Consider the following 71,570-nt stretch of genomic DNA (forward strand, 5'->3'; position numbering starts at 1 on the left):
TGTTAGACGTAAAGGGGGAAATAGTGAAATAACCTTACATCCATTGCAAATTGAAAAAGAAGACGTTGTTTTCATGGGCGCTGCTGGACGAGCTCGTAGCGCAGCAGCTGATGTGACGTGAACCACACCGTCTAGCCAAGCAGACTTCCCCCCCCCCCCCCCCCGACTTTTCTAAAGTGTGAATTTAACGCACAGCTGGATGAATGACCTCATTCATAACAGGAGGGTGCTTTCTTTTTTTTTTGTCTTTTTTTTTGTCTTCCTCTCCTTCCCTTTTTCCATCAGTGCAAGGGCAGCCATTCCTCTGATTGTTGTATTTACTCAGTGCGGACAGAGGAAGAGTGATGATGGCGGGCGCTCGCTGTGATTAAGCGACGCCTCCCCTCCTCTCCGCCACAGGTGCTGCGATCATCAGCTCGCAGAACAAACACCACCCACACTCTTCATCCCCTCGCCTTTTTTCTTTTTTTTTGGCCCGCGACAGCCGGGGGGCGTTCACACGAGCCCAATCCATGTCTCGACCTCTTGACTTGATAAACTCCTCCCGCACTTCATCCTCGGGACAAACAGAGAGAAAGGGCGTGAAGGGAGGGGAGCGTCTCATTGTGGGCCTGTCACTTGGCGGTGTGGGGTATCAGTGCGAGGGAAGGGAGGGGCAACGCTGGGCTTGTGGTGGTTAACATGCTAATGAGCCATTTGATGGCCGTGGAGAGGTCGTGCAGGTCAAGCACTGCGATAACTGAGGGGGACATTGGAAAATGTGCGTAGGCGACTTGTGTTTGCCTTTGTCAGCAGCTGCTTTTATTCTTCTTTTCGACTTTGTTTGAAGAAAAAGAGACGAAAAGAAAGAAAAGGAACTCTGGTCTTTAAGCGCTGTTTGCAGAATATCAGTCAAAAAAAAAAAAAGAAGTCCATTACTCTTGACAAAAGCTGGTAATCTTTCACTGATTTGTGAATGATGCAGATGAGACCGCCTTGTTAATTTGCCCATTTCTGGAGGAGAAGTCGCCCCCTGGTGGCTGTGGTAAGAACAAGAATTACGACTGCATTTTAGAGGGCAGCAATTGGTACGAAAAATATAAGGCAAATTCCTCCTCCTTTTCTTAGAGATTTCGCTTCATAATAAAAACACAAATGACTTTGGAAAAGTATTTCCAACCCAATCATTTGTTAGCATTCATTAAACCTTCCCGAGACCAATTTCAGCCTCAGTTCACAAATCATCCTAAATCCAACCCACCAGTTTTGCTTACTCAAGTAAGTTTTTTGCCAAACCTATCTAATTTAAACTTATCAGATCAGTTTCTCTGTTCCGTATAACCAGAAGGTTTTGTTGTTTATACAGTCGAAAGTCTCGAATTTATCTTAATGCAAAAAAATAAAAAGGTCTCAAAGCCCCTGAATCCAGCGACTCAACCGACTGCTAACCAAATAGTTTATGACCCCGTTTACATGATAATGTTTGAATGAGTTTTGGTTTTTTTCCAGAAAGGTTTTAGCATTTACACAGCAACGTTCTGAAAGCCCTTATAGTTATCATGCCAGGCCACCAGTGGGCGCTAACGTGCCGACGTTAACAAGGGGATAGTAGTCGGCGCAGTACCGATGTATCATTTTATTTACTACGCGTTCTGCGCAACCTAACTCTGTGCCTTCAAGGGTTCATCATTTTACTGCCAAATGTGTTCAGTAGTAAATGGCTCAACTTTTTCAAAATACTCAATTTGACAAAAAGAAAAAACTAAACTGGAATTTGGAATTTCGTGTTGTTGGGTTTTCTTTTCTTTTTTAAAGCCATTGTTTGTAATCTTCTGCTATTTTATATATTTTGTTTTAAAAAAAAATTGAAAAATAGTGAAGCTGCTCTAGGTTTAGACTGCTGGGAGAGAGACACTCAGCTTTTCGTTTACTTCTCTCTCTCTCTCTCTCTCTCTCTCTCTCTCTCTCTCTCTCTCTCTCTCTCTCTCTCTCTCTCTCTCTCTCTCTCTCTCTCTCTCTCTCTCCCTCTCTACTGAATTGAACCCATTCAGAGTCTTAGCATTACCAACCAAGTGAGTGATGTGTTTATTTTCCTACCATGACGATGAAGTCATGATTCACCGGTTACTTGTGGGGGAAATAGATTTTAATTTATATTTTGGATGAAGAATTGTGCCAAAAAAAACCATCTTTCTTTGAAGAGAAAGAGAAGCCATGACAGAGAGAGAGAGAGAGAGAGAGAGAGAGAGAGAGAGAGAGAGAGAGAGAGAGAGAGCTGCTGCTGGTGGCACGAGGTCGGCTTCCACAGGTTTTTTGAGGACAATCAATTTTGTATGATTTTGTCTCTCTCTTTTTTTTTTATTGATATGTACCCTGTGGAGGTAAATGCCATCAAGGCCCAATGCTGCATGGATGTCTGTTTGGTGGGCGATTGATTGGTCTGGCATTTGATCCCGTGGCTCACAGTGAAGGATGGGGGCTTTGGGAGTCATGAGAGGGCCCATGGTCGCTCCGGCTTCTCTTCTCTTCCTCCTCCATCTCTCCCCTCTTATCCCCCCCCCCTCCTCATCTCCCTGTGCCCTCCATCATTTATCCATTCCTCCCGCTGCTATAGATCCCTCACTGTCTTGTTCCCCTCCAACTAAGTGCCTCTTAAAAACCTCAGTGAAATGTGGCTCTCAAGCTCGGCGCTCTGTTGTGCTAAAAGCCATATAAATGACCCACAGCTGAAGACTCCTCTTCCTCGCGGTGTCACCTCCCCGTGAAATAATAAAATGGTAACGTAATGCACCCAGAAGCCTTTAATTTGCTAAGTAACCCGAACGCCTCCCTTTCTTCTCCCTCTTCATGTGAACGCATGCTGCGCTCATTTAACAATGCGCCATAATGCACATGTAGTAAAGGGAGTGAAAGACAAAGACCAGGGGGGGGAATCAATCACTTCCATATGTCATTTTCTGCTTTAATAAGGCACCTGATGCATATGAATCACAGCAGATCTTCTAAAATGGGCGATGAGTTAAAAAAAACAAAAAAAAAAAAAAAAAGGTAGCAGGCGTCGCCACATAAAAAGGGCCCGGCAGTGAAAGGACATGGAGAATATGAGAGCTGTAATTGGGCATCAGTGAATTAATTTGTTCAGCGAACATGCTATGACTCACATCGGGTCATAAAGAACCCAGATGGAGCGGTGGAGGGTTGACACAAGGTGGGGAAGGCGGATACCGAGCAGCTTTCAGTGGTCTGCAGTGCCACCGTGTGGATGAACGGAGGGTCAAAACCTCAGCTCGGTTCAACGGGCCACATTCAGCATCCTGGCTGATCGACAAAGTCATCATGGGAGAGCATTTCAACACCAGTATTCCCTTTTGTTTTAGGGCATTTGTGCCATTTGAAGAAGGCCTGCGATTTCATGAAATCCAAACAAGTTTTGACAACATTTTAAAGAAAAGAAAATAATTGTATTCTCAACGAAACGTGGGAAACAATGTAGATAGGGAGAACCAGCTGGTGGCATTAATGCAACTTTACGGATGCAAACTGCCGTGAAACCCAAAAGAGAAAGAAGAAATTTGGCATATTCACTCTGCCTTTGATGCTAATGCTAACTGCTAACATGTTGATTTCACGTGAGTAAATCAGAAGCAGGAGTGACTTTTTTTCTAAATCTAAGTCAATGTTCTCTTTGTTTTTCTGTGGACCTGAATGGAAGTGAGTGGACCCTGTGGGTGGCTGGTCTGCGCTGCTCTATATATTGTGTATAAAATGTTTTTCTTCACATAAAGGGAGAGGAGTGAAGAAGTGTGAGGCGGTGATGACCTGAGTACCACGGATGAGAGTGTGTGTGTTTTCCCTTCCCTCACCCGGGAGACTCGGTTGTGAAAGAATGCAGAGGCGAGGCGAAGTCCTCTGTTCGGCTTATCACTGCCACCTCCTATAACCAAATTTATGAAGACGTTTCCTTGGCGTGCTCCGGGCAGACGCCAGGATTGTAATCCCGCGTAATCCCCGCCGAGAGGGTGATGGAGGACGTCTGCGACAGCCGGAGAGGTAGCGCTCCCCCCCGTAGATGGAGAGGAATGTTTCTGTACATTTCGCCAGCCATGCATCAACGTGAGGAATGTGTTCAGGTATAAAAAGAAAGAAAAAAAAGTGGGGGAGGGCCTCGCTCTCCTTCATTATCTCCCAGTGACGCAAGCGTCTCCTATCATTTCCCCTTCCTCTGGTCCTCATTTTTGGAGAGGAGCCACATTTTTCCACCACATGATGACATCTTAAAAAAACAAGATGCAACCAGAAGGAGCTTTTTCCAACATTGAAACGTTCCTTTTTAAACAAGACCCAACGAAAGATGTGAATTCTCGTCTTGTTTGGGATTTGATCCCGTGTTTCTCTCTGTCCATGTGTCCAACGTATCCTGAGCAGAACTCTGACCCCATAAGATTCCCAGCACGTTATACAGTAGCTCTTGTCATCTGTGTGTGTGTGAATGTGACAACTCCACCAACTGAAGCTTTGAAAATGTGTTATAAGAAAAATGTTATGGATGTGTAGGTAACACGACAATTGAGCCAGCAGCCAATGACAACAGTCAGTGTGACAATACAAAGACATTCAAGACGTTCTTTTGTATTTGTTCAGAAAATTTTAAACAAAACTGAGATTTAAGAGATGAAGTTTCTTTCTTTTTTTTAAATGTATGCATCATTCATAACTTAATGGCACTGAAACACATTTTATGGCCAGTCGGTTTAATTCTATTATTGGTAATATGAAGTCAAAATTCAAAATGCACATGCACGCACGCACGTGCACGGTATTGTCTCAAATAGATACTCAAGGGGTACCCCAGGGTTCAATAGTGGGACCACTTGTGATTTATTATGTACAATTATTTACCTCTGTGAACTGTTATCCTCCCCTTCATTCAGATTAACAGAACATACAGCTGCATTTACATTTAAACCAGCCCCTCATTCAAGGTTCTCTACATTTCACAAGACTTTTTTTTTAACCATTTATTAACCTCTTAACTTACACATGTAAGTTTATGGTGGTCGTCTTCTCAACGTTGCACATTAGATTACATGAATCTTCATCTTTGCCTGGAGGAAGAGACACTCATTACATCCCATCTATTCATGTTCTGTACTGCTTTATTCGTAGCAGGGTGGCGAGGCGCTGGAGTCAGTCCCAACTAACTCTTATTAAAATTTTCTAAAAATATTTCATTACATACTATGCCATTTGTGATAAATAACTGACTTTTGGACTGTGGGAGGAAACTGGAGTACCCAGAGTAAAACCCATGCCCAGATGGGCAGAATATGCAAACTCCACAAAAAAGCCCTGGCCCTATTGCTTCCATCGCATCTTTAAATGCAAAGGTTTTCATTATATTAAGTGTTTCCAGTAATGCATCTTACTTTTAATGTGTTCAGTACTTTTTAGCACTTGTGAATTTGCTTTGCACAGACCTGAAAGTATCCCGATATGCAGTAATGTGTGTCAAAATGGGTACGACTAATTTATTGAGTTTAATTGCGAAATCAAAATTGATGACAGAGAGCCATATTCTCTTTTTTTTAATCATGAACTGAACCAAAGACCAAACACAAATTGTGATGTAAATAAATTAATACATACATACATACATACATACATACATACATACATACATACATACATACATACATACATAGGAAACTCGCTATCTTTATTATTTTGTTAGTTTTTGTTGACGTCTAATGCTATTTTTTTTAATATGTTTATTTTAAATAAAACCTACCGACTGTAGCGGAACCATAAGTAACCGGAAGTTGTTTCAGTCCGACACGATGAAACGCTGCACGCAAGATGGAGGCACTGATCACAGTTTGAGGAGAAAAAGGATAAAAAGCATGTAAATAAAGTCACTTTCGGATTGAATATCAGCCTATTTTACACAATTTGGAGACGTTTATGTTCCAGTGAAGACACACAGAGCGAACAACTAGTAAGTTGTCAGTTTTAAAAGGTTTAAACGCTTCAGATCGCAGTTACGTATGTGAGTTAAAACGTCCTTTATTGAAGAGTAAGAATTTGAGCTCAGTTCAGTTTATTTCGGTGGACTGGAGCGAGCTGGGCAGGATCACTAAACTAATGCTCGTGCATATGAAGAGACTCACGGTTATTGACAAGAGAGTAATGATTGGAGGGAAGTAAATATTGTTCGTCTTCATCGCTCTTATTTTGTCAATCTCTTTTGTAAATTGTTTCTTGGTATTTGTGAATTAATCGGCACCTTTTTGAAGAATGATTTAGATTCTAACGTCACATTTTTGTATACATTTATGAAATAAAACCACCTTTTTAAAAAAAAAAAAAAAACCATGCTGTTTGTAAAGCACCAGGGTCATTTTCTCTAAATTGTGATTATTTGGACCTCTTTTCAGAGGTAACCAATCAAACTTTATCAAATACTTTTCATACTATATGCGTGGAGAATAAAGTACTTTACAAGTCAAAAGCAGAGACTTCAAAAGCCATAAAGTAAACACAATAATGTTTGCTACCAGTGGTTCTGCTTCAGTAAAGCTAAATACAAATGGAAATGAGTATTATTATGTTGAGTTTGCACCACCTCATGACAGGACTGATTGTTTTCATTATGTAATAATTTGATAAAACCCACCCAGAATAAGATCATGCTGTCTTAGCCTGATTGAAGCTGTTCTTTCAATGCTGTTCAAAGGTGTCGGGTTAATATTTGTGTCTCTGGATCAGGACGAGATGTTCGGCCTGCAGCTGGGACTGCGGCTTCAGTCTGGAGCTGCAGTTCACACCGTGACCCGTCGGGGTGTCCACAAGCTGGCCTCGCTCCGCAGCGTCAGGACGCTCCCTCACAAGAAGATGCAGAGCTTACTTTACCCTCTGAGTGAGCTGGGGGTCTACCTGGACAGGTACGCTCATCCCGATCCGGAGCTCTTCCGGGTGGGTTTGGTGGCCAACGCGCTCTTTCTTCTCCAGGTCTGTGGACCAGACGCATTTCCAGCACTTCCAGCCCGGTGTGGAGGACATGGCTGCGGCGGAGAAGCTCTTCTGCTCCTCGCCGACTCATCAGATTGATTACTACAGCTCTGCAGAGAGGATGGAGCACGTCCCCGCTCTCAAACAGCCGGAGGTGAACAAGACGCTTCACACCTCCACATACATGAGTCTGCCTCGGGGGTCAAACCAGCAGTCATAGTGAATAATGGAAACGGAGGCATCTGAATTCACCTCCGTACTGATATCTGCAGTCTGCATGCTGGATGTGGTGTGTGTGTGTTTAATGATGGTCCGAAATTTACGTGGACACATCGTCAGGTTTGTATTTGATCTTTAAATGTCTCTCAAATCAGGCTTGTCCGATTTTCCCTCTCGTGTCTTGATGGACGTGTGACGCGTAGCGTTGGTCTTTCTTTTGTCCTCCGTCTTGACTCGCAGGCTCACCGTTGCGCCTTGATGGCTCTTTGTCTTGTAGCGGTGTTGTGATGCACGGTGATCAAAAGCAGGGCTTCGCAAAGGTTTTCGCCAATTTCTGAACCCAACGTTAGACCGAGGGAAGAAGAAAAAAAGAGGAACAAAGGAATGAAAAAAATCCCAATTGTAATCATTTTAATGACCAGGTTCTCTATGATTTATTGGCCTGCATTCGATAATGTGTAATAAATACATTTGAATTAATAAATGAGGCTAAACCTGTCAGTCAGTCAATCTCACAAAAACGCCGTTTATATAAACCTATGTAACTCTAAGTTATATACAAGTCTATGAGCAGAAGTCAGCGTCTATATTTCTATGTTCTCCGTGTCTTCTTCTGCGATTTTGGTGTATTTGGTGATTCACAGCGCCTCTAAAGGCCACACCTGTAATTACCGCTTATCCCCAGATCTCGCCTATAGACGTCGCCAAAGACCACGAAACGGAGATTCGCCCTTTCAAAGCAATGCACAGTTGGAGTAAAACTATCTGTAATCCACTGCAGTGGGACTTTGGAGGCAGAGCAACTTAAATAACCCGTCATGTACGCAAAGTGGAGGGGGCGTGTCTTCAGCTGGCCATTTTTTTTTTTTCTCCCCCCTCGTTTCCAGGTGTGTTTTATTGGCAGGAGTAACGTGGGGAAGTCGTCTCTCATCAAAGCTCTGTTCTCCCTGAGTCCTGAGGTGGAGGTCCGAGTCTCTAAAACCCCAGTGAGTAATCTAAAGTGCGAGTAACCCAGTAGTAGTAGCTGGAGTCTATCTATAGATATACGGTACCAGAAAATGAATGCACAGAACCGGTTGTTCTTGAATTTCGTCAGGGTCATACAAAGAAGATGAACTTCTTCAAAGTGGGTAAAGCCTTCACCATCATCGACATGCCGGGCTACGGCCACAGGGCGCCCAAGGACTTCGTCGACATGGTGGAGCCTTACCTGTACACCAGGAAAAAGTAAGACCGCCGCGGACGTTCCAGTCCAGCAGGTTCAACTGCTGGGAAAATAAAAAATCCTCCAAAATCCCCAAATCCTCGGGTGAGGTGCCTCCCTCATCCGCGATGTATGGGGAATTTTTTTTCACAGTTTTTTGGGGATTTATTTGGAAAAGTTTAGCCGTCAACGTCCTAAAATGTAAGCGATTGGTGTTTGGATGATGAGAAATCAGCCCTGAAACTGTCATGCAATTCGGGTGAGTAGATTTTGCGGAATGGTTGTAAAAGAAATAAATACGCACAGATGGAAACATAACCTTCTCAGCCGACTTCCGCTGGCGGAGGTAATCAACTAGCACACATATTATTGGTGTTTTTCAGCTTCCTGCCAAAATATATGATGAAAAAACGAGTGCAAGAGGTTCGATTCCTGCACGAAGAAGTTAATTAACTTTGGAATCGTTCGTCTCTGTAAGAAACTCGCTTTTGTTTTCTATTGATCCTAAAATCCTGTCCTGATAAGTCCATTGTTCTGAGTCAAAATCACCTTAGATGCTAAACTATGACACCTGGTTTCATCCTCTCGTGTGCAGAAATCATTCTGACCACAAGGCGGTGCCACTTTTTCTTTATCTCTGTGAACTGATGTTTATATTTTTTTTCCCTATTTTTCAGTTCTTCTGTTTTGCTTCTGCTCTCTATCGCTTTTTTTTTTCCTCTTTGCATTGTCTTATTTTTTTTCCCCCCAAAGTTCATTCCCGCTCACTGGTTTGTGGATTTAATGAACAGAAACTGAGGTCATGTGGTGGTGAAATAAAGTTATAACAATTCAAGCAGGAAAATAAGACGATTCACAAGGCGTTTTGTTTGTTTTTTTCTCCCAGCATGGCATCGCTTTCGACACCTTGTCAGACTCGATCTTCTTAGAACCGTCACAAGCTTTCATCTACATCCCGGGACCTTGTTTGTACCCGAGACATGGTCCCTCTCTGACGTGTCTCTGTCCTCCGGCAGCTTGGTGAGGACCTTCCTGCTGGTTGACGGCAGCGTCGGCCTTCAGCAGGCCGACATGATCGCCCTGGAGATGTGCGAGGAGACCCGCCGCCCGTATGTGGTAGGACGTACTCACTTTTCTAGCTTGACCTTTTTTTTTTTTTTTTTTAACCTTTTTCATGCAAACATCACAGCCATCTTTCATCCACAGACACAGCTTTTCTTAGCTTCCTCCCATGGTTTCTACTTTTCTCTCTCTCTCTCTCTCTCTCTCTCTCTGGGAAATGAACCAGCCTCACTTCTCCCCCGGCTCGGCTCATTCTTCTTCCGGGCCCTCGTCATTATGTCCACAGTGAATTAATGCTTGAGCGTTCCCACTCAGCTATTTAAAAACTGAGTGAAATGCGGCGTCGCTCTCGACGCACTGCGGCGCTCAATTATTCATGTTCCCGGGCTATTAAGCACTCTTCACACATTAAGACCAAGACAGCGGAGCTTTAAGCGACGAAAATGGACTGGAATAAAAAGGAAACTGAGAGCTGGAAGAAGAAATGCTGCAAAACTTCTTGGAGGAGATAAATTAAAACGCATCATTATGATGTAGTTATCAAAACTGGCCAGCAGATGGCAGAAGACACCCCCCCACCCCTTGTTTCTTTTTTTTAAATGAAGCCTGTCCATTATCTTTTTTTTTTTTTTTTGTTACCTAACTTAAATAGAAATAAGAAGGTGGATTCAGCCCCGGGTGTTTGATAACATGTCGAATGATCCAAGGTCACATCAAGTGAGATAAACATCAAACTCATCAGATCCTCGGCGAGATAGAGAGAGAAGATAAAAAACTACATGTGACCGAGGACACGGCAACTCAATCGATTTTCTTAGGCATGCTCACGAATATTGAGAATATACCCAGACACAAACCGGTTCTCCACACAGTGGGCGACTGGATGAGGCACCGGTGGAAGAGTCAGGTGTTTTTTTATCCACCTCTTGTACTTTGTTCCCAAAACTTCAAGAACGTGAGTGCAAACGTGAAGAAAAGTGGTGCCTGCCATAGCGACATCCGTTTACAGCTGAGGCTCCTTTAAGGCGCAATTGAAGTCGTCTCAGACAAAATATAAGCAGTTGTAAGCAAACTTCTAGTGAATGTGACATGAACATAAACGAGTTGTGAGTTCCGTGGCCAAACTCACATTTCTGATGTGCTGACGTGAAGTCGCTCAGGACTTGGCAGTGCTGTTGGTCTTCAATCCGGTGTGTTAGTGAGGGAAGACAGTCCAGCCCGGGCAGAACGACACCGTTTTATTTATTATCCCCCGCCGTAGCCAATAGGCCCCGAAGGGGGATCTTGAAACAGTCTCCGTACGTCCGTACGTCCGTCCGTTCGAACGTTTCTACCTATATCTCGGCAACCCCTGGGCCCACAGTGACCAAACTTCACATGTGGATACATCTCAGAGGGGGAAGGGATCCTATGGTGACCTTGACCTAATTTGCATATTAAGTAGGTCACAGGGTCACGAAGTGCTTAAAAACACATTTTGGGCTCTGGAGGCCTAGGTTTTTGAGCTAGGGCTCTGAATTTTTATACACACCTACTAGTACTCTGGGGACACCCTCCAGCATACCAAGTGACCTGACCTTGACCTTGACCTTGAAGATTGGTAGGGTCTGAAGTTTGCTCGTCATGGTTGCAAAATTACGAAGCCCCTCTGGTGACATTGGTGAAAAAAAAATTATTAAGGCGTGGAACGAGATAAATAAGTCGTGGCCACGCGTTATTAAGGCGTGGGAACGAGATAAATAAGTCGTGGCCACGCGTTATTAAACTGCCATCAAGTGAGCCGGCACTCAATTTTAACTGCGCCAAAACGGAATCCTTCATAGGTTTACACCCAATTTCACTTGAGTGCAATACTAGGCATACTCCTTTGTTACTACAAGAAATATGAAAGAACATTACTGTAGGAATTTGGAGAAAAGTACTCTTAAACTTGAAACTGTTGGTTGAAAATAATGATCTCTCGCCTGTTTTCAAAATGCAATAAAAAGGAATCCTTCATAGGTTTATGCCTGATTCCACTTCAAGGCAATACTAGACATACTCCTTTGTTACTGCAAGCAATATCGAAGAATATTGCTGTGGGGATTTGGAGTAAAGTACTCTTAAACTTGGAGCAAATTAACGAAAATAATGATTTCTCACACCTGTTTTCAAATTTCAATTAAAAAAGATTCTTCATAGGTTTATGCCTGATTTCACTTCAGTGCAATACTAGATATAGTCCTTTACCAGTACCAGTAAGATCAAAGAATATTACTGTAGAAATTTGGAGAAAAGTAATGTCAAACTTGGATCTGCTGGTCGAAAATAATGGTCTTGCCTTCATTAATTTGCTCCAAGTTTAAAAGTACTTTTCTCCAAATTCCTACAGTGATATTCTTTGATGCTGCTTGCAGTAGTAAAGGAGTATGTCTAGTACTGCCTGAAGTGGAAACAGGCGTAAACCTATTAAGGATTCCATTTTATTGCAGTTTGAAATTAGATGAGACCATCATTTTCGATCAACACATCCAAGTTTACGAGTACTTTTCTCCAAATTTCTACAGTAATGTTCTTTCATATTTCTTGTAGTAACAAAGGAGTATGGCTAGTATTGCGCTGAAGTGAAATTGGGTGTAAACCTATGAAGGATTCCGTTTTATTGCATTTTGAAATCAGACCATCTGTCTTTCTGTCAGCATTGCGGCCGTACGTTGACCTGTGTTTTACCGTAAAGGCATTAATAAAAGCGCAGTTAAAATTCACTTGACGGCAGTTTAATAACGCGTGGCCACGACTTATTTATCTCGTTCCCACAGACGTTCCCAACATTTCTCCTCATTTCTCAGCAGTTCCTGGGCCCACAGTCACCAAACTTGACACATGGACACTCCACCTGGGGAGAAGGGGCACCATGGTGACCATGACCTCATTTGCATATCAGGTCACAGGGTCACTAAGTGCATAAAAACACCTTTTGGGCTCTGGAGACGTATTTTGACATAGCTTATGAAGAAGACCTTTCAGATTCTACATAATTATCTACTAGGACCCATGGAACACCCTCTAGTGTACCAAGTGTGCTGCCTTAGAGCTGGCTTTGTGAGAAAATATAAAGCCCTCCGGCGGGGGATTAGCCCAGCAACGGCCTTCTTGTTAATGTTGTTGTTTTTAACCTCAGGGGAGTTTTGAGTTCTGTAACTCTGCGTGTTGCTGTGTTTCCTCCACTCAAAGTCCACGTGACTCACGAGAGCTTCTTTTACAGGAAACAGGAGAAAAAAAACCCAGCAGGACTTCTTGAACATAAACTTTTATCTCCTGCTATTTACAGAGTCCACATAGGAATTGATTTGAGACGTGTCGGTTCCGTCTGAAACATTTCAAAACGTCACGTGTAAATTTGTGATAAGTTGATGATTGGTTTTTATGTGAGCGTTCCTCAAGGGTTGTTCGATACGGTGCCGTTGCAGGTCGTGATGACGAAGATGGACAAGTGCGGAGTCGGAGTTCTGCTGACGAACCTGCTGAACCTCCAGCGCGTCGTGGAAACGCAGACCAGCAGCTGCCTCCCGCAGCCGTTTCTCGTCAGGTGACCGCCAAACAACCCTTTGGTTCCCTCTCAATCTGATTAATACACACTGACCTCTGCTCTCTATTCTCTTGACACGATGGTTAATTTTACGAAGAAAATCTGAGACGGTCAGACCCAAAACTCGCTGTAGATTCAACATGAGATGAGCCACATTTGGAGAAACGAACTGTTGAAAATCACATGTTAAAACTGGTCTCATTTCTTCATTTTGAATATAGTCATGTGACACAGTAAGATGGTCGCTTCTGGAGAATTTGAGTGAATAATGACAAGACATGACACTTTGCTTTTAATGTCTCGTATGTTAACAGAAGCACTGATGTGTTTTTGCCTGAAACGAGCTCCTCTTAGTGCCGTTTAATACAAAACTGTCTCCATAAAACAGGTGAGATTACAAAGATTGGGGGCTGGTTTATCAAATATTATATTAGGTGGGTTATTTTCACTATAAATCATCAATATTCATATAGATATTATGAAAAAATGAATGGTATTTGAGGATTTAGAGCTAAAAAACGACCAAAAAATGCCTGTCCATATGGGATATATTTCTCTCTAGAGGTTATTACAACTATTTGACACATTCAGAACCACTGTTCTCCAATATGTGTTAATTTCAACAATATTTGATAAACAAGCCCCAAATCTTTCGATGCTCACTTGTTATATGAGACAATTTTGTATTAAGAGGTGCTTGTTTCATTTTTTTTTCCCTTTTCTACCTTAAAGTCTATTAAGAGTTTTGAAATGTTTTAGTGACTGCGCTTCAAACAGATATAAATACAATAAAACAATGTACACATTTAGGTGTATTGTATTTATAAGGTTTAGTTTAGGCTTTACGGGTTTCCATTTACATAGTTTTTAGCTGTAAATCATAATATATGTGCGTAATTTGTGTATTTTTATTGACATTTTATTACAAATTAACGCATGTAGCCGGGTTCTTTTCTGAATCTCTTACTTTTCTGCCTTGAAAAAGTCTCTAAAAGTCAGTTAAAGTGTTTCTACTTTCACATATTTCAGTGACTGCACCAACAAAGAGTTCAAAAAGCATATCAAGATTAAAAAGAAAAAAGGTTTTACACTATTTACAAACTATACACGTCATGCTGTTAGCGCTCTTTAGCGGATGCAGGAAACATTGAATCCCGTTGATGTTCTGCAGCCCACCGAACAGCGCCCTCCCCTGGCGGGAGCCGGCAATTCAGCAGGATAACGCAAGACGGTTTGATTTGTGTTTGTGCCGCAGCTCGCTGCGCTTTGGTGGGATCTACCTGCTGCGATGCTTCATCGCTCACGTGACGGGCAGCGTGAGGTTAAAGGACACCTGTCAGAGCTGACCCAGGCTCTGCGAGGGCGGCTGCATGCAGAGCGGCTGCAGGGACGTCCACCGTGCACAAACAAGACATTCGTGGAAGAACAGCTGCAACACAAAATGTTGAAAGCAACATCTGGAAGAGAGCGTGGAGGTCGAAGTGACTGAATTCCACCAAAAGGTCGTGGAATGTGGAAAGATTGAGTGCGTGGGCCCGTTGCACAGGAAAGTAGAGGACGCCTCTACATGGCCGCGTCTCAATAAACCAGGAACTTGAGTCACAGTGCATTTTTTTTTCCACATTCAAGTAAATTAAGTATCATCCTGTAGCCGTTTGATGGGTTCGTAGCTGCTGTCGAATCACAAGTCTCCAGTCGGAGGCATGGTGTGGGACGGTGGAAGGGAACCCGGGATGTTCTCACTGTGAGGTGGGAGCGCTCAGGAATACACAACCGATGAACGACAAACATTCTTGATTTGAAGCTTTTGGCTCAGATGCTTCATATCCTGCACCTGCAGCCTCACGATGACGAGCCCCCTCCCTCACACAGACCCACTCCCAGTTCACAGATTTACTAACATTTGTTGTATGTTAAGATATTAATGTGACCCGCTGTTAAAAGCTTATACTTTAAGATGTCCCGCGCTCAGATAGTTTATAGCTTTTTTTTTTTTATCCATATAAATTATTCCCGCAAGATTTTCAGCAATAAAACTTATCTCCATCGTGAAATTGTTTGGAGTTTACCGTCTTGGTCTGGAGTTCATCCAGGAAGTTAAAGGTCCTGGAAGAAGTCATTGTGACCAGTTCGGTCCCGCCCCTCGCTTTAACAACCGCTGCTTTCAGAGAAGGTGAACGTGGTTTATAGTACCTGCCCGTATCGTACTGCGGCGTATTCCGCTTTTACCGTTTCTACACGTGTTCCTCAGTCCACCGGGTTCGGATCGCGGCGCTGTGGGATTTCCCGCGCATGGACCGGTTGACCTCTGGAGACGCTGCACATATGAGGATGTGATCGTAACGTGAGGTTAAGAATTACGAACACAGCAGGCCAACAAGTATATATACCCATAAAGAGTTTCTTTTTTTTATAGGTGCCACTCAGCTGCAGGTCAGGGTCGAGCACTCGCCGTCGTCGTCCCCCCCCCCCCCCCCCCCCCTCTGGTACGCGGAGAAGAAATGCACCTCGTAGTTTTCTCATTGGGGAACGTTCCTCTTCCTCTTCCTCGTCCTGAGCCCAGATTGTTATCTGGAACTTCAGCTCCGAGGATTATGACCTCGGCGAAGCTCGCGCACGTTCATTCACACACCAGGAGCTCAAAGATCTGTAAAGTTTACGGCAGAGGGAGTGAAGGACGACTCGGACAGATAAAGACTGATAAGACTGTGTCAGACCCCCCTCCCCCCCCCCCCCCCCCCCCCCCAACAGGATGCAGGCAATGACTCAGGAACATGAGTCAGAAGGTAAAGTGACTGAGATCCTTTGTCCCTACGGCCAAGACTGTTTAACACCCCCCCAAATTCACACACACCATCTATTTACCTTCGACCAACGGGAAAGTGTTGTTTTCGTCTGCGTGTATTTATATATTTATTTTAGCTTTATATGTATGTATTCTACCAAGCTTTTGCCAAATCTGCTCACCCAAGTTGCGTCACATTTTCAGGGATGATTTTTCGTCATCCAAGGACCAATCCATTAGATTTTGGAAACGTTAAATAAATCTCAGTACTTGACATGTTGTCCGCGCGTTTCGGTGTGTCGACGGTTAAGTACCTGTCCCTGGACGCCGATTCGTGCTGTTAATCGAGTCCTCTCACCTGAGGTTCTACTGTTTATAGGATTCCCTATAATACTGAGCATGAACGTTAATGAAGCTTCATTTCGAGCATCCAAATATAAAGAAAAAAGCAAATACTTCATCATTAAACCAGCGGACTAATGTTGTGGCAGAGAGTGGGAGGAAGAGCAGCGAACGCAGGTGTGGAACCAAAAGAAAAACCATGAAAACGTTGCGTAACATGCTGAGAAATGAGTAGCGGAAGCTTTATGAGGTTCCATGTTCATCAGTATGTTTACATCCTGTGATTTTTTTTTTTCCTTTTTCCTTATTTTTCATCTCAAACTTAATTGACCACAAACTAGAAGTGTAACGTTCCACCCTTTGTCCTCCCTGTACCTCATCAACGCAGTTGCACATTGTTTGCATCACAAAGTGATTTGATGCATTAAAGAAATAATGTTTCAAAAAATAATCAAAATCTACTCCAACTCCATGTTTGTGACGATGGGAACCACTGGATTACAATGTCATTTGATCCATCACGACATTCCTTCCGTCATTTGAATTGCCTGATATTGACCTTTGACCCAGTTCTCAAAGTTTAAAGGGACAAATCATCCCTGAAAGTTTCATGCAATTCACGTCAATATTTCTTGCACAAAGTTGGTTGCTTGCATCCGTACATATCAGTAAATAAATAAATACACGTGGACAAACACGTGACCTTCGCCCCAACTCTTGTTGAACGACACTAAAAACTCCTACAGACATGGTATTTGCTTTGTTCCATGTCCCCTGAAGGCAGCATGCATTTCCCCCCTCAACCTGTTTCACAACAAAGTGTCAAATATGCACACAAAGAAAATCCTCTGCGGGATATCGGCTGTTTTACCAACAACACTGTTGAACGTTATTGCCCATCCAAAACGCAATGTAACCGCGGTAACGGCCCGTCACCTGCTTTTTAACGAGCGGGACCAAAGTGCCACTTATTTAATGAGGACGTGTCACGGATTATTGTGTTTGCGCGATAAAACCCGATTTACTTGTGCAACTCTGCCCGGATGATCTGAAGTCCCTCGTTCGCGGCGACGACGCAGCGAACACGCGGTTTTTTTTTTTTTTTTTTTTACTATAAATCCCATCTCGTGGAGATAATTCCCCACGTGATCTGAGTTGTTGGTAGCAAGCTGCCTGCGAGCCATCGCAATGTTGTTTTGGTCCAAAACGTGATATTTTTTTTTTTAAAGCGAATGCAAAATGTAGCTTTTTCAATGTGAAATATTTGTACAACTTCAACTCGCCTTCCTATATAAATATGTGACGCTGGAGCTTCTCCCCTCCGGCCCCACTGGTGTCCCGGCGGCTAGCTCAACATGGCTGATCAGGTGGCTGCAAGACTTCCTCTCCAGGAGTCTGGGGCCTTTGGGCAGAAGACACTCACCTAAACAACACAAAGTTTAACATCCCGGAGAAAAGGTAGATCGCTGTTTGTATGCTGGATTTTTTATTTGTTTTTCTCAAACACCAAAACTAAAGTACATAGTGACTAAACAGTAAGAGCATGCAATGTCCCATCCTCCGTACGAACCAGTGGATCACAAGGTTACTTGATCCACCACACTACTATCATCCATCGTGGTCGTTTGAATTGCTTCACGTCACACCGGCGCACACACATTTTACAATTTCCACGGCCTTTCGGGATCGGGAATTGAAAACTGAGCATTTTGGCGTTGGTTTGACGTCAATCGGATTAAAAATAGCTAGGTTTTGGAACTTTTTCGTAACTTAGACCTCGACCTTTGACCCAATCGCCCTCAAAATGTACAGGAAACCATCTTTGGATGAAGAGAAATCATCTCTGAAAATCTCGTACAGTTTGGGTCTGTAGTTTTTTTGAAAAGTTCTCCAAATACATACATACAAATACATGTATTGAGGAAAATATCGGCATGATCATTTTGCGCGCTTATGAGTTGTCCCCATCAAAATAGGAAAAGTCGTGAAATACGAAGCGAATGCTCGACATTGGGTGGATAAGTGACTTTAATATAGTGAAACATCCACAGATGGCTCTGTTAATGTTTCTCCAGGTGAACATGACTCCAATGGCAGTTTAAAAGAATTTGCAGCTTCACTAATGTTCAAATTTTATCCCTTCAACACACGAGGAGGGATCGATTTCTTTCTTTCCTTCTTTTTTTTTCTTTTCTTTTCCAGTTCCTCCAACACTCTGGTTCGTTTGTGTCAGTCCTTGGTTTACCTTCCTGAACGTGACTCTGTGCGACACGGAGCTGCAGAGTTCAGTGAGAACATTCAAATTACTCCTTGTTTTTTTTTTTGGGGGGGGGGGTCATTATGCAACAATAGATACCAATGCAAGGAGGAATCGTAAAACAAGAGTGCACATGTGGCGACTGAATGGCACACTATAAAGTTTTGTGGTCATTCCTCGCTCTCGCCCATGACGCTGACATCAAAGCTCGGCGGAGGGACGACTGCGCATGCGGGGGCCCGTTTGAAATGACACTTTTTTTTTTTTTTATTATTATTGTTCCTCCGCCTGGCACGGCAGCCATGTCGATGTAAAGCGTCTATAAAACACAATCAGGCCCTCCTGGGCCTTTTAAAACAAATTTTTTTAAAGGTTTTATTGTTTTACAGCAAAGAGTGGCTTATCTTTAAGATCTTATGGTGCTTAAAAAGAAAATGGAAAAGACAAAAAAACATGCATAAAAAGCAGAGAAGGGTATTGCGCCATGAGCTGAGCCTGTGAAATGATTGGCAGACTGAGTGGGGATGGAAAAAAATAAAAAATAAAAAAATAAAAAAAGCCCTGGAGCTCTGTATTGTGTATGTACAGCTGTGGCCTGAACGACCTTGAATTTCCGGAGAAGCTCTGAGTCCTCGTCACCTCTGCTCCTTCTGACTCATTTCCACCGACGACCTCTCTGCCGATCACTAGTGCCAAACCAAATTCTAGAATTAATTCAGCTTTGACGCTGAAGGTAAAACGCTGAAAAGATTCTTCTTCTCGTTATGCTGGGGAAGTGACCGCAGTGAGTGACGCTTGTCACGACGGGATCCTTTCCCGAGACTAGTGATGAGCAAATTTGAACGAATCGTTCAAAACCCGCGAGTCACTTTACTGAACGGTGACTCACGAGTTTTCACGTTCATTAACTCGTTCACTGAGTCATTTTTGCTACAGCCTCCTTGTAGCTGGGCCGCTAAGCACAGCAGCTTCCGGCTCCTGACATTCACATGCGGCAGTTTCAGCACACTCGAGTCAGCTTGTCGGTGTCGTTCAGCACGAATGACCGACTCACCTTCCCTCAATCGTTCAGCACGAATGACCGACTCTCCTCCCTTCAATCGTTCAGCTCACATGCCCGAGTCAGCTCGCTCCAATCGTTCAGCTCACATGACCGACTCCCCTCCCTTCAATCGTTCAGCTCACATGACCGACTCCCCTCGAAACTCGAAAGAGTCGTTCACTGAATCGGTCAGTAGCACTTCCGCTGTATCGTTCACCTCATGAGCGGTGAGCGATGAGCCCTCCCCCCCTCCCTCACCTGAAAATCTGCAGCGGCGCTCCGCTCAGAAAGTTTCTAAGTGACGGCGGAGAAGAAAAAAAATACATTGTTTGTTTCACAAAGCTTGTAGAAAATAAATACATGTATAAATACACAATAAATGATGTTAAAAATACGACTTTGTTGCCTTCAATGTTGTCCCCTATAATTAGTTTCACCCTTTGAAAATCACGTGATTTATTAATAGAAGTAAAACTATTTTTGAGAGTTGTGAGAAGAAAATCAAAATGCTGGAGGGAAAGAAAGAAACTTTAAAATTATACATGTATAATACATGGTATCTTTGCAATTCTGAATACCTGATATTTATTTTATGCTTAATGAGGATGGGTGGGGGGTGGGGTTCGAGGCAATATGTGGTCACCATTTTTTTATTCATGCTGTAACTTGGCTGTGGGTACGATCACTCCTGTCGATAGTTTAAAATAAAGAAAATGGATACCCGCAGAAGAAGCCTTATCTGGATGCATTTTGAGATGGGAAGCCCAACTCATGCCAAATGCCTGGTTTGCAGAGGACTTTTATCATTTCGGGGAGGAAGTACTTCGAATATGAGACGGCATTTAACCAACAAGCATCCCACTGTGATGCACAGCCACGACCAACCTGAGACCACTCAACAAACAGCTGCAGCAACGGCAACAGCAACAACAACAACAACAACAACAACAACAACAGCCACGATGCCTGCTTTTTCCACCAGCGTCTCCACTGCTTCTGATCCACAGAACACAAACAGACAATCAGGACAAGAAGCACCGCAAAGAAAAAAACAGAGACAATCTTCCATGGGAGCGTTTGTCTCGAGGCCCATGATGCCACTGCAGCAGACCAAGGCAGACGAGGCTCTTGTTAGAATGATAGCCATGGATTTTCAACCCTTTTCCGTTGTTGACGACCGTGGTTTTAAGTCATATTCTGAGGCACTTTGCCCATCTTATGTGCTTCCCAGTAGAAGCACAATATCCAGACGCCTGTTACCTGACTTATTTGAAAAAGTAAGGGGTGACATTAAAGAAAAAATCCAGATGGCACCCGCTGTGTGCCTCACAACTGACTGCTGGACCTCCATCACCGCCGTAGGATTCATGTCGGTTACATGTCACTATGTAAGTGACTTCAAGCTCCAGTCGCATTTGCTAGATTGTTTTGAGCTCACAGAGAACCACACAGCAGCATGTCTGGCCAGAGAATTAGGAAGGGTAGCAGACGAATGGGCCATCAGCAATAAGATTGTTGCTTGTGTGACTGACGGTGCAGCCAATATTAAGAAGGCTGTGATTGACATCCTGCGCTGGAACCACCTGAGCTGTTTTGCACACATTCTCAATTTAATCGTGAGAAATGCAATCCAGCAGCCTCAAATTCAAGAAATCATCAAAAAAGTGAAATCCATCACTGAGTATACTCGTCGGAGTACAGTGGCCTCTGCAAAGCTCCGTGAGATCCAGCTGCAGATGGGACAGCCACAACTGCGACTGAAACAAGACGTTGCAACGCGATGGAACTCCACATATTACATGCTGAAACGATTCACAGAAGTGAAGGACCCACTCATCTCCACTCTGGCCCTGGTAAATCCTCAACTCCCAGCACTGTCCCTGGATGATTGGGGAATTATCAAAGAGGCATGTGAAATCCTGCAGCCTTTTGAAGAGATGACTGTGGAACTCAGTTCAGAGAGGTACGTAAAATGTTGAAAATATAGAGGGAGAAGTAAATGTATGTACAGTGTTGTCCTATATCTTAGAAGAGAATTTTGCCGGAAAATGTGAAAATATGATTTATTTATATAAAGGTTATGCCTTCTTAACTTTAACTGGGACTCAACGACTAAGACTCATTGCATGTGGCCAAAAGTGTTTACTGCTGTAGTAAAGGATTAAAAGAGGAACATGTTGGACAATAGGAGATGGATGGATTGATGGATGATAGGGGAATTGAGCTAAAGCTCACTGTTTTGATTTATAAACAGTAATGTACAGTGTTTGACTTGGCTCATTCATCTTGACATTAATAAGCAGTGAAGACATCTTTCCTCAAGCAGCTCATAAATCCATCATGAAACTAATTTCTAAACTCTGATTTTGTTATTCAAATGAATACTGATGCATGTCAATGTGAACAAACGAATACTGGTCCTGTCAACAGCTAAGATAGAAAATAACACCCAAATAAAATAAGTTTTATCTTCCAGTAACAGAATGCTAAACATTTATTAAATATTAGAATGATAAAAAAAAAAATACAACTGAGAATTAATGCTGCGATTTTAACATGATGAATCCTATATTGATACAGTTTTGCAGTGCCCAAGACTAGGTCCAATTAGAAGTAGAACTTTATTAATAACTGCATAATGATAATTCTGAGCACCATAGTATCCAATTGCAATATATATTTATTTGTGTCTTCTGCCTTTTCAGGTTTGTGACGGGTTCCAAACCCATTGTGCTTGCGAGAGGGCTCCAAAGGGTGATTGCGCATCGGCAGAGACATCTCTCCTCCCACCAGCCAATCAGGGGCATGGTTGACATCCTGATGGCTGAATTGACGAAAAGGTTAGGGGGAATTGAGAAAATTAGTCTGTTTGCAGATGCAACGCTTCTGGACCCCAGGTTCAAGAAGCATGCATTCGTGCATGAAAGACACGCAGACGATGCTGTGACCCGGCTGGTGGGAGCCGTATCAAGAATTATAAGACTGCCACAAGCACCACCCTGTACTGATGAAGGGGATCCTGGCCAACACATCACTGCTCCCACTGAGGCAGTTCCTCAGATTTGGGCTGATTTTGAGGAGCATGTTGCTTCTTTGAGACCAGGGGTCCAAAACCCCCATACAGAGGCAATGCTGGAAGTGAAAGGCTTCCTATCTGAGCAACTCCTTCCCCGAACGGCCGACCTTCTTGAGTGGTGGAGATCTCGAGCCCCAGTATTCAAAAACACAGTGAAGGTGATGAAAACCAAACTGTGCATCGTGGCAACATCAGTGCCTTCAGAAAGGATCTTTTCCAAAACTGGACAAATCCTCACTGACAGGAGAAATAGGCTCAGTCCTGAAAAACTGCGGGAACTTGTTTTCCTGAATGCAAATTTGTAAGGAGGATTCAGAGAGGTTTACTTTGTACATAGTTGTGTTGTTCTCCTTTTGCATTGTTGAAATTTGAATGTTTCACTTGCCATTGTTTTTTGCAGTTGCATTTGCACGTCATTTGACATTATTTAAATAGTTGTTATTCATAGTATTTATTTTTATTCTTATTTTATTTCTGTGTTTATTTATTATTCTTACATTGCACTGGTGAAAGTTCATTGTTATTTAAAATATTGTAATTTTATTTGCATTTACTTTGGAAGATTGTTTACGAGATTTGCACTAATTCATAATTTGTGAAACGCCTTCATTTACATTTTGCACATAGTTGTTTTATTCGTATTTATTCATTTAAGTGTAAGTTCCAGTTTCTGTTTACTTTCTATTACAAATTTGCGTTTTTGACGTTTCATTGTGATGTTTCACATTTACCTTTGAGGTTGTGACAGAAAAAAAATAAACATTTGCATTTAAAGAATTGTTTATCTTTCTGTCTTTTTTTCTGCTAAAAGCAGCTTGTAGCTGTAACGCTAGCTGCTAAGCACAGCAGCTTCCAGCTCCTGACATTCACATGAGGCTTTCAGCACACTCGAGTCAGCTTGGAGGTGTCGTTCAGCACGAATGACCGACTCCCCTCCCTTCAATCGTTCAGCGCACATGACCGACTCCCCTCGAAACTCGAAAGAGTCGTTCACCGAATCGGTCAGTAGCACTTCCGCTGTGTCGTTCACCTCATGAGCGGTGAGCGGTGAGCCCTCCCCCCCTCCCTCACCTGAAAATCTCCGAGTGACGGCGGAGAAAAAAAGAATACATTGTTTGTTTCACAAAGCTTGTAGAGATAAATACATGAATAAATACACAATAAACAATGTTAAAATACCACTGTAGCGTGTATTGTGTTACATTTAATATTGTCCCCTATAATTAGTTCTGCCCTATGAACGTCACGTTATTTATTGATACTAGTAAAAAAAAGAAAATCAGAATGTTGGAAGAAAAAAACTATAAAAACATATGTATACATTAATATATACTGTATATCTGCCATTCTGGATGCCAGGTATTTATTCAGTTTAATCATTTATCTAATTTATTTTCTGATTCAACTAAACCTCAAAAACAACACACATAATCTAGAATAAGGAGACCAGGATCACTAAAAACTAATGTGTACTTATTGTTTATTTTCCTCAGAAGTGTTTCATCATTTTACTATGAATACATGATTCTCCCCCTGGTTCATGCCGCAGTTCAGCTGAGCCTCCAGGTCCTGGAGCGGGTGGAAATAGTGCGCATGCGCAACTGAATCAAATGACTCAAATGACTCAAATGACCGATTCACTTGGATGAACGACTCAAAAACCCGTGAGTCCGTTCGAGGAGTCGGGTTTCTCATCACTACCCGAGACGCTCCACCAGAGGTTGTCTGGAGGTTTAATGGCGGGAAAATCGGCTCGTTGGCGAGCTCCGTGGTGATCCTCCAGATCGCTTACAGCTCAAGAGGCACACGGGGAAACTAGCAATCTAATGTTTTATTTATGTATTAATCAGTTGTTAATTTATCCATCATTTCATCCACCCATGCAATCCTCCTTTATTATTATTATTATTATTATCCACCCAATCATCCCTCACCTATCCGTCTGTTCATCCATCCATCTTTGCGTCGATCCTCATGAAGAGACTTTCACTTTCAAGAAAGTGACTTATGATAATTGTGCCATGTTCTTTGCTGCAACGTTTTTATAAAAGCTGGTATAAGCAAAGTTTATTTAAAAAAAAAAAAAAGGAGCACAATTGGCTCATTTAGTTGAGCTACTTCTCTTCCAGTTTGAGGACTGAACAGATTCATTTGAGTATTTCTTTCTTCTTTGTTTTTAATTCCTTTTATTGAGGTTCTTTTCTTCTTTTTTGCACGATAAGACACAGAGACTTGCGTTTTTATCAAATAATTTTTAACCACTGAACAGGCGTGAACATAGAGCAGGTACCAGAAAACAAACACACTAATTGACCTTGCCAATGATGTCCACAGTGAGTAGCTGCAACAGACCTGCTGGAATGTGACCTGATAACTGGCTTACCTTCATCCCGCCGACAGTTCACCTGAAAACGATGGTAATTTTCCCCTCTCGTTAAAATAAAAGCCTTTTTTTTTTTGTTCATCTCTCCCACAGGGTGGACCGTAGAACAAGTTCCCAGCTCCATTATTACTAGTATTTCTTTAGGAACTATTGCTTAACAGTTCCCAAATGTTTTAACTGATTTTAGAGCCTTACGAGTGTCCATCCATTATACATTATTTTCATTTTAGGAGAAGTTGTAAGTGGAAAATTAAAGCAGAGTACTTCATTTTGGCATGTGGTGTTGTACTTATTTATATATATTGATGAGAAGCATTTTAATGGGAAATCGGGTAAAATATACCCAGCTTTAGCTATACTTTAGTGTTACTAACTGTTACCTTAGTCTTCAATGTTTAATAGAGCCAACTTCAGGCTAAAATGTCTCCATAATGTCCACATTGTCCAGGATCGGTAAACATGTCAATAATAAATAAAAATCCTTCCGTGTCGTCATGAGGGGTGTAGGCCAGCATTTCCACAGGGAGTATTATCAGGACTTCAGAATTCATCATACAAATATATCTCATACTTGAAGTCAAAAATCTTTTTTCAAATCACAAGACAATGATTTTTTGGATTTTTTTTTTGTAGGGGGGGGGGGTGAATAATTTCAGTAATTTGAGCAAATCTTTTTAAATTCATCCAAACGACACAAAACAAATAAAAAAGGAAAGAAATCCCATCTTACTCCAAAGCAGGATGAGGATATACAAAATAAAGGTGGGGATGTTGCTGTGTTCTAGTCTATTAATCTATCAAACATTTACTCCAGTTCAGGGTCCTGGGACGGGAAAAACACTTAACTTTACTACACTGTGCCAATCCTCCACTGTCGGGTTGTCCTTTGATATCCAGAATTATATAGAATTATCTTTCTTGTTTAAAATGGAATAATTATAATTACTTTGGCTTCAGAGCTCCAAGTCATATCCTTCCAGAATAACAGCTTAATTCCTCACTTTGAGTATTTATATTGAGTGTAAAAGCCATTTACTGTCTGGGTTTAAACAAAAAAATGTGAAGGATTTATGAAGGTTTTGCTGGGAAAAGCGTACGTGGTGTTCTGTGTCGTGGACGTCTGCAGGCATCCCTGCAGTGTGATGATGCTGCACAGCATCATAACCGGCCAATAAAGTTTTAAGAGCCGTGCGGCAGTAAAAAAAAAAAAAAAAAAAAGGCGCAATAACTTGTTGCATTTCAACATGATTCTCCTTTTTTTTTTATATGCTGGAGCTGCTGAACACTGACCCCATAAAACATTAAAGTATTGGTTAATTTTTTATTTCTATTTAAAAAAAACAAAAAAAAAATCCCTCATCACATTTTCTCCCTCCCAGTCGCCACAGCGAGGGCATAAAAAGGTAAAGCAAGCGGGACTCTTGCTTGTCACTGTCACCGCTGGATATCTCCACGGGGGGTCGGGGGGGGACGGGACGCGGGTGACGTGGTCTTTTTGTTTTTGTTTTTGGGAATCTGACAGCCACTGCCAGTGAGCAAACCGCCTCCCAGCCTGGAAGACGCTCACAAAGACACCCAGAACACACACACACACTTTTCTGTACTTTATTCGTCCTCCCCTCGTCGCGTGCGTCCCAATGTCCGCGTTGCGCGCGGCGACCATGGGCACCTGTGACCCGTCCGCCGCCGTCTGCTCGGGCGCCGACTGCCTGGAGCCCGCCAGCGACTTCAACGAGGTGCTCGGCGTGGTGCTGAGCGCCGTGCTCACCGTCATGCTCGCCATCGTCATGTTCTCCATGGGCTGCACCGTGGAGGTGCACAAGCTGTGGGGCCACATGAAGAAGCCGTGGGGCATCGCCATCGGCTTCCTCTGCCAGTTCGGCCTCATGCCGCTGATCGCGTTCGCCCTGGCGCTCGCCTTCGAGGTGCAGCCGGTGCAGGCGATCGTGATCATCATCATGGGCTGCTGCCCCGGGGGCTCGGGCTCCAACATCATCTGCTACTGGCTGGATGGAGACATGGACCTCAGGTAGGGGGAGAGCGTCCTGACGACTGGGGGGGGGGCTCTTACAAAGTAAGAGTAATTGAGGAATCAAGCAAAAAAAAGAAAAAAATGACAGTCGTGTGTATAAACAGTATCCTAAAATCCAGAGAATTTTAGTCTGGACACATGTTTTGGCTCCTCACACGCTTCCTTTGCGCTTACTTTTTTTTTTTAAGATTGGCTTTTAATTCTATCACGAGCAGTGTATTTATTCTGTATGCTCGGTGTTTATGAATTTCTGGAAGGCTTCCAACAACCTGCAGCACTGTCACACCTCCCACAGTCAGCACCCGTGTTTTGTGTATTGTTCTTCTGTATTATTCTTGTATTTGTTTCTTAATGTATTGTTTGTATAGCTTTGTTGTAAAGCACTTTGGGTTCCACTGGGTTATTGTAAAGGGCTATGCAAATACAATTTGATTGATTGATTAGGTGTGATTGACGTGTTTTAACTTGACCCGAGATAAACTGTTTATCAGAGTTTTGGCAGGCAAATCTGCTCACGTCTAATACGTTTCTGTCAATAGGTGAAATTAGGCTTGCAAAAAAATTCTGCGAATATTTCAGAGTTGGAAACTTTCCCATGGGAATTAACGGGTATTTATGGGAATAAAACAGGACAGCTGTGAACGAATGATGCTTTATGTACGGGGGAAGCAGCTTGCTTTACTGTAGGAGGAATTCTTATTAATGGTGAGGTTTTTTTAAATATATATATTTAAGTTACTTTACAAGACATTTACTTCCTCCGACCCCCTGCAATTGATTACGACCAATCTATTTGTCCGTAATTAGTGTGAATGCATGACATTCACACTCTTGAGATTCAAATCTTTATTATTATTATTATTATTCTGTTTATTCTGTACGTTTTTCAAATCGCTTCTACTCTGGCAATCCTTTTTGAAACTTTTTCAACTTTTTTCTACTTTTTTAACTTTTTTTCTACTTTTTTAACCGTTTGAACTTTTTTAACTGTTTGAACTTTTTAAAAAATATACAAGTTACAAAACGTTTCATATTTTCAAAAAGTTGCACAAGTTTAAACTCTCACTCTATACCAGAGACGTGTCGCCAGAACAAAGCATTACAGTTTACCTGCCGCAGGTAGCATTTCAAAAGTTTCAACTCTCACTCCAGACCAGAGACGGTCCGGCAGGACAAATCATTACAGTCCACCGGCCCCAGGTAGCATTACAGTTTGCCAGCAGCATTCACACTGTCATGCATTTGCCGCGGGAAATGCAGATCATCTAGTATGAATTGTGAGTTAAAATTTTAGTCTGCCGTGTTAAAACACGTGATCCACCTATCATGCAGGCTTCAACACAGCAACCGGTGCTTTTTTTTTAATAATACTCTGTTATGATCAAACTACCTGGTGAAAGCTGCATTGTTCTGTTATCACAAGCTGCTCTATTTCCCAGGCTTCAAACTAGCAAATACTTTCTCTCACTTTTCCAGCAAAGACAAGACGCAACTTGTGAGGCGCAATGTTTTTGTTTTTTTTTCACCAAATCAATCTTGAACGTTTTTTTTTTGTTGTTGTCACATTTCACCGCATAGCTTACTAAATGAAACTTTGTATTCACAAATTGTGCTGGAACACAATCTCGCAATGCTTCGTTTGATACAAAATCGCATCACGAGACATGAAACAGAAAATTTGATGAAATATCAGTATCACACATTCAAACCAAACGTTTCTCCCTCACAAGCCGAAATTTTCTAATCCGATGTTAGATTTTCCTCATCTTTTGCGCTTGATAGGACGCGTAACTCTTCTCACGCAATTTCGACGCTTTTATTTTGAAATCTGTATCAGGCGCTAAACGCTTTGTCCTCAAGGGATCGTTTTACTGATTCGACAGCAAAAGAGTGTGTTGGAACTATTGAAACTAAGGTAAATGCTCAAGTGCAACTCAACGTCACACTGGATGAAGCAGAAAAACAAAGTCCAACAATAAAAACGATACATTAGGAAATATTCCGAATCATATAATCAAGTCATATAATACGAGACGTTATCTGATGACGATGCAGTGCAATCTAACCCAGTCTGGTACGATTGATACTACCGTAAGATAACATCAGGAACAAGGAACAATACAGCTTTCGCACCTAACGATGGTTAAAGTGAGTAAACATTACGACATTACGATGACGTGCGTTATGATCCCATGTGCAACATTTCAATACAAGACAATATACTGTGATTCGTACAACGTTTTGGTTTATTTGTCAACCTTCCCCAAAACATTTTATTTTATAAAATCTCTCGAGAAATCGAGAAAAAATTGTGTGTTTACGTGAATCTGCCCATCGCTAAAGAGATTTCCAGCCTCCACAGACGACGGCAGATTCCCAGAACAACTGTTCTTTTAGGAGGTCTTGAATTTAAGGCCGCACTCACGCGGTGTTCTCTCCCTGCCTCAGTATCAGTATGACGGCCTGCTCCTCCATCCTGGCCTTGGGGATGATGCCCCTCTGCCTGCTGGTGTACACCTCCATCTGGACCACCGACAGCCCCATCCAGATCCCCTACGACAGCATCGGTCAGCACACTATCCGTCTTTAACGTAGATTCATATATATGTATTCGCTTATCAAGTCTGAAAACCTAAAAAGGCCACGTCTCTATCCACAGGCATCACCCTCGCAGCCCTTCTTATCCCAATCGCCCTGGGGATGTATGTGAAACGCCGGTGGCCCGAAAAAGCGAAAAAGATCCTCAAGGTTGGGTAATGGTTCGCGTTTCTTTGACCGGCGGTCGTCATCGACGCTCACAATTAGGGTTCCTCGGGCGAGGGGAGTCGCGGAACTTGGTTGCCTCAACTGTTTGTGTTCCCGCTGCGCACAGTTCGGGTCCATCGCCGGCTTTTTGCTCATCATCATCATCGCTGTGGTCGGAGGGGTCCTCTACCAGTCGTCTTGGACCATCGCTCCGTCACTGTGGATCATCGGATCTATCTACCCCTTCATCGGGTTCGGCCTGGGATTCCTCCTGGCCCGTTTTGTGGGTCAGCCGTGGTACAGGTGAGGCGTCGCGGGTGCTCCGCAAGAATCTTGCGCTATTTCATGGATTTCATTTCCGTCAGTGCTTCACGGTGCGACGGCAGAGGTTCCCCATCGGACCGACTGATTCACCAAGGTTGTTTGTCGTTGCATGGCTCGTTCAGATGTCGTACCATCGCCCTGGAAACGGGTTTTCAGAACGCCCAGCTGTGCAGCACCATTGTCCAGCTGTCCTTCAGTGCCGCTGAGCTGGAAATCATGTTTGCTTTCCCACTCATCTACAGCATCTTCCAGCTGGTTTGCGCAGTCTTGTTTGTAGGAAGTAAGAGGCACACGTGCAGATCATCCATCCATCCATCCATCCATCCATCCATCTATCATTCACCTGTCCATCCATCCATAATCCATTCCTCTCTCCTTCCATCTGTCATCTATCCCTCCCTCCATTCATCCATCCGTTGCAATTCCTGTTGTTTGAAGTTGACTTTAAAATTCATTGGAGGCCAGTAAATGTTGTAGCCCGTTGTTGGAAAAGCTCCCAGGATAAACGATCCAATGATAAGAGAGGAGAGGAAGCTGCTTTCAGCACCAGAGTGCAGACTCAGCTTTGTTTTCACTGGGTCTGATCTGATTCTGAGAGCCCGGCAAAGAAGGTTCCTCATTCAAACACAAGCAGCAACCGTTGCTCCTTGTCTGCAAGCATTGGCTGATCCTTCACAATATGTCAGCGGCTGTGTACTTTCCTTCATACCACAACAAAGAGGAAGCACTTATCTTGCCAGCTGAAGGAATTATCGTCACAAATGGTAGTTTTGTAGCCAAGATAACAGGAAAATCCATTCAGACTTGAATTTTCAGATTCATATTGTCTATTATGTTGTAGTATTTTAGATGTATTATTGTATACCATTGCTATTTCTTTATTGAATTTTAACTGGGCCTGGTTTCCACTTAGAGCTCATTTATTAGCGCCAAGTCTTACATGTGAGCACCACTCTGTGTCTTTCTGAGTCTATGTCTTCTTTATTTTTCAGGTTTTCAGGTGTACAAAAAGTACGTGAAACGTGACGCCGGCGGCTCAGACGGCGAGGCGGCGAACGCCGACGAGGGGCGAGTCAAGAACCGCTCTCTGGAGAATTGTGACTTCGAGGGCAGCGAGGGGAGCTTCAGGGCCCTGAAGAGCAGCGACAAGAACACCAAGATGTGAGCCGACAGGCCTGGAGGAATGACAGACTGAACACACAGCGCCCCTGCAGGCTGGAGGAGAGCTGTGCACCTCCTGTCATCGAGCCTGAAGACTGTTAACGTCGCAGGGGGTGGGGGTGGGGGTGGGGGGGGGAGGGCTGACCAAAACAACATGTTTGGATATGAGGCTCCCCCACCACCCATTAATTTATTCTTATCTAAATATTTAAACCAACTTTCCTTCATGCTTTTCCGATGAACTGTTTTTTTTTTTTTCTTCCGGGTCCTTCCTGCAATCCGCGATCTCATGAAGATGTTTGGTCAAACTGCTGTACAGCCAGATGCAATGAGAAAGGATGTTGTTTTTAATGTTGAGGAACAGATTCCATTAAACACCTCAGTAATGACTAAACCAGTTCAGCTTCGTGTGGATCCTCGCACCTTATCTCCCGCCGCAATCATTTTTATTTAAATACTTTTTTTTTTTTATGCCATTAATTTGTAGCTGTATAACATTGTTATAAAATCCTATATTTAATATTCTGGCACCTTTTCTTTTTTTTTTTTTTAATCAACAATGATTTCTGCAGCGCTTTGTGTTCCTGTTGGATCGGACCACTTTTTGATAGACACTGGCCATAGCAGAGGGACCCGTTTCGAGATGCTTTTGACTGCTTTGTCTCAGATTCTGCAGATGTTTCTGCTTCCAGCGCATAAAGCTCTGAAGACCACCTGCTTCCTGTGGTCTTATTGTTGTGGCCGATCAGCTATGTCCCGATAAATGAAGAAAAACTCATTCTCATTGTGACATTTTCCAACTCAAGTTTGCTACCTCAGCTCAACTCGTTCAACTTTGGGTTTTTTTTTCTTACTAATAAAGTGAAGTTTTCCTGACCGACGTCTTGATTGTGAATGTCCTCACAGAAAACCGTCACCTGATCTGAACTTTTAATAAACTCCTTGAACTTCGCTCTCTTGTTGGAGTCTGCTTTTGGGTTTGAGTTACCGGGAATCCAAAATAGATAGAAAATGCTTCAAACTAAAGCTAAAACAAAAAAAATCTGTTCTCATTAAAATCACACTTGGTAACAGAGTTTATGTTTTCCACCATTTATGGGACTGGATTCAAGATAGCACATCGCATGTATAAAACCATTTTATTGCTTATTTTTAAAAAGCAATAAAACAAATTGGAGTAGGATGTAAAAACTGCAGTTATGTTACAGATGGTTCATTTTCAACATTCTGGTCAGTCCCTCCCTTGTGTCAATACAATGAATGTGTGTGAGAAGCGTTCATCTCAATGATTCGTCTGATGGCGCCCACCGTGGCCGACGTCTTTACGTGGTCCCCTCAACAACAACAACAACAACAATGTCGTTCAGAACAACATTTTTTTTTCAGCATTATTGATGTGAACGATTGGATTTCAAAGTATGTTTCACACGAAAACATATTAGTGTAATAATATTGACAATATTGTGTATTTTTAGCGTCTTTGATATGGCAAACAGATTTGTTGGAGCATAACGAATATTATATTATTATATCATATAATAGAAGAAAAATATATATATATTTACATACACGAGACAAATTAGAATTAGAAAGCATTTATACCCATTAGAATCCATTTATAATCATAAGTTCACACCCATTCAAGCAGTCAAACAGACACTCCTGTCTACATCGTAAGAGAAACTCATATAGACTAATCACTGATCCCCGTCCCTTTACTAGTTTAAAATGCAGGCTCAGCCTTTTAAAAAAGGGGAAAAAAAAGTCTCATGCTTGGACATTGTTTCAGGTTCTTGGCTGAGTTTATTCCAAATCCACCGACTGAAGTTCTCTTCCTCCTCGTTGTAGTTCCAAACCCAGATTCCCTCTGTAGTTATAACCCCCCTCTCTATCTGTAAAAACATTATGTTTGTTTTTTTTTTTTAAAGGTAGGTGTATATTAAAAAAAAATGTAAAACAGCCATTTCCAAAGTGTGGCCCGTGACTAAAACTCTCTTACTCACTAACACATTCTCTACTGTTTCGTCATGTTACCATATTTAAACATCCATGTGCACACACAACTTTTAAAAACATTTCGAGTTTGATTGTGAAACTGTGGAAGTGAATGTTTGGTACCCCAGGCAGACTCCAATCATTAAGCAGTTTAACCCGCAGCACAAACAAACGGTGTTCAGCAGGGAACAAGAAGGGCGGAATAGGTACTGGGTGTCATTGGATTTCACATTCTACTCATTTATTGACTTGCTGGCTGCTTTCTCTACCAAAATGTAATAAGCTGGAGACCTGGCAAACTACACAATACTTTGATTTTGAAGGTTCGTGGAGTTATATTCAAATACCTCAACTAGACGCCAGGAGGCGATCAAGACATGTGTCCTTTTCCTTGGGGCTGTTGTCCTCAAGTATTTTACAGTGATTTGCACAGCTCTCAGGGTTTGTTTGTGATGCTCAGATCAGAGAGTTCAATGCATTAAAAGAATCAAACAGAGGTTTCTGATGATTGCAATAATTTTTTTTTCTTTAGTTAAATCCTTTCATTTCTACACAGGAAGTTGCTGAATGGGGATTTTGGCTTTGTGGATTAAAAGTGTATGCTTTACCAGGTTAATATTCCATAGAGCATGAATGAAACTCTTTTGCAATCTGTTCATGAACTGATTAGATTCATTCTGCAAGAATAATATGCGGGTAAACAATGACTCATTAAGTAAATTTTAGTTGTAGTATGAGTAACAATGCAAATTATATTTGATGAGATTACACTATTTGTCTAAGTACCTGTTTTACTTGTGTTGGTAATTTTTTTTTTTTTATTATTGTTTTAATATGAGGCTTTCAAGTTTGTGGGTTAACAATTGTTGCCACATCCGGCAAAGCTATATGAAATATAATTCAAAATAAATGCAAAATACTTGAGTGGAGGGAAGCGTTACTGCTACAACTTGTATTGCACACATCAGCTGTAGTAATTCTCTTTTTGTCCATTGACAGGCCTCATCAAAAGCACACACTGGAAAACTGCCACGTACTTTGATTTCAAAGGTTTCCTAATTTTGTATGTATGTGAAATTGAGCGTGTCCGGAAATGTTTGGCTTCACTGGAATGTTTTGGGAAATCAGAGATTGCAGAGGTGGTGTACTTATGAACAAAAGGTGGATAACTGTGATTTGCCAGTTGGCTCAATGCTGACAAGCTTAAACTTGCCACCGAGACTGCTGGTCGCCAATTGTTGCGCCACTGCTTTTCTCTCATGTTGTCAGAGTTTATAATCCCTGTTTTTGTTGTTGTTGTTGTTGTTGTTTGTCTCTGTGTGCACACAGCTGGAGCTGCAGGTTGCACCACCATGGAAGCCAAAATAATTGTTGTTTCAATTTGAAGATTGAACTCAAACTGCTCCCAAAAAGAGACACTCTCACTTCCGCCTGAAGGTTCCTGTGAAACAACAACAGAGTTTATCAAAGCAAAATATTATGCCTCAAAATTCATGTGTATACCGTTTATTATAAAGGTGCAGCTTTGAGAGCCAGGTGGTTCACAGTGTTCTCTCATTGTTGCCAATTTAAAAAAAAGAAAAAGTTGTCAAAGATGTATTAATTACAGTTATAATAAAGCAGGTGTGATGTCTGACAAAAAGCTCTCCTTGTGAATTTGCAGAGCATGAATTTACCCTGTTTGTAAATTATTTATTCTAGTCTTTTGCAACATTGTGCATGTTGATATTGTCACTATGATCAAATAGCAATAGGTCGGACCTGTATTAGAATTTTCTTTTGTGTGTTCAATTTTCACATTGATTCTTCATTTTAATTTAATATAAGTGTGTTTCTTTGGTAACTTATTTATAACCCATATTAGTTAATAGCTAGTCTTAATACTCTTCTATAATAATAATCTTCTTCTTTTAGGTTTAACAGTAGTTTGCATCCTCAAAGTTGCATTACCGCCTTTTATCCATCTACATTGTTTCCCACGGCATGTATGCATTCATAGTAAAATAAAATAAATGAGTTAAAACAACTTTTTACGATGGAACTTGATCATTCAACAAGACCGTTTACGCACAATCTGAGGATGAGGTCCGAGTTAACGATGTGACTTGAACGCACCAACAAGACTGGTTTACAGTCTGAGAATGAACCTCCAGTTTACGATGCGACTGAACGCACCACAAGACCCGTTTACAATCCGTGGATGAAGCACCAGTTTTCCAACATGACATGAACGCACCACAAGACCCGTTTACAATCTGAAGAGGTTTAGAGTTCCAGTTTACGACTGCCATGAACGCACCACAAGACCGTTCACTCCAAGCTGAAGAAGAGGGGGACGGTTATCGTAAGTAAGTTGTGATTATTTAAGCGTTATACCTACTTTTACATTGAGCAAACAATGTTTTAAAGTTGAAAGTAGTTTTTTTTTTTTTTAAAGACGACAGCACACACTGTCTTGTGCCTCGCTGGCATCAGACGTCAGGGGTCGTGAGAAGTGTTCTGAGAAACTTCCTCTTCTTCAAAGTATCTGTCGCAGAGCTTCAGCTGCTTCTGACACTTTATTCCGTTAAACTTATAGAAGGACGACAAAAAAAATTTCGTTAACGTTGGTGGAGGTTGTCGTTTTATCCCGATAAAACGGTGAAAACAGGTGGTGGTGGGCAGACGGTTCTCCGGGGTGTCGCCGCAGCGAGTTAACGGGTTTTTACGGGGCTCGTGAGGCGGGTGTCACCCATCACGAGCAGCGGGGAGAAGACCCATCAAACCCGCCTGCTGGTGGAAATCACCACTGCTCTTTGTTTTTTAATCTCAACCGGCTAAAGGGAGGGAGGGAATCCGGGGGGCATGGAGGGAACAGTAGGGGGACATGGAGGAAACATCAGGGGGACATGGAGGAAGCAGTAGGGGGACATGGGGAGAAAAATCCAGGGGGACATGGGAGTTAAACATCAGGGGGACATGGGGGAAAATCCAGGGGGACATGGAGGAAAGATCAGGGGGACATGGGGGGAAAATCCAGGGGGACATGGGGAGAAAAATCCAGGGGGACATGGGAGTTAAACATCAGGGGGACATGGGAGAAACATCCAAGGGGACATGGAGGAAAGATCAGGGGGACATGGGGGTTAAAGATCAGGGGGACATGGGGGGGAAATCCAGGGGAACATGGGGAGAAAAATCCAGGGGGACATGGGAGTTAAACATCAGGGGGACATGGGAGAAACATCCAGGGGGACATGGAGGAAAGATCAGGGGGACATGGGGGTTAAACATCAGGGGGACATGGGGGAAAGCTCAGGGGGGCATGGGGGTTAAACATCAGGGGGACGTGGGCGAAAAATCCATGGGACATGGAGGAAACATCATGGGATCATGGGAGAAACATCAGGGGGACATGGAGGAAACATTTGGGGGACATGGAAGAAAAATCCAGGGGGACATGGGAGAAACATCACGAGGACGTGGAAGAAAAATCAGGGGGACATGGGAGAAAAATCCAGGGGACATGGAGGAAAGATCAGGCGGACATGGGGGAAAAAGTCCAGGGGGACATGGGAGTTAAACATCAGGGGGACATGGGAGTTAAACATCAGGGGGACATGGGAGAAAAATCCAGGGGGACATGGAGGAATGATCAGGGGGACATGGGGGGAAAATCCAGGGGGACATGGGGAGAAAAATCCAGGGGGACATGGAGGAAAGATCAGGGGGACATGGGGGGAAAATCCAGGGGGACATGGGGAGAAAAATCCAGGGGGACATGGAGGAAAGATCAGGGGGACATGGGGGTTAAACATCAGGGGGACATGGGGGAAAGATCAGGGGGGCATGGGGGTTAAACATCAGGGGGACGTGGGCGAAAAATCCATGGGACATGGAGGAAACATCATGGGATCATGGGAGAAACATCAGGGGGACATGGAGGAAACATTTGGGGGACATGGAAGAAAAATCCAGGGGGACATGGGAGAAACATCACAAGGACGTGGAAGAAAAATCAGGGGGACATGGGAGAAAAATCCAGGGGACATGGAGGAAAGATCAGGCGGACATGGGGGAAAAAGTCCAGGGGGACATGGGAGTTAAACATCAGGGGGACATGGGAGAAAAATCCAGGGGGACATGGAGGAATGATCAGAGGGACATGGGGGAAACATCAGGAGAACATGGGAGTTAAACATCAGGGGGACATGGGGGAAACATAAGCGGGACATGGAGGAATGATCAGGGGGACATGGGGGAAACATAAAGGGGACATGGAGGAAACATCATTGGGACATGGTCGAGGAACCTGGGGTGTCATGATATCAATTATCAATTCAAAGTCCTGTTCATTACTCCCATTCATAAGTTGATCAGTGTATTCCAAATACCAATCCTGTTTGTCCATCCATCCATCCATCCATCCATCCATCCATCCATCCATCCATCCATCCATCCATCCATCCATCCATCCATCCATCCATCCATCGATTCCACCGTTATGACCCGAGTACAAGCCGACCTGGTGACTCATCTTACTGAGTTTCCACTTCATTGTACAGGTATTCACTGGAGTGACCGTCCTGTGTGCCAGCCTTATCTTAGTCACACCCAAAAAACTTTTTTTTTTTTTTTAATAATCCTAAAACGTAGTGAATTCAGAGGCATTTCCTTTCCAATGAAAGTGAAGAGGACTCTTGGGAAACGCCACTCCTGTTGTGACCGAAAGTGCTGCATTCTTTCACTCTGATCCCGGAGTGTTTGGACGCTGCATGGCTGGGCGTGTTGCTTCAAGGCTCAACGCCTCAGAGCCGTTTGCTCATGTGACAGGTAGATAATGCAAAGAGATTGCAGGGTTTGCGTGAGCACTTGCAAAACCCGCAGCTCCTCCTGAGTCACAGTGGAAAACCTGGGCCTCGTTACGTCGACTCATTCGTTGAAGAAAATGTGAAATCCCTACATCCAAACAGCCGATCCAGAAGAGTATCAGGGATCCATGTAAAGCCAGAACAAACTGAACAACAATATAAACATTGGCTTTTGTTGTTGACGGTAATAACATCTGGAAATCAAAGAAAACTACAGAGAATTTGTCGTGAAAAATCCGATCAGATATTTTATTACTTTATTACACCCTGAATTAACTCAACACAAACAAAAGCTCAACAACATTGTCGGAGGTTATGCAGGCAAATGGAACCCAATCACACAGGTTACAAAGCTTTTACTTGAGTGAACGTTTGTTTTTGTTGGGGTTTTTTTTTTATATCAAGTCTTGTGTTTTGTGCTATAAAATAAGAAAAAAATAAAACCGGGACCCGTTACCTGACGCCTGCCTCATGAATATTGCAAAGGGCTGCTGGAAATGAGTCGTCGGTTTCAGGGAATGAACTGTAGCACACAAAAGCGGTAACTGGTTATATTGACACACTAAATAGGAGGCGAACATGTGAGAACAGATTAAAATTTCATTTACTCTGCATGACATAAACCTTTTAATTGGACTCACAGCAGCGTGTGAAGGAGTCGGATAGAAAGCATCCTACTGAGGTTATATACATATATATATATATATATATATATATATATGGTTTTTTTTTTTTTTAAAGAAAGTTTGGCTCCCTCTGGCTCATGATGGTGGTTCTATGCATAGAAAGCCAGTTGTTTCACTGCCGCTCGCCGCCTGACAACCAGCCAGGTGCTCGGCGACTCTCGGTCCCAGATGAGCACCCGAAGGAGCAACGCTCCCCCACAACCACAACACCCGACCCCCTGCGGCTTTCGTCGCAGCGTGGCGGCCCTTCCAGCCGCAGCGTGCAGAGCGGAGGCACTTCCACAGCTGTGCTTTGTTTCCCGTTCACGGGAGTAATCCAACATGTGGCACATGTCTTAACATAGAGCAGTTGTTTGTTGTCGTTGTTGTTTTTTTTTTTTTTTAGAAAATGCTCCCGTGAGGCTGGAGATGAGTCGAGTTGTCTCCAGTCTGTGGACGGCGCTCCCCCAGAGCGACCCGGCGCCGCGCGACCGCTACAAGCACGCGTGCTGCAGCTACGACGGACACGTCTTCCTCCTGGGAGGCCGGGGGAAGCGCTCCCTCAGGGACTTCTGGAAGTACAGCGTCGGTAAGAGCCTCTGGGTCGGCGTGTGGACTGGGGATGGGTAATACGGCCTTTTATCAATCACTCTGAGGCAATGTCACGATACACGATATATATATATATACATACATATTTTGCTTGAAATCAACACTTTTGATGCATCAGTGTGATGATTCCCTGTCTACACTAAAACATTCTTGTCCACACTACATTCATATATGCTAATAATTACCTGCTTTTTTTTTTACATTTATTTTTCTACTTTCTACTTATGTACTTGTATATTTTTGTTTATATGGACCAGTGCCCACAATGAAGATTATAAATCACGACAGGTATTTTTCCAATACAGTATTTATTAAACAGCACAATCATGGAATTGGCATTTTCTTCTTTTCTTCTCTCACTTGAATAAAATAATTGCAGGTCGAGTTTCCGTGTAAAATACTCATGACCAGGCAGACGTTATCTCCGTATGCTTTGGACCGACTTATTTGGATCAACCCATTTTTGCCGCGTGGTATTGATCGGCGCCGTTTGCTTAGTTTCACGATATCGTCATTTCCCACGAGAACGATCCGATATGTACCGCCCGGAACCTCACGTGGAGGCAGGTGGCGGTGAACTGAACATCGCCCCGAGCCGGGTGGCAAAAGCTGACAAACGTCCGTGCGGTTCCAGTGTACGATGACTGGACGGAGCTGAGCTGCGCGGGCGAAGCTGCGCCAGAGGAGCTGGAGGAACACACCATGGTGGCTCACCAGGTAAACTGAACGGACTCCTGCAGCTCCCCTCCAGAAAGTATGTCCCGCAGTTTATTTTGTAATTTCATGTCCTTCCGTTTCCAGGGTTTCCTCTATGTGTTCGGAGGCATGCTGGATTCCGCGTACACCAGGTGCCGATGTGCCCTCTGGGTGTTTGACATCGGTGAGTTCCTCCAAACGCGGGTGATGCACATCGCCGCGAACGTCACCTGGAAAAACCTGCCGCAGCTTGCCTCGCTTGTGAATTGGCTCACCGCTGCGCGCCGCAGCCGTTGCGTAAAGCACGACAGGGCTGCCACGGAGCGCCTCGTCATCGTCACATGACTCATTCAGGGTGACGCAGGCGTGTTGACGCTCCCATTTCTAATATCAAAGAAAAAAAGTTTATTTTTTTTTCCATTCAGGTTTGTTCTGTTTTGTGATTTTTTTTTTTAGATCCATTCTGTCAAAATTATTAGATAATGTTAGAATCACGTGTGAGGTTGTGCAAAAAAAAAAAAAGCGGGGGTGGGGGAGGGGACCACCAAACATTGTCGTTAAGCAGCTTTAAAAAAGGTCAAATCAACAATAGTCGAACCTGCACAGTCAGATTACTAACGTGTCGTTATTCATAGAAGCTAGCTGGCGGCTACATGTTAGCACTGAGCCCGACTTCCTTGGCGACGTTGGTCTAAATCACTTCTCCATCGGGCTCAATTCATGTCGTTCCGTCAGAACTCATCAAGGCATCACGAGTTCATATAAACAGCTGGTTCCTGTACGTTGTAATTGAGTGTGCGTGTCGCGTTTGCTTGGTGTGTTTCAGCGAAGCAGAAGTGGGTTCACTGCCAAGGAAAGACGAGCTCCTCGCAGGTATCCTGTGCTTTCATGTCAGAGAAGGCAGAAACGTTTTGGATCCATCCATCCATCGTCTATACCTCGAGCACAGATTTTAGATTTAATTCTTAATATTATATCTTCACAGTTGAGTAGTGAAGGCCAATGACGCTTCAATGACGATTCATGAACCACTTTCTATATTTTCTCCACCAGATGGCACTCTTGGGTTGCAGATTGAGTCTGAACGAGTGGCAATGAAGTGTGTTTTCAAACATTTGTTGAACAGACAGTGCCTAGTGGCTTCAGGAAGTTAGATTTTATTGTCACACACACTCAGGGGGAAGATTCAAACTCCAAACAGTTGTATAGACCGGTGTTCAGACCCTGGCCTTCTCGCTGTTACGGCGAGAACGCCGACCGCCGGGCGGTGAACACCATGTGTCGTCTTGTGTTTCTGCGTAGAGGTCGATGCCGACCAACAGGAAACAACACAGCGCCGTGGCGCTCGGCTCCGAGATGGTGGTGTACGGAGGATTCGTCGACATGAAAGGCTCCTCCCAAGAAATGTGGCGTTTGGATTTCGGTGAGTGTGAAAACTGCGGCTCCGGTGCCGTGAACGTCCTCGACGCAAACGTCTTGTGTGTGCGTGTGTGTGTGTGTGTGTGTGTGTTAGACACCATGGCGTGGTCCCTGCTGAGCGATCGTCTCAACGACTCGTCGGGCCCCGGCCCCCGACACGGACACTCGGCCGCGGCCCACCAGGGCTGCATGTACGTGTTCGGGGGCTTGAAGGGCCTCCGGGAGCAGAACGACCTGTGGAGGTGGACGTCCAGCGGCAACACCTGGACGTCCCTCAAAAACAAGTGAGTCCTGGAGGGAAGGATCCGGTTGGAGCGACGTTACTTATTCATGACGGCACAGTGTTTATCGGCGGGGGAATCACCTTTCATGTAGCAGCATTCCGGACTCATAGCTTCACATGGGCGTCATAGTAAAATATAAAAAGACAAAGAAAGACCCCGGGGTCTCAGATTGCCTTTAATAAGTCCACATAACATCCCCAGCTCTCCAGGACACACGTGGAAAAGAGATTCATCATCTCCATGAGGTTCTCCTGGCTAAATAAAGGGACAGAAAGAAAATCAACAATTGGGGAAAAGTCTATGACATGTAGTTCTCCACCGTTCCAAACTGAGGTCGTGTGTCGGAGAGCTTCCACTCAGCACAGTGAACATCGCCGGCCCCGTTAAAGCAGGGCCATTTGGACTTGGCCCCTTTAAGAGCCAGGTGCACTCAAATCTTCACGTGTTGATTTTACAAGGGTGGAAAAGACAAAGTCTCTGTAAACAGCTCTGCTTTCCACACAAATTGAAGAGGCCGGGAAAAATAGCTGATTTAGTTCTGAGTGACTTCTTTAAAAACTAGTGGTTCACCAGTTACTGAGAAAGTAACTATTTAGTTTGAAAAGTAAGCATTACTTTGCCAATTAAATCTGTTTGAATAGTGTGCACAGAGTTGTGTTATTGTCGTGTTGCTGAGCTGTGAGCCGGTCCGCCAGTTAGTGGAGGAAGATGCTCTATAATCTGGAAGTTAATGACACAGCAGCCTGAGGGGGGAAACTGCCAACATTCCGCCAGCTAACTGCTATTTGAGCTAATGCTAATCACAGCTTGTGTGGCTCGAGGCTGAATATGATGTGACTCACAGCTGCACTTAACGTAAAACCATTATAAAGTTTACCTGAAGCCGTTTCAGGTTAACATTTTTAATACTCGTCTTAAAACCCATTTTTATTCTTTGGCTTCTACCTCAGCGTGAGACTGCTCTGGTTTTAGTGCCTTCGTTTTTTTGAATTGTTTCAACTTTTTATGTTTTGTTTACTGTTTTACCATCTGATTCTTTTCATTGCTTTAACTTTTTTATTGTTTTTATTGTTTTAATGTTTTTATTTTGCCTCTTATATTTTTATTTTAATGTACAGCACTTTGTCTCAGCTACGGCTGCTTAAAGCGCTTTATAAATAAAGTTGAGTTGAGTTGAGTAAAATGACATAAAGTGCTGAAGGCAGCCGATTGGTCTGATTGATTTCGTGAACAATTCATAAAGTTACAGTCAGAATAACCGAGCTGGATGACTGGGCTGCTTTATCTGTATCCTGGAGGTCCAGATGAATTTGATAAAGTGATAAAAAAAAAAAAAAAAAGTCTCTCGCTGATGGAAGAAGACGAACGTGAGTCAGAGGCAGTTAGACCCGTGAGTGCAGAACTCCGAGATATCGCTTCTTCCTGGGCTTTCATCGCACTTCCTGTGTTGTTGTTCCCGTGTTCCTTCCTGACCCCCCCCCCCCTCCTCCCACCGGCCCTCAGGTCCGGACCCCCCCGCCTGATGGGCCACTCGGCCGTCACCCACCGGGGCAGCATGCTCCTCTTCGGGGGAGGCCAGTGCCAGGGCGCCCCCAACAACCGCCTGTGGAGGTACAGCTTCGCGGCTCAGGCCTGGAGCCAGGTGGACACGCCGGCAGACTCCACCCCCCCGGCCAAGATCCACCACTGCTGCGTGGGGCTGGGACAGGGCTACGGCCCGGGGCCGGCGTTGGTCCCGGCGCCGGCCCCGCAGGACTGCACGCAGCGGCCCTTTCAAAACAAATGCTTCCCGGCGCAGCTCAGCTTCCTGGGCTCGGAGGGCGCCATCGAGCTGCAGACGTTCAAGGAGGTGTCCCTCTCGCCACCCGAGCCCCCCGAGCCGGCGGCTCCGAGGAGGAGGGAGGTGCTGTGGACGCCCAACTGCACCATCTTGGAGAACAAGGGCTTCAGGAGGTCGTGGAGCTACAGCGAGGAGCAGTACCAGGACATTGCGCAATACCTGCCCGACCTGCTGCTGCTGCTGGGGGGGAGACCCTGCTCCACACCCAGTCCCCTCTCCGTGTGGCAGCTCACCTTCTGTGACTCCTAGCAGCCAGCCCCCCCCCCCCCCCCCCCCATAAACACATCCAATATATTTACTGATGTTCCCATCGTCTGCATTCATTGCACACAGAACGACTGGTACTTTGTGGTTTAAAATGAACTCAACTTTATAAATAAATAAAAGTTTATTGTTACTATGCCCGTTTTTTTCCCCACTTGTCCTGTTTGTCAGCTACATATTAAACACAATATCGTATAATTGAGAGCTCTTTAGTGTCATAACAAATATAATATACAGAGTCGCCTCACACACACACACACACACACACACTACTGACTGCGGGACAGAAGCCAGATCACACTTCACGACATCAGTAAACAAACCGGGAGGGAACAGATGTGGCTCATCTATCCGCAACTGTGTCAGTTTATCAGCATAATTCTCTGCTTAGTTTGTCCGTCTAGACGAGTCTCGGCGCTGGAACGCGTCACCGTGTGGCTTGCTGACGTGTTTAACACATTTAAAAACTAATTTATCACTTCTGCTAACTGCTGTTTCATGATAGTATTTACTTGTCATTATTGTGTTCTCTTCCACGGACGTCCATAATGACGGCAGGGCCGATTTATGACCTCACTTAGTCACGCTGGTGAAATACCTCGATTGGAGCGGACATATCGCGCGGCCGCCATCTTGGATGGGGCATCCGTGCGCCCCTTTGTTTCTACTCTTGATAGATAGATAGATAGATAGATAGATGGATGGATAGATAATTAGATTAATGTATTCATCCCCGAAGGGAAATTGTTTTTCTACCTTTATTATTTCTACTGAGGAAGGAGTAGTCCAAATACAATCATCGTAACTCCCCGAATTTTCACACATTAAAAATACGGGCTTTCATGCTGAAACCGTGGTGACCAAAGATGTGATGGACTGACTCACTACACCGCATCCGTCAAATCTAATGTTGAAACACTGTTAACAATCAGAAGCCTTTGTAGTGACGAAATGACCGTTAGATTCAGGTTTACTGAAGCAGGGAAACATCTAATAAAAAAAACAAACAAAAAAACTATTGCTGTACAACTCAGTGCAGCATGCAATGACATCAATCTATCGGTAGATGGCGGTGTTCGTCTGCTTAATCCACAATCATTAAAGCGCGGACGCCTCACTCGAGTTTTTAATTCACCGCATCGAGTGTTGATTTATTTTTATTGTATATTTTCAGTGAGAAATGGGAGCATTCCGTTTGAAAACATCTGCTTTGTATTCCGCTTACATGCAGGCCCACGTTGGGTGATTTAGCGCGTCTGACGGGAGCCCCGGTGGGGCCCCCGAGGGGACCCCCCCCCCCCCCCGCGGCTTGTAATATTTGTCTCCATCATGTTTTACATGACTTTGCAGCTCTGATCTCTGGGATTGACTGGAAGCTGTGAGCTGGCATCAATCCGGACAGCGCACCGTGTCGTCACTCAACCTTCTGGAGACTTTGTGGTTTGAAAGGCGGATGATCGAATTATGTCTCACACAGTCTGCGGTTGCGATTTTTTTTTAAAAAATAAAAAATGTAATAAAAAAAAACAACATAAAAAGGAACCTCGCTCAATTTATGGCAGAGAGAGAGAGCGAGAGAGAGAGAGAGAGAGCGAGAGAGAGAGAAAATTATGCAACCTCTCCGGGGCCGGCGTGTTACCATAATAAAACCTTGTTCAATCGGCGGGGTGAGTAGTGGCTGTTGGAAACGTAGTAATCCCTCGCGTCCAGTTGGTGGAAAACCCCACGTGGTTTCCACTCCTGTATAAAAACTTTGGGTGTGTGGAGCCCCGTGATTGCAACTAGAGAAAAGGGTCTCCGTGAGCAGGATTTTGCACAGGACGCACGGAGAGCTGGCCAGCAGCAGCAGCAGCAAGCGCACCGGACACGGTTACAAACCCAGGCGCGAAAAGACAACAACAACAACAACAAACAAAACAAAAACAAAAAAAGAAAACACACGGGGGACTTCACCCTGCGCTCCTTCTGGACTGAAGAAGCGGAGCTTCTTTTTTCTTTTTTTTCTTTTTTGCCCTTTCTCTCCTTCTGAGTGTTTGAATGGGAAAGAGCGGACTGAACGCTTTTGGACACCCGAGGGCTTTCTTGATTTATGGGCTCGGCGGTGTGCTTGTCCTCTTTTGTTTTGGCACATTCTGAAGCAAACGTGGTCTGACACAAGTTCGTCAACAATCCAAACTCCCGAGTGCGCCTTGCAATCAGAGAGAGATGAACTTTTTTTTCTTTTTTTAACATTGTGGCGCTGGATAAGAGGCTGAATGCATGATGAGTGGAGGGAATTAGCCTTGTAGTTTGAGCTCCGTGTTTTGGGGATTACAAAAGGTTTTCAGTGGATTCTTTTTTCCCCCCCCTCCCTCGAGGTGTCTCACTTTTATTTGTTTGTTTGTTTTGTGTTTGGTTTTCTGGAGCACCGGTTGGACGTTCCCTCGGAACTTGCAAAGTTGTAGAATTTAAAAAAGAAAAAAAAAAAAAAAAGAAGCTTTATCATTTATTTAATTACATTTTTTTTTTTTTTTTTAGCGGGGAGAGGTAAGATTTAGAGAGTGATCCCTTGTCAGCAAGATGAGCGTGTACAGTGTGGCGCTGTGCTGCTTGCTGGCTTGCCTCCTCTCGGCGCGTCGCGGCGCGGCGGCCGGCGCCGAGACTCCGCAAGACGCGCCCCAGCAGGAGTCGTGCGCGTCCTGCGGCCTCAGGGCGTCCGACCAGTCGGAGAGGCTCAACATAGACTTCCTGGAGGCGGTGAAGAGGCACATACTGAACCGGCTGCAGATGCGGGACCGGCCCAACATCACGCATCCCATCCCCAAGGCTGCGATGGTGACGGCGCTGCGGAGGCTGCACGCCGGCAAGGTGCGCGAGGACGGCCGGGTGGAGATCCCCAGCTTTGACGGGCAGGCCGCCTACAGCAACGAGGTTCAAGCGGAGACCTCGGAGATCATCAGCTTCGCCGAATCAGGTAAATGATCAATAATTCACGGTGCGCGTCTAAAAAAAAAATCGACCCTCGCGTGAACCCGCTCACCTTTTGACTGAGCGTATCAGCTGGTGCTGGGGGTGGAGGTGGGGGGTGGAGGGTGAAGCGATGGCAGGTGAGTTCGTAACCTCAAATCAGTCTCATTCATAGATTAAGCCAGAAGATTATCCGGTCTCTTTGCCCGGCAGAGACATCCTCTGCACTTGTTCAATAAAAAAAAATGGCCATAAACTAATGGGATCCAGTGTAGTCATCATTTTCATCATCTTATTACATCACTCATGCCTGAAGCCAGCGGCTCCCGTTAAATCCCCCCCCCCCCCCCCCCATTTCAGACCGCTGGAAATCCCAAAAAGAAATGAAACTAAAGACAGAGTCCTTAAATTACCCCATGTGTTGTCTAGGGGATAAAAAGAACCTCTGAATCCAATTTCATCACTAAAGCTGAGCTCACACTCAATACTCCAATGTATAAAGCCCTCTTTTAAATACAGACAAAGTCCCTCAATTGGCCATTTATCCCTTCCTCTAAGAATGTGTATCTAACTAATTCTCAAAAGTCCAAAGAGAACACCCTTTCCTCTCTCCATCCAAACACACACACACACGCACACACACACACACACACACACACACACACACACACACACACACACACACACACACACACACACACACACACACACACACACACACACACACGCGCGCACACACACACACCGAAAATCTTCTTTGCTTGACAGGACCCAGTAACTGTCATTTGGTTCTGTGAGGACACAATCCACGGCACATAATATTGGTTTAACAAAAAGAAAAACACATATAATCAAACACAACAAAATTGGATGTCATTGTTGCGTCCCCCCCCCCATATATAACTCGATGGAGTGCCTGTGTTTTCCCCTCGGCTGTGCGGTACAATTAGCCTGAATGGACTGCGAGCTCCTGCCTTCCAATGGGAATGATCTGAGCAGCTTCATGACAAGGGAACAAAGCCAGGCAATTATTATAAGAGCACTACGTGATCCCGCTGAACGACGTGAAGGAGACGAGGACAAGGAAGAGCGGAGGAGAGGTTTTTAAGAAGAAAAACGAATAAACGGGGAAGACAAAAGAAATTTGCGGGGAATAATGCACGAGGTATCTGAGTCGGCTTGATCGGGGTGGAGGAGCGTGGGCGGGTGCAGGGGGTACGGTCTGCGAGTTGATGTTGCGCGTATGCTCATATTGCAGCGTCGAAGAATTCTTTCGGTGCCTCTGAAGCCCCTCATCTTCTTCCTTTGCTGCTGTTTTCTTCACCCCCCCCCCCCCCCCCCCCCCCCCCCCACCACCCCCCCCAAACACTATTCTCCCTCACACCTTTGTGTAGCATTGTACCATGGAGCTGGCTTGGGTCCCTGCTCTCTAGACCCCGTCTGCCTCGTGGCCAGCTGGCTCACCCCCTCCACACCCCCACCCCCCAACCCAGCACCCCAAACACCCCCCCATCTCCCCTTCCCTCCACCACCACCACCACCACCCCCCGCCAGGATCGGATGCTGCCAGCCGTGGGGGCAATGGCTCTGAGGCGAGGTCCCCACAATGCTCGGGAGCCGGGGGAGAGGCTTGTCCCCGCAAGCATGAGGGAGCCTGAATTGTTGTCTCGGGATGAGGCGGGTTGGAGGGGTGAGGAGGAGGAGGAGGAGGAGGAGGAGGAGGAGGAGGAGGAGGAGGAGGAGGAGGAGGAGGAGGAGGAGGAGGAGGAGGGGTGGCGGGTGAGGTTGGCATATGTTTAGCCAGCAGCTCAGCAGCAGCCAATGGATGTGGATAGGTGTTTGTGTGAGGGTCAGCTCGTGTCCTCTGCTCACCCCCCCCCCCCCCCCCCCCCCCCGCCAACGCCTCCCCTCCCCCTAACGCCTCCCCTCCCCTCTCCATCCCACCCCACTCAGCACGGGTTAACCGCAGCCCCTTATCTCTGGTTGCAGTGGCGCAGAGGTAAGAGGTCTGCCAAGCCGGCCCCGGGCAGGTGAGGGGGAGGTGGTGCCAATCTGCTTCTCCCCTGTCATGGGTCCCTCGCCAAGGGATTTGATGTCCCGTATTCACGGGAGCGGAGCGGGGAACACAGGCAGGGGAACAAGGGAGGACGGAGAGAGAAAAGTGAGGGGAGGGGAGGGAGGGAGGGAGTGGAGGAGGGGGGGGGGGGGGGGTGTTTGGGTCCTGGTAGAGGATGGCAGAAGAAGTTTAGATTGCTGTTCTCCATTGCCCCGCTGGAGCTGTTTGGAACCCAGTGAACCCGCAGCCAAGTGGTCCAGGACTTCAGAAAATTAAGACTTCATTATGGGAGGTCATCGACTCCGGCCCGGTTCCTCCCAGAGGATCGGGTTGGCAGGTTTACTCCGGGACACGGCTCTTTTCACTGGGGAGCTGTCAGTCACAGGGCACTGCTGGACCGGCTCCAGACATTTTCCACAGTCACTTGCAAACGGGGGGGGGGGGGGGGGTGTTTGTGTTTCAGCCTGAGCGGGGCTCCGGCGGCTCGTCGTCATGCCAGGCCTTTATGAAACGCTATCAAAAATTTATATCGCAACGCTCCGACAGCAGCCGTGACCTCCAGAGAGGCACCTCGGCTTCACCTCTCCTCTCCCCGGGCCATCTCGGCGTGGGGCTCCACCGCGCTCGTCCCCACCCTCCAGTCTCCTCCGCGGCAGCGTTGAGTAATGAGCTGTGGAGCCGCCGCGGCCTCCTCCATCATGGCGGCGCAGGTGGAGACACGCTGAAGTGGCTCTTTATCCACCCGAGCCCACCCAGGTGTCCCGCCTGCCTGGTAATCACCTGCAGCTTCTTTTTCCAGCGCAGGGTCAGGCGGGGCGTGTCCAGACCAGTTTGTGATTGAAAAAAAACCCCAAAAAAAACAATTGGTTCTTTGGACAGACCTGACTGTGGAAGGTTCTCACACTGCATACAGCAGGCCATGGAAATTTCACTTTCTCTTCACTTTTTTAAGATAAAGGAAGCAAGTGGATTTGCCGGCGATGAATCCATCCATCCATCGTCTGTCCGTTCGTCCGGTAAACACGAGATAGAAACGGTTGAGGTCAGATCTGAGACGTCCGTCTTGCGATGACACAAAACGTCCTTCACCGCAGAAGTAGGAGCGCAAACATGCGGTGTCTCACATGTTGCCTGGCGTTGATGGGAAGGAGCACGACATTAAGGTCAAGAGCCAATCACTGTTTCTGTCCTTTCCTGCCGATGCCCGAGTGTATTTTATCAGTGCAGCCTCACTTTAACCGTGTTTGCTGCAGGCACATTACTGGGAATTTGATCAAAGGCTTCTGGGTGGGAGACCAAAACCAACAAAGACGGGGAGAATTTGTCTAGATCCTTTGTTGTTCGTCAGAAAAACAGAGAATCCTCACATTATTTACACAAGTCAAGATATTTAAAGCTGCAGTTTTGGAGATGTCCTGATCCAGTCATGCAGCCAGTATAACAGAGTCTATATCAAATTGACACAAAGTCTTATATTCAGACATGCGTACCACGATAACGAGTCAGTTACTGGTCATTATGTCATGCTTGACTGGTGGATAGAAAAAACAAACAGATGTTGTCAGATATCTGAAAACCGCAAGTGACGACACTGTGCTCCCCCCCCCCCCGGCCCGCGGATCCATTAACACTCAGGTTTTTTTCGGGCTCGAGTATGACATTGGAGCATATTGTGCAAAGGCGTCAGTTTGAGCTGCTGTCTGAGTGTTCTGTGTGTCAAAATGCCAAAAACCTGTCAGCCCTGCAGGCCTCTGCACTCTGTGGGAGAGAGAGAGAGAGAGAGAGAGAGAGAGAGAGAGAGAGAGAGAGAGAGAGAGAGAGAGCTTTAATTGCACCTGATTTGGGTGTCCCGGGGGAACACGGTTCAAGCGCGAGCGCCAATCGACTGGTAAACAAAGTCATAACTGGCATCGTAAACAAACAAGACAAGCTTTTTTTTCCCCCCCACAACACACACGCACCCTGCCTGTTTGTCACGCTGTCACTGTCTGTTTGCTGCCGCCACCCCACCCCCACCACCACCACCACCACCACCCCTTCTCTCCTGAGCTGTCGAGGCTTGTAGGAGCGCGCGGCAGCGACTGAGCTGAGGTCAGTTACTTGTAGCTCCAGAGTCCCGTTCAGCTGATTCCTTTGTGTTGCTTTCAATCTGGATAGATTCCAGCCCTGCAATACTTTTACCCACAAGGGCTGTGATGAGCATTGCTCACTGTCGGGGATGGGTGTGTGTGTGTGTGTGTGTGCGTGTGTGTGTGTGTGTCTTTGCACACGGATGGTTGCTCATGTGTGTGAAGTGCCTCAGCTGACGCGCTGCAGAGCGCCGAGCCGGTCTGGACAGGTCCCCCGGGTTGAATGTAAAGCCGCAGTTTTACAGGAGGAAGAGGCGTGAGGCGCCTCGCAGCGGGCGGGTAAAGCAGGGTGGTGGTGGTGGTGGTGGTGGTTTTGTGGGGTAAGGGGGGGGGGGTAATCTTTGGTGGCCACCTGTTGACATTGACACAAACTAATCAGTCAGCAAACAAAGTAATTTAGCCGCTTTCAAAGGGAGCTGCTGTTCTTGGTTACATTGTACCCAGTCTCTTGAAATAGAAACCTTTCAAGTTACCTCGGGGGTAATTTGGAAGACATCATTAGGAAGGGAAGGGAAAAAGTGCCAGGCGGAGGGGGGGGTGGGGGGGCGGAGGGGAGGGGGGGGGGGGGTGCCGAGCGCCACCTTTAGACACCCGGGATCTCTTCATTGTGCGGCTATAGAAAGTCTCCAGTGTCATGTAAATGGCTTTTATTTTTGCCTCATCATGCTTCTTTTTCTTTTTTTTTCTTTTTTTTTCTCCCCTCGCCACTGGAAAGCCACGCGTGTGAATGGCGGGCCGCGGTGCGGCTGTCTCCCGCCGCCTCGCTGGGGGCTTTTGTGCTGTCACTCTCGGGGTGCTGTCTCTCTCCCCTCCTGGAGGGAGGGTGGGAAGGGGTGGGGTAAGGGTTGGGGGTCCCAGGGTTGGGCGCTATCGACGAACTCATTGAACCCCCCCCCCCCCCTCCCCCCCCTCGGAGGGGCCCTTGGCCGTGTCGGCCAGCCCTCCCACCTTCTCCCCTGCTTGCATCCTTCCCTCCTTCCCTCAAGTTGTCCTCCTCCCTGTCTTTCTCTCGCTGTTTCTTTTTTTTTTTTTTTTTTTTTCCCCTTGGCCCATGTCACTTACAAAAAGTGCTCCCAAAGCCAACTGGGCCTGATCCCAGAACTGGCCTTGTCACAGCTGGCCTATCAGGAGCTGCCACAGAGGTCACCTGACACAGTGATTGAGGAGGAACAGAGGAAAACAAGAGGAAAACACATCTCTAAAAACAAAGCCGCGGCCTGTGAGCGAGGCTTTCGGCTTTCTGAGCGAGCACACACTGCGTGTTTTTCTCCCGGAATCAATGAAATACACTCAAATTCAACGCATCTCAAGAACCTGCAGCTGTGGAACAATCTGGAACCAGGCGTCCTGGCCTTCGGGGCATGACTGTGTTTACTCCGTTGTCATGGGGATGGTCACATGACCGGGGTTCTGATGTACAGTAACTTGAAGTAACAGAAATGTGATGTTAAAACTGAGCAAACTTCACTTGCAGTCAATCCAGTTTAAGCAAAATACATTTTTTCACATGTACTGATTTGACTAAACAAATAAAAGTTCACATGTTTCAAACAATAGTGTCTTAAATATCCTGACGTTGGAAATCAAATCCACACATCTGGGTGAACGAGCCTTCAGAAAAATATTATTTATGATGTTGTACTTGCTGCTCCCTAAAACGATAAGGAAAAACGTAAAGGTAGATCTGTGATGATCCTTTTTGTTTCTTCCTGCAATCCGTTTGCCAGCTTTTATTTTACTTCATCCATCTTGATCTTTTTGGTCGGATATCAAATTACTACGTCAATTTTTATAGAATTTTTTTTTTTTTTTTACTTATTTAGAATGAATTGGATCCTCATTGTGAGTGTTGATATGACATTCAGAGTAAAAAAACAACAACCATACTTTGTCTGTTCTAAAACTGTTGATATAAATCAAATGTCTTGTAAGAGTCCGATTGATGATAAATTCTTGGTTTTCTTTCCTGTGTCTCCCTCAGATGAGAACACCTCGGCCAAAACCGGCCTGTACTTCCTCGTCTCCAACGAGGGAAACCAGAACCTGTTTGTGTCTCAGGCCAACCTGTGGCTGTACTTCCGCGTGCTGCCGGCCGGTCCGGAGAAGGGCGTTCGGAGGAAGGTGACAGTCAGGATCCACTACCAGGAGCCGGGGGCATCGAGCGGGACGGACGGCAGCCCGGGAGGTGGCGGAGGTGGAGGAGGAGGAGGAGGAGGTGGAGGAGGAGGGGCGGGCCGCCGGGCCCTGGTGGAGAAGCGGGTGGATCTGAAGCGCAGCGGCTGGCACACCTTCCCCCTGTCGGAGGCGGTGCGCGCCGTGTTCGGGAAGGGCAACCGGCGGCAGGACCTGGAGGTGCACTGCGACGGCTGCGAGGCGGCGGGCGTGGCGCCGGTGCTGGTGGACCCGGGCGACCCGGCCCACCGCCCCTTCCTGGTGGTGCGCGCCCGGCAGGTGGACGGCAAGCACCGCATCCGCAAGCGGGGGCTGGAGTGCGACGGCAGCAGCGGCGGCCTGTGCTGCCGGCAGCAGTTCTACATCGACTTCCGCCTCATCGGCTGGAACGACTGGATCATCGCGCCGGCCGGTTACTACGGCAACTACTGCGAGGGCAGCTGCCCGGCCTACATGGCCGGCGTCCCCGGCTCGGCCTCGTCCTTCCACACCGCCGTGGTCAACCAGTACCGCATGCGGGGGATGAGCCCGGGCTCAGTCAACTCCTGCTGCATCCCCACCAAGCTCAGTACTATGTCCATGCTCTACTTCGACGACGAGTACAACATCGTGAAGCGGGACGTGCCCAACATGATCGTGGAGGAGTGCGGCTGCGCCTGAGTCCACGGCGACCCCCCCCCCCCCTTTCTGCCATCCGAACTTGGACCGGTCCGCAACGACTTTTTGTACAAACTGGATGCTATTATACGGTACACATATTATAATATATCTACACCTGCTGTGCGCGTGCGAGCGGCGCACGCGCGGTACAAAACCGCCGGCGGGCGTTTGCGTCCGCGTGTTCTGCGCGGCACAAGCGTGCGCATGTCCCGAGCTCTTTCCACCGGCTGCTCGGCGACGGGACAAGAAGGGAACGACAAGTCACCAAAATGCTACTTTTCTCTAGTTTGCCATTTCTAGTCGAAAAATAATGGCTCGACATCTCCTCTTTGAATGAAGATTTCCAATAAAAAGCGCTTAAGGAAAGAGACCTGATTCAGCCAGTGACAGTCGGAGGTTGGCCCAGTCACTCATGATCCCCCCCCCCCTCTCCCCCCTCCCCCCCTGCTCCTCCAACGCCCTTTTGTACTTTATAGCACATGACAGACTCTTGTTTCGACGTAGCACTGACTATCTTCACCGGCGTAGACACATTTCAGAACACCAGCACTTCCCTACTATGCAGGCAGACATAGTCTGGCTGTCCTCTGCGGTGGAATCGGACCAGCAGCGCTTAATTGCCTTTGCAGGATTTACAGCCTTCAAGTGGCAAAACTTAACGGAGCCGCCGTCGCTGTGGTCTTTTTTTTTTTTTTTTTTTTTTTTTGTAGTCGTCCGCTCCCGCCGTCGACTCCGGGGGGAACCTCTACCTCGACTTTCTGCCCTTCAAGAGCTTTTGCAGACCCCCCGCTGCCATGACAACCAGGTGAAGACAGATCTCACAAGTGCACTTCATTGGTGCACTGGGAGTGAGAGAGAACTGCCCCCCTACAACCCCACCCCCACCCCCACCCCCCCCCCTCCTCACGGGGGCTCAGCAGAGACGGACACAGGGACTCCCGGCTTCGGCCCATCGGGTCGCCACGGTGCAGTGCAGCACTTGCAGAAACTGAAATGCACACCCTAAATAGCACTTGTATAAAGAAAATGCCTTCTAACGGGTACTGAGTGTCCTGTCCTATCACTAAATAAGTGCCACATGAGCTATGCAATGTATAGTAACCTATACCCATACTCAACATGCTCTATTAGACTGAACTCTTTCCACTTCCTCGCTCTCTCTCTGTCTCTCTCTCTCTCTCTATCTCTCTCCCGCTCACTTTCCTTCTATCTCTACTTCAGTCCTCGACTCTTTATCAATACTTGAAATGTAATCTTTCGCTTCCTTTCCAAAGCGAATGATTGTTGTGACGTTTGCACTGAAAAGTTGCGGGATTAGCGAAACAAAAGAAAAATAAATAAATGAATAAATAAACTGCCATTGAAAAGTTATTTTTATAGAAGTAAATTGAATTTTTGTTTCAGATGTATTTTACCTAATTAATGGAACCAAAGAGGCCAAGATTTTTAGCTTATTGTAGCGAGATGGCGAGGCCGTCGAGTTACTGTGTACAATACTGTTGTTGATCATTTGCAAAAAAAAAAAAAAAAGAACAAAAAAAAAAAAAAAAGGCCTACCACTGTATCAGGGTACGATATATGATTTTCATTTCTTAGCTCTATTTTCATTCTCTGTTTTGTACAAGAAGCAACACTTCATGTTTTCATCTTTAATTCTATTTTTTGTTTCAGTTTTCTATTTAATAAGAAAGTTATTTTTAGTTCCTGTCTAAGAATCATTTAGTCAAATAAATGTCATCTGTACAGTTTATGTAAAATAAAATGTTTTCTTAAATATTTTGTAACTTTAAATTCTTTTCTGTGTCTTCTTATTGAGATATAAAGTGTACAGATTGTTTTGTGTTAACCCCGGCATCGTAAAACAAAAAAAGTGCTATACTTAGAAATCAACATTATTTGTTTTAATCACTATGTGATATTTGGATGGTCCTACTTAAAAGTCCCTTTTCCATTTGGAGCCAGGAACATCTTTTAGATTTCCAATTCTGAGGGTTAATTTTGCTGATACAAAAAAAAAAAAAAAAAAAAGCTTGAGCTCTGCACAAGATGAGAGCTTCCACAGCGACAAGAAAATTTGTGAATTAGTGCAGAAGCAATGGTCTACAATATCATATTTATGATCTTACATCATGAGTAGTCTGTAGAATCACGTTTGTGTGTGTGTGTGTTGTATTTTTAAATATTTTGACTAAATTCCACACAATACTGACTTCAGGGCCGTTTTCAGTTGGTGTAGCCGGGCTACATGCTTTATTTGTGTGTGATCAATTTTTTTATTGTTTTTGTCACATGAGACAATTCTAAATACAGTCAGTAATTATTTCAGTCAGTCACAGCAAAACAAAGTACTATATACACTCTCCCATTGCCTTGCAATGTCATTTAAGACAAAAAATAGAAACACCAGCACAGTAAGTAATAAAGGCGCCAAACACAGAGTACAAAATAAAATACAAAATAAAATAAAAACAAGAGTTTGATAAACCAAAGTCTGATGTTGTGTGATGGTGACTGCGATATGATCCCGATAAACAAATGAAGACATACAATGTTAATGTCTCTGCTCTTCGGGATTTATACTTCTTACACCCAAATTTAATCAACACACTCCTGCAGTGTGCTTGATTTTCTTCTTTTCCCCATCAGCATCTTGCAGTTCACCCAGCAGCGTTTCATAAGAGTAGATGCTTGTTGACTTTGTCTTTTTCGATTTTTTTTTTATCAATTCATTTAATTTTGCACTTCTGACTTATGGCCTATTGCCTACAGGTCATGAAATGAAGTGAAATACGATCCTTTGACACCATGATCTAGGGCAGTAGGGCTTTATTTGATTGGCCAAAGAACATAAAGAGCATGGAAACAAGGAAGTGTGTGTGTGCGTGCGTGCGTGCGTGCGTGCGTGCGTGTGTGCGTGTGTGTGTGTGTGTGTGTGTGTGTGTGTGTGTGTGTGTGTGTGTGTGTGTGTGTGTTGATCTCCGAATGCAGGCGCTGGACAGGAAAGTAAAACTTTATGCTTTTGTGTATTTCCACCAGGTTAGAAGAAGGGCTGGACTTGACCCAAATCTCTTTTGGCTTTTTAAGTCCGCTTGCCAACTCTTTGGATTCATACCCAGTAAACAGAAGGGTGGAGGCTGGAACGGTTGAGAGCGACAGGATAACCCCCGCCTGACCCAAACACACAACGCCCCTCCGCTGTCACCTGTCAAGACTGAGTGTCTCCCAAACGCTGGAGCTGCACAACAGTAATTATACCACTATGATTAACAGCCTCATTGGCATCCACGCTTGGGCGCCAGCAAACACATCCACATACTTGCTTCGTGCTCCTCTTGGACACCGTGTGTGTGTGTGTTGGACTGTTTTCGGTCACGTTGTGGAAAACTCTCGTGGCATTCCCCGTTTCTCACCGTCCGTCTTACATCAGAGCCGCTTCCCCCGCTTTGCAGCCAAGACCTCGATGTCTCCCAAAGGCTCACGGTTGCCGTCGCCTTTGTCAACAGATTTACGCAACGGCACCGAGGGCTCGCCCCGCCCGAGCGTCTCCCGGTGCCAACACCTACCAACGGCTCCATTACAGGGGAGGTTTTTCTGCTAGGCCCCATCAAGACACGTCACCACCCCCCCCCCCCCCGTAAAATATCAGCTGGATAATTGCCTGTAAATGTGTCTATTAGGATCTGCCAAGAGGAGCAATGAGATTTGTTTGCCTGCGGGGCGAATAGCGTGTCAGGGAGGGAATCGGTATAAATAACTCTTTACCTGTAGGAGGCTGGATGACTCAGCTTGGAGCATGGGCAGGAAGAGGCAGCGGCAGAAGAGAACAAACAAATCGATATTTATGGTGCGTGTGACTGACAAGCGGGCGTCATGGGGAAGGGAAAGGAAAAAAAAAAAAAAAAAAACACAACCGGTCGCACACACGGATACGTGGCGATTGGTTGTGTTGGAGCCCACGCCTTCCGTGGGAACAGCGGCGGCGTGTTGTGCGGGGTGGAAGGGGATGGAAGGAGAAGACGTGTAGCTGTCTTGTCATGCTTCCCCCCCCCCCCCCCCCCGACGCACGCCGAAAAAAATCTCCACAGCTGGAATGTTAATGACGCCCCGAGCTGGAAGCTTGCAGGCCTGTTGCACGTGCTGCTGTTCTGGGCTGCACTCCGGACAAAATCGAATGTTGTGGTCGCGCGCCGTCGCCGGCAGCAGCAGCGCCGCTCTTTCTCGCATCGCCCTTCGCAGGAATCGCACGGATGCGAGCGAAAAGACGCCGAAATAGGCCCGGCATGCACACATGCGCCACCCCTTTACAAGCCCTACTTATCAGCTTAAACAAATATTGTCCCCACCCACCCCCCCCCCTCACACATTTTAATGCTGCCACAGGTTGAGGTCATGACAGCTGCCAGAGTTGATGGGGTCAACTGGTTTATCACAACGCCAGAACGCTCCTTCTCCCGAATCAGCCCGCTCTGCGTTCCACTAATGAATTTATGACTATTCATCGCCCGGGGCCAGGCATTCCTGAGCCTCGCTTCTGTTTGGCTCGCCGGGGGCCTCCGAGGATGATGGATATTTTGATCTCTTGTGCACCCTCCGCCGTTGTGGAATTCTTCAGTCTGACCCCATCAAAAGATGTTTTCCTTCTTGTCAAACTCCTAATTCCTCCGCTAAAACAAACAATTCCTTCTGTCGGTTTCCTCGTACCAGCGGACAAAGCCAATTGTTTTAGTTCCAAGAGATCATGTAGAGCCACTCTTATTCTAAGGATTTATTCCGTGGCCCCTTAAGACCGGAGGCTTATTCCACCCCTGTTTATTCCTCCCCGACAACCCGATGTGACATTTTGACCTCTGGAGGAACGTGGACCGAGGTCCCTACGAGCTCTTTCTCACAGTCGGATTACTGACGGAGCAAAAAAAAAAAGGCTTTGCAACTTGAAAGCATATTTTGGAACCCTAACGAGCAAAGATACTTCCATTAATCCAGACGCTCTTAAAGGACCGCTGCTTTAATTTTCCATTTATGACTGGGGGAGTGACGGTGTGGAGATCGTTTTGGTCGTTCGGGACAGATTCAGGCTGAAGGACGCCGGCGTCGCGGTCACTGGATTTGGCGTCGCCGCCGAGACACATTAACACCCCCCCCCCCACCCCCCCACAACCCCTTCCCCCGTACGTCTTGTTAGCAGGTCAGTAATTCTATTTTCTCTCCAGCTTTCTCTCTGTCCCCCTGAACGCCGCAGCGGCTGAGGTGAGGGGGTCAACGCCGCACAGTGCGAGTATTTTTTGTGTGAGTCCACGGTGTCATAATGTCAGGGTTGTTCCTCCACGGTTTAGTAAAACAACCGAAGCCTTGTCACCGAGCAGCCCGCCGCCCCCTCCTTCCACCACCCCCCCCCACCACCCCCTGCACACAAAACAACTATGTCTCCCTGTCAGCCCCTAGAGCTTCTCACCTTCTCACCCCACCTTCTCACCATATCGACCCCCTGATTCCCTGAGTACCCGAGACACAGCCGGCGGCCACAAAGCCCACGTTTGTACCGTCTGCGAGGTCGGTGTGGGGAATCCTGCTGGAATATAGTTGTAGCATTGATTGATTTAATGAGATAAAAGTTGTTTTTTTTAATCCCCAAAACGAGTTTTGGTTTTGGTATCACCTCAGAAGACTAATAGCTGCTGCACCACAGGGTAGAAACACTGTGCTGAGTTGCTATACGTCTCTATTGCAATACAGATATTTATAATTACAGGTGAGGTCCCTCAAGGCTCTACTCTGGGACTTCTTCTGTTCGGACTGACTCTCCCCACGGGCAGAAAATGCAGCTTACACCAGGGTTTAAATCACTTTAATTTTATTAACATCCTCTGCACACTCACACTCAACGAGCCCTGTTGACATGCATACGTTGGTAATTGCATATAATGACTGACAGTCAACATGTGACCAATCAGCGTGCGTGACAGACACGACTTCAATGTGAGGAGACGAGACGAATCCAAAGCGAGCAAGAGAAAGTGAAAAGTTTCTCACTGCCTTTTGATGCAGCAGCAGATGTGACACGACCTCCGCAGGAGCGTTTCGTGTTTCATTTTTATTAATAATAGTTTATCACCTCAACCGGTGAAAGACAAGACGTACGCCCCTATTTCACTCCCTATGAATGTAGCTTCAGCTGAACCTGAAGACCGAAGCCGGCGTTCATCTATCCATCTTCATTCCTGCTTATCTTGTTCAAGGTCGCGCGGCGCCGATCCACGCTAACTGAGAGGATAGAGGATACACCCTGGACGGTCCATCACGGGACTAACACACAGAGACGGACAACCACACACACACTCACATTCTCAGTCTCAATCTGGGGGGGTCATCAATTAACTCATATGTGCGTTTTTGGACTGAGGGAAGAAACTCACACACACACACACAGAAAATACAAACTCCACCCCGGCTGGTACCAAGACCTTCTTTTTTTTTTTTTTTTTTTTGTGCTGTTTGGGTTTAATTGATTTATATATTCATCTTGTGTATTACCACTGCCTTCAACGCATTCTTCTTCTACAGTACACTGCATGCATCTTTACAATGACGAGAAAGGCCGTCCTCATGTTAGTCTTTATTGCCGTTTCACATTTCGATTTAATCTAATTATTTGACTCTTTTTTTTTTTTTTTAAAGAACATTTTCCACTTAAATTTTTTTTTAATTGTGCCTTCCATTTGCATGACTTGTAGTTTGTCGTCTTCATCACTTCCCGAGTCGTCCACATCATTCCTTTGGAGATCCCACCCCTCCCATCCGCTTCTAAATTTAGCCCGCTGATGGTATTTTGATTTTTTTTTTTTTTTTAAACAACATTATAAGTGGAAAGGCATCCTGGTGACTAACGTCTCCTCTGGTCTCAAAATCAGTACGTAAACAGTCTGGCTTTTGTTTCCAGGGAGCATAGTTTCTGTCCACATTCAAGTGACGGTGAAGATATGCGCGGGTCCTGCTGGCGGGAGGAAGAACTGATACTGGATCACCTACGCACACACACACACACACACACACACACACACACACACACACACACACACACACACGCACACACACAGACACACACAAGCTGTAGTGTTCAAACACACAAGCTCGCAGCCAGCATGAGGAACTATGTAGAGTTGTGCATGTACGTGTGTGTATGAGTGTGTGTGTGTGTGTCGGTGTGTGTGTCGGTGTGTGTGTGTGTGTATGTGTGTGTCAGAGGGGAAATTCCAGCGAGTGGGGGGGGGTGGTGGTGGTGGTGGGGGGGGTCTGCTGAGGTGTGGCCACGGATCATCTCTGACCACTTTAAAGCTTCATGGACGCTCCTGTATGACTCCCAGCTGCATTTCTCTCTGAGGGCTCATTATTCTGGCAGGTGCCCTATTGTCCAAAGATTTGCGGGCCCTTTTCATGAGCATACCAAAAACACAACACCGAAATATGCGGTGCGGAGGAGGAGGAGGAGGAGGAGGAGGAGGAGGAGGAGGAGGGTCAAAATTGAAGAAGATGCCGTGTGGCATCAAGGGAAGAGAGGCGTCTTTGTTTCGGTGAGGAGAGGGAATCTACCTGAAGGAGAACAGCCGCCGCTTTAAAGAAACGAGTGAGTCACTGGGATGTGGTCACAGCGGCGGCGATGAAGAAGGAGAAAGAGCGTGAGGAAGGCAGTTTTTATGAACGAACACGTCGTGGGCACCAGGTTTGAGGGGGACGGGGGGGGGGGGAGGTTTGATGTCCCTTGTAACGACCAACAGATGGTAAAAAGAGGGTTAAAGGGGAGAAGATAGGAGGACCAAAAAAAGAACGGATTGAAGGAGTGATTTCATTTCATTTTCATTAAAAGTAAAATAGCTTTTCAACAAGAACAAGCTCATTTGATCGGAGCTGGAAAACGACGGAAACATAAAGAAAAGAGTTCAAACACAGACCTGAATGTCGCTCACAAATATCAAAACACAAACACATCAAATGCAAACAAGTAATATTGTTTAGATTTTATTTCAGTAAACTTTGATGAACTCAGTCACCACGTCTGGAAGATCAGAGTGTAAACCGTCAGACCATGCAACCCCTCCAAAATCTGTAAAAAAAATAAAAACACATTTTTTTAAAAATATTTTTGACTATTGTACATTTTTATGTGATTTCAGAAACAATTTCAGGGATTTGCGCTTTATGGCTATAAAATGGCAAAAATTCAAGAAAGCAAAAGAGGAAAAATTGCTAAAATGGCTACAGAAGCAAAAAACAAATGAAAATCATATCATTATCATGTTTTGACCAGCCATGTTCTATTTGCTGGAAAAATTGCAACAACAACAAAAAAAAAAAGTCTCTTTTGGTCATAAAGGTCGCCGACCCCTGGTTAAGAGGTTTGCTCTCATAGTGATAATATCCCCAGTTTCTTTATAGTATCTACATCAGGACTATTCAACTCTATTTTTGGGAGGGCCACATTTTCAGAAAGCTAAGGACCCGGGGGCCGGACAATTCCCTGAGCCATTATTCCTGATCTCAACCTGACACGACGCTCTGCCACATTCAAAAGGGTTTTATTTTGGTACATGGCAAAAAAAAAAGTACAAATCACTGACTTTATACACATCATACTGTTTTTGTTTTGGAACAAAGGCTGTTATAGCCCCATAAACACATATTTGAAACATCTGGAAGATTATGTATGTCTTTCTGTATAATTTTGTAAATTCTGACATCTCTACTTGTAATACAAATCCCTTTCTTTCAAGCATTTTAAAACGTCTTTCTTTAAAAAAAAAAAAGTAAACAGAACTGATCTGTTCAGCATCTACATGTTCTTCCTCTGTGTGTGTATGTGGTTTCTTTTACTTTGATTTCTTCCCACAGTCTCTATCTGGATTATCTAAAAATTAAAAATGACCAACAAAAACCCCAATAAAGTATAGAATCAGTGCTGGGACACCAACTCTCACCCACCCATACTCGACCTGAGGCTGGTACCAGCACTGACCACAGCAGTTCATCACGTCACCACTGGTTTTTTTCCCGTCCTTTTATATATGGCGGCGTCTGCTGATGAATTTCACCTCGTACGTTCAGGAGGGGAATAACTGAGCGCGTCGGTCAGAGGCTTGACGTCCCCCGCTGCGCCTGACCTCATGGGAAAGTCCTTTTGGTCTGGAATAAACACAACAAAGGAGCCACTGACAGATGTTTCAGTGGAAGAGAAGCAGGCGATGCGTGCGTTCCAATCTGGAGACACATCACACACACATTCATACACACACACACACACACACACACACACACACTGTTTGTGGTTCACATGAGAACCTGGTTTGAAAAATGTACTGTTGGATTATCGATGTTTGATATGACTGTCAACAGGCTTCCCTCGTGGTGTTTTCTGCTGACCGTATTTAGACAACAAAACTTCGAAAATATATACCAGTTCTTGAGAAAGAGAAAAAAAAATGTTGCACCACATGAGAATAGGATGTTTTTTGTTTTCCCACAAGCGGATTAGAAGAAAGGTAGGAGAGTATGAATAAAACATACAAGTCCTCTCTGTGCTTTATGAGAAACATTCACGAGTTTGTGAAACATCAGGAGGACAAGTTTTCAGAACATATAACAATATTTGTAGAGTTGGTGTAACAAGGTGAGGGGAAAAAAACAAAACAACTTTGGGGATTAAAGCTGGAAGCAAGACAAACATCAAGGTTCTGATTTACTGAGTTACTTCATTAAACGCGTTATAAACGACACCGAATGTGACATCGACGGCAAACGGGAGGATTCAAAGTGTTTACATGAGAACGATGCGCTGGAAACTGTATTGGTTCCATGTTTGTTTGTCCGACTTCGTCAGAGGAGAGCGATCGAACGGGGCTCCGAGTTTCCACAAGCACAAGACGAAATGCGATTCTGTAGAGTCGACATGTTGGTGGAGGAAGGCCTCAAATTATTCCGTTATTTTGTATTGTGTTAAATAAATAAATAAATAAATAAATAAATAAATAAATAAATAAATAAATAAATAAATAAATAAATAAATAAATAAATAAATAAATAAATAAATAAATTCAAATAAATTCAAATAAATTCAAATAAATAAATTCAAATAAATTCAAATAAATTCAAATAAATTCAAATAAATTCAAATAAATTCAAATAAATTCAAATAAATTAATTCAAATACATTAATTCAATTCAATCTTGACTCCATGTCACTCAGGACATCAAATCAAGACAGAAAATTCAACAACCACAAAAACAACATCACCTTACTGCCGTCTGAAAAATAAATATCTTAAGATTTAAAGGATTTATGTCCAAACAAGGTTCAGAGAAACGGTTTCATGCTTATATTTTCAGCAGGCTGTATTATTGTAAAGGTTTGTTTACAGGTCTCAGTAATCAAATAAATAGAAATGTGTCAGACAGCTGCGGCTCCAGAATCCTCATCAACGCAAAGAGGGTGGAGCTCCTCGGCCCAGAGCTTCAATCTCTGCTGCTGTTTGTCAAATGATTGACTTTGACATCTCACTCCTGCTTTAAAGAGCTCAGAACATATTATTTTACTTACGTTGTTTACTGGTAGAATATGAAACATTCAGAACCCCAAGGTCTATGGGAAGAGGATTACTTTGTGTTCCCAGAGTCAGAAGAAACAAGGCGAAGCAGTTTTTAGTTACTTATTTTTTTGTTGTTGTTGTTTGTTATAGAAACGTACAGAACTTCTGGGAACTGCTGACACGCTCTCTTCCTTTAAACCAGGACGTAAAACACAATTTAATTAAACTAATCTGTTACCTTTGATAATGGAATTTGTTTATCCACTTTTGTTTGTATTTCTTATCTGTTTTATCTTTACTTTAATGTATTTCTATAGTTTTTCATAGAAAATAAATTATACATTTGTTTCGTTTTGTTAATAGTTTTAGTGGTGCTACATAAAGAAACTTGCCTTGCCTTGCCTTGTAATGTCAATTGGTGAATGTGATTACCTTCGTCAATGAAAGTTGGGCAACCAGTGAAGCTGGCCGACAAAGTTAGCGTGTATTTATTTATCTATTGTATGTATGTATTTCACTATATTTTTGCAAAAACTCCTCACCCGGATTGCAGGAAATTTTCAGGGATGATTTGTCATCATCCAAGGACCAATTGATCAGATTTTGAGACGTTAACAGCGAACTGTTTCTGAATTAATCCCCAAAAACTGCACACAAAAAAAATGTCCCAGACAAAGCGGATGGGAGAGGCACCTCATGGAGGAGATCGGCATCTGTTGCCATGGAGACGCTCCCTGCTCATTGTTTCATGCGGCGATGTTGCTACGGCGATGTTGATACCTCTATTCTTACCTAACTCTTTGCACATTTCTAGTCTTTCCTACTCATGTAACAAGTAAATTTCTCTTATTTTATCTTATCTTATCTTACCCGACCTACCTAGTTAGCGTCGATATGAGCTAACGGCTAAAATGCTAGCAATGCTAAATCGGCTCCGCAAACAAATGTGGCTTTGACGAAAGGTCTTCGCTCTACCGGGTGTAGCTCTAGTTAGCAGTGTGTTTGAGACTGATGATGCAGTTGAAAATTCACCCCCGAAAGAAAAGGACGTACTTTACATTTCATTACTAACCCTGTGTTACGACAGACCTCAGTGGATTTCTCACGCTGGAAGTTGTCAAACGGCCTCCCCGACTTTGGCACCAGCCGCCACGGCATCGGGGAGGGTGGAGGGTGGAGGGGGGGACGAGTGAGGGAGGCGGGGCAGCTCAGGGTGTGGGGTCCTCTCTGGGCGTGGGCCTCCAGGATATCGCTCCGATCAAAAAAAGAATCTTGCAGTGCCTTGGCTGGGGATCAGGGTGAGCGAGTGTGTGCCACACACAGCCTTTGATTGTCTCCGATGGCTCAGATGATGCAGCGGGAGGAGATAAGATCTGAAGTTACCCACCCTCCAAAGTCCCTCTTTTTCACCCTACACTTGTTTTCTTTCTCTCTTGATCTCAGATTGCAGCGGTGGAACAGGATCCCCGCCTGTGCTGTACCTCTGCGGCGCGCTGGGAGTACACACAACAAAGACATCTGTTGTACTGAGCAGTCATCGTGTGCAATCTAATGTCTCCTAAATACTTTTATTGTTGACTTTTTCAGGTGCATTCTGAACATTCCTTGCGGCTGTGCCAAGAAGCTGCACAGGTTACTGTTAAAGGAGAAAACAATTATTGCTTTTGAGGATTCAGGGCAAGGGGAAAAGAAAAAAAGAAGAAAAAAACCCCAGCACACTGCAAAACAACGCCTCACAAAAATAGATAAACCATATAAGGAGGTGAAATATATAACGTGGGTATGATGTTATGCCCTGAGTCTACATTTTATGACCTGGCAGTGAGAAATCTCCCTGCAGTTTCCACCGGAGGATATAAATGATCCACTATAAGGTTGCAAGCATGAAAATGGGAGCAAACTTGTTATTGCAATCTCTCACGTTTTTCTTGGGCAAGTCAAGTCAAGTCGTTACCTTATTTACACCTACTATTTTAATATATTTTCATTACCTTTGCCAAAGAAAGTTGGGGCAAAGGCAATGTTCTTTTTTCTGCGTGTATTCATTTATTGGTTTGTTTTTATGTATGCATTTGAACTTTTTGCAAAACGTATTCATCCAAACTGAATTAATGTTTCAGCGCTGATTTGTCCTTATCCATGGTGGCACCATAAGAGGGTCAAAGGTCAAGGTCATGGTAAGGTCAAAAACCTATTTTTTTCGTAAGGTGGTCAATTTTCATCAGACTAATGTCAAACCAAAGCTAAAATTTCCTATTTTCTGACATGCCACGTGATGCAGTGACATCATTACCCTGGTTAGAAGTCGGGGGTCAAAAGTCAGGGGGGTGTTTTTTGTCATAACGATGAAAGGGAATTGATTGATTTGTGACCTTGATTTTTAACCCAAATTTCTCTCATAATGTGTGATTAATGCAAGCCTGCTGCTCATTGAGAGACCCCACCCCCTCTTCTTTAAAAAAAAATAACAAAAAAAAACCTGTAAATCGTTGAAATAGACCAAATCTTTTTATTCAAACACTATAAAAGTGAGTCAACTTATCAAGGTATAAACATTTTGCCAATGGAACAAATAAAAACTGTCTCAACACAGCACAATATCTGAAGTATCTTGATCCTTCTTCACCAAATAAAGTCATTTTAACTGTTAGAAGTACAGTTTGCATTTCTTGTGTGTCCTTTGTGATGCTTATTTGCACGTTAGGATTCTGGCTTTCTATGGGTTTTATGGTTGTGGTTAGTTTATTTTGCTTGACAAGTTTTTACAAGAAGTCAGATCTGTTTCCTGAAATCAGGTCAGACCATTTTGTGTGTGTGTGTCAGCAAAAATCATATATATTGACTCCGACCGAGACTGTTAGTCGGCGTATGTATGTCATCTAATGACGTGTGAGATTTCACGTCAGTGGGACAATGGACAGTACTACCGTACTTCCTGTTTACAGCTGGTGGCGCTGTAGCTGATGGTCGTCATGGTAATGTAGCTGTGATGAGGGGCGGGCGCTGATGTAGAATGTCAACTTTGACCATGACCATGTATTTTACACTGCACTTCCTGTTTGGAGGTGAAATGTCAAACGCCCTCAGATATTTTGCGACGATTTAAGTAAAATTTGCTCACCAATGTCGTTCACCACACAGATTTTCAGGTGAATTGGACTCGTTCACTCTAGAAAACTGAATTTGGTCCAAGATTGGCCAGCAAGGCAGGCAATCCAATGTTTATTTCAAAATAGCGGACTTCCTGTTGAGTTTTCGGTATGTGTCGAAGAGACTTTTTTGAGTGTACTAGCGTGTTACATATGTGTGCTGACTTTCATAGCCCTTGGGGAAACGGGATGTGGGGGCCACATTTTTCAAGTTTTACAGGTGGTACCATTTTTCCAGTCACGTGTGTGATTCCGCCATATTTCACATCACATATTGCCTGATGCGTGTGCAAAGTGCCCCGAGAAGTTATGAACATTTAGGCCCTCAAAAACGTGTTTCCCATGGTGAAGAGATAAAATACTAACAGTTTCAATAAGGGTCCTTCGGTACTTTCAGTGCTCAGACCCTCTTAACAAATTATCAATAATTGCACCACATAGGTGTTTTGAGCAAATCATAACAGGCTTTCAAAAAGCGCACATACGTGGTTTGCAGAAATAGTTCCGTGTCAACAAAGCCATATGTGGCTACCATACTTAAAAATATATATATATATTTTTAACTCTATTGGGAACATTACGTTATGTGTTGAGTTGTTTTTTTTTTTTTTTGCAGTACACCTCTGTTTTGATGAAGGACCCACCAAATTGACACATTCTCCGGTGAACAAGCACAGACACGGAGTTTAATTGCGCCTGAACCCAGCCAACCTCATAAGGTGGAATTATTAGTCACAGGGTTTTCACCTACCACACGCAGACAATCATAAAGACAATGAACTAAGACCTGCTGCCTAAAATAGGTACCACCTCCCGGCTTTGCGTGTGTGTGTGTGTGTGTGTGTGTGTGTGTGTGTGTGTGTGTGTGTGTGTGTGTGTTTCTTCCAGAGCGACCACAACAGGAGTTTATAAGCCTGCAGACTGAGGTAATGCCCTGCAAGAGATTCCTGCCGCCTTACCTCATGGCTGTCTGATGGAGAAACGCCTCACTTATCTCAGCCACTTCCTTCTCTTGACCACATGCATATCAGCTGAGGTAAGGATGGAGCGGAGGGTCAGCAGGCGGGCGGCGGTGACCTGATTAGGCTGGTGCCTCTGCAGTCAGGTGGCACGGCGGTGGGGAAGGGGCAGCCAGTACAGTGGATCACGTGGCCTGTTTTGATAATTATATCTTTATCTTGGAGACTTTACATAACAGATCAAAACACGGAGTGCAATGAAGCAAAAATGCAGAATGTCTGTGTCTGATCTCTCTGTCTGATACGCCCGATCCTCTTGTCTCTGCTCGTAACCACGTCGGGTTATTTCCATTAAGGATTGACTCAGAAGCCGCGGCACAAAGAAACAGACAGCATTGAATCATCGGCTATGCCCACATCTTTTTGCCCTGTCTGACTCTCCTTTGCTGGCGTTCCACTCCTGCACTGTCCTACGTATTCCACCTCTATTATTCCCATGTGCGTTCCGGGTGTGTTTCCCTCCAACGTGGGACCGGCGGGATTATCGGCCATGAGTAATAAGCGCCCTCATCGGAATGGACCCAGATGCGTCGTAGGCTTTCTCAACAGCGGTGGGATCAGTGGTAACCGTAGCGCTATCTGGGCCGGTTTCAGCCACAATCCCTTGCAATAGCAAAGAATGGTTGCGTTTAAAGTCTAACCAAAGCGGTAGCAAAGCTGCGGGGATTTAGCAGAAAATCCACACGAGAGGTCTCGCCGACGTATCAAGCGGCCGCCGTAAGCCAACACCCTGGTCGCTCCTGTTCACATGGCAAACCGGTTTGAAGAGTTTCACGTTGTTACCGTAGATTCCGTTTCGCGGTGCGAATCTGAAGTTGTTTACATTAGATTCAAGTCTGGTGCGACTGCAGAGCATTGACACAGGTTTTATATGCTGCCATGCAAATCTTGTACTCGATAGCGCCGAGTTAGCCGAGTTAGCATGATAGCCGTTCGCTAATATCAACGCGAACTTGTTAGGTCAGGTGGCAATGTTACTTGAAATCTACTATAATAAACACTAAAATATGATGATCTCCTTTGATCTCCATTCGGTGCCTCTCTCATCCGCTTTGTATGGGAAATGTTTTTGTAGTTTTTTGGGATTTATCCGGAAACGGATGGCCGCGAACGTCCCAAAGCCTAATCGATGATGAGAAATCAGCCCCCAAAATTTCATGCAATTCGGGTGTGAAGTTTTATTGTGAGAAGTTGATAAAATACATACATACAAACCAGTGAATAAATAAATACACACAGAGGAAAAACCTTCTCCTCCCCGACTTTGTTGGCGAAGGTAACAAGCCGAGGAGCTGGAGGAAGTGCTGGTAATTGGCGACTCTGCAGCTTTGTTGCTTTGTTCCATTATGGTTAAAGGCTGCAGCAACCGTTTGGCGGGTATTTTGTTGTTTGAACATTTCTAAGTCTCATTATTGATTCGTTCATCAACTAAAATTAGTCTGAATTGAATAATGCAGCCTTTTATTTTATTTTTTTAATTAACTGTGTCATTTATGAAAAATAATTAAGTTACATCAAGAATCCCTGATATTTTTTTTTATTGTTCCAAGGAATCAGATATAATGATAATTATTTGAAGCCAAACTGACACAGTATTCCCTGCTGCTACCTATCGTCATCATCGATCTGCTATGTGGATCCAGCCTGTGTGGACACACACACACACACACACTGAATGAAAAGAAAGCGGACGGGTACAGGAGGGGTAAACAGAGTGGTGAAAGAGGGGTTCAGAGACAATTAAAGTAGGCCAACAACTCACAGTGGTTTCATAACTCACGCTGTCGACGCAGGAGGCCGGCTGGACCTCGAGTCTCATAATCCCAAGGTCATATGAGAAGCTTATAAGGTGATACTATGAAACACACGCACAGTCATTTACCCACGCCTAGATACACAGGTATGCCTTATTTGGAAATAGCAAGATATCTAAAATCAGACAGCTGTGGCTCAATCACACCTGGAGGATATTCTGTAAGTGAGCTGGTTTCTCTTAACCAGTGAAGTCACCCATTCATGTAATTGAACACTGGCTCGCTGGCTCACTGGCACGTTTCCATGGCATTGTGGCCAAAGTAGTAAACACACTTCTTTTCAAAGCTTCCAATTTCCTTTCCCAAGAAATGATGAGAGCTGCATGAGCTGGAGGGGTCTGAGGGGGCTGAGGGGTCTGAGGAGCAGAGAGCAAACGTTTCCTCAACTCCAAACCTGAAGCCGCCCTGTCTGCCAGACAGGATTCGGCGTGAGGAGTCCTTGACCACAGCAGCAATGACGCATGTTGTGTGGAGGGTGTAGGCTGAGTAATTGACAAAAAACCCCCCAACCTGTGGGAGGACAGGGTAACCAGTGCTTCTTATTCATACAGCACATTCACGTTACAAATGTAAGCATGGCACGAAGTTTCAGTTTCTTTTTGAAGGGGATTAAAGAGCTCCTCTTATGAAGAATTACAAACGCACGACAGACAGATTGCTGCAGGAATAGATGAAATGATACTAAATGCCTCTACATGTGCTCACAAAATAATAACACAAGCATGAGCAAGCTTGGACTACTTCATGGAATTCAAGAGAGCAATTGCAGTGAAATTCATCAGATTTCTGAAATCCCCTCAAAATGTGCCACAGAGAGTGTTGGTTTCGCATTTCACAAATCTCCTGGGATTTTCACACCAACCCTCTCCAGGGTTTACAGAGAATTCTGCGGCGCACAGAAGAGTATCTGTGAGCTTTTCCAACTGAACAGGAAACTGAGGATACAGGTCACCCAGTACCATAATGACGACACTGGAGAATGTCGGATGAGGATGACGATTCAGAATTTGGCGAAAGCTTGGATCCATCCTGCCCGCTATCGACGGTTCAGCTGCTTCTGCTGCTGTGAAGGTCTTGAAAATCCACAGTCTACCTCAGGACGTCCACCCCTTCATGACCACAGTGGGTCCTCTTCTGATGGAGGAATCCAGCTGGGTGGACAGATGGAAGATTCAAGCTCTGAAGCAGGAAGTACATTTAATTCAAAATAATCTATGATCCAATTGTTGGTATTTGTGC

The 71,570-nt window shown here is 44.8% G+C and overlaps 4 protein-coding genes across 5 annotated transcripts; all 4 read left to right on the plus strand.

The window, feature by feature from the left end:
- Positions 1–5,840: 5,840 nt before the first annotated feature.
- gtpbp8 (GTP binding protein 8) lies at positions 5,841–14,570 on the plus strand. The gene is made up of 8 exons (XM_080498491.1): positions 5,841–5,974; positions 6,745–6,920; positions 6,988–7,141; positions 8,094–8,192; positions 8,303–8,433; positions 9,427–9,526; positions 12,922–13,040; positions 14,296–14,570. The coding sequence occupies exons 2-8, from the start codon at positions 6,751–6,753 to the stop codon at positions 14,384–14,386; spliced, it is 864 nt and encodes a 287-aa protein (XP_080354617.1). The 5' UTR covers positions 5,841–5,974; positions 6,745–6,750; the 3' UTR covers positions 14,387–14,570.
- A 12,028-nt stretch (positions 14,571–26,598) lies between these two features.
- On the plus strand, positions 26,599–31,191 carry slc10a2 (solute carrier family 10 member 2; the record flags this gene model as incomplete). The annotated part of the gene is made up of 6 exons (XM_080498113.1): positions 26,599–26,954; positions 29,406–29,524; positions 29,617–29,705; positions 29,830–30,005; positions 30,149–30,306; positions 31,019–31,191. The coding sequence occupies exons 1-6, from the start codon at positions 26,698–26,700 to the stop codon at positions 31,189–31,191; spliced, it is 972 nt and encodes a 323-aa protein (XP_080354239.1). The 5' UTR covers positions 26,599–26,697.
- Positions 31,192–35,466: 4,275 nt separating this feature from the next.
- On the plus strand, positions 35,467–43,932 carry klhdc3l (kelch domain containing 3-like). Of its 2 annotated transcripts, none has more exons than XM_080498489.1 (8): positions 35,467–35,530; positions 39,104–39,286; positions 39,944–40,026; positions 40,111–40,189; positions 40,832–40,878; positions 41,308–41,428; positions 41,519–41,708; positions 43,212–43,932. In XM_080498489.1, exons 2-8 carry the CDS (start codon positions 39,127–39,129, stop codon positions 43,795–43,797), a joined length of 1,266 nt encoding a protein of 421 aa, XP_080354615.1. In that variant the 5' UTR covers positions 35,467–35,530; positions 39,104–39,126; the 3' UTR covers positions 43,798–43,932. The 2 variants fall into 2 exon arrangements, with proteins under 2 accessions (XP_080354615.1, XP_080354616.1); XM_080498490.1 differs by having other exon boundaries at positions 35,502–35,526.
- Positions 43,933–46,371: 2,439 nt separating this feature from the next.
- inhbb (inhibin subunit beta B) lies at positions 46,372–53,775 on the plus strand (the record flags this gene model as incomplete). Its single annotated transcript, XM_080498515.1, has 2 exons — positions 46,372–46,765; positions 52,925–53,775. The coding sequence occupies 2 exons, from the start codon at positions 46,372–46,374 to the stop codon at positions 53,773–53,775; spliced, it is 1,245 nt and encodes a 414-aa protein (XP_080354641.1).
- Positions 53,776–71,570: the final 17,795 nt, after the last annotated feature.

This window comes from Blennius ocellaris (genome assembly GCF_963422515.1).
Source record: "Blennius ocellaris genome assembly, chromosome: 6".
In the NCBI taxonomy this organism is placed as follows: Eukaryota; Metazoa; Chordata; class Actinopteri; order Blenniiformes; family Blenniidae; genus Blennius; species Blennius ocellaris.

Coding starts and splice junctions, on each gene's coding strand:
- klhdc3l (XM_080498489.1), top strand. CDS start 39,127: ATGAGTCGAGTTGTCTCCAGTCTGTGGACGGCGCTCCCCCAGAGCGAC. Junction 39,287..39,943: donor CTTCTGGAAGTACAGCGTCG/GTAAGAGCCTCT, acceptor GTGCGGTTCCAG/TGTACGATGACTGGACGGAG. Junction 40,190..40,831: donor CCTCTGGGTGTTTGACATCG/GTGAGTTCCTCC, acceptor GGTGTGTTTCAG/CGAAGCAGAAGTGGGTTCAC.
- gtpbp8 (XM_080498491.1), top strand. CDS start 6,751: ATGTTCGGCCTGCAGCTGGGACTGCGGCTTCAGTCTGGAGCTGCAGTT. Junction 8,193..8,302: donor TCCGAGTCTCTAAAACCCCA/GTGAGTAATCTA, acceptor GAATTTCGTCAG/GGTCATACAAAGAAGATGAA. Junction 13,041..14,295: donor CCGCAGCCGTTTCTCGTCAG/GTGACCGCCAAA, acceptor TTTGTGCCGCAG/CTCGCTGCGCTTTGGTGGGA.